This window comes from Leptodactylus fuscus, chromosome 4 (genome assembly GCF_031893055.1).
Source record: "Leptodactylus fuscus isolate aLepFus1 chromosome 4, aLepFus1.hap2, whole genome shotgun sequence".
Classification (NCBI taxonomy): Eukaryota; Metazoa; Chordata; class Amphibia; order Anura; family Leptodactylidae; genus Leptodactylus; species Leptodactylus fuscus.
In genome coordinates, this window is record NC_134268.1 from 90,103,317 (window position 1) to 90,175,405 (window position 72,089).

General features: G+C 42.1%; 1 protein-coding gene across 3 annotated transcripts; it reads left to right on the forward strand.

Moving 5' to 3' along the window:
* The first annotated feature begins 7,758 nt into the window (after positions 1 to 7,758).
* On the forward strand, positions 7,759 to 47,651 carry DSP (desmoplakin). Of its 3 annotated transcripts, none has more exons than XM_075270796.1 (24): positions 7,759 to 8,241; positions 23,737 to 23,833; positions 25,388 to 25,536; positions 25,676 to 25,847; positions 27,196 to 27,324; positions 27,524 to 27,574; positions 27,783 to 27,944; positions 28,334 to 28,438; positions 29,474 to 29,569; positions 29,828 to 29,953; positions 30,812 to 30,964; positions 31,763 to 31,917; positions 32,124 to 32,250; positions 32,334 to 32,574; positions 33,028 to 33,260; positions 33,656 to 33,822; positions 34,930 to 35,068; positions 36,089 to 36,282; positions 36,478 to 36,640; positions 37,047 to 37,130; positions 37,931 to 38,038; positions 39,111 to 39,209; positions 40,419 to 42,713; positions 43,915 to 47,651. In XM_075270796.1, the coding sequence occupies exons 1-24, from the start codon at positions 8,033 to 8,035 to the stop codon at positions 47,098 to 47,100; spliced, it is 8,640 nt and encodes a 2,879-aa protein (XP_075126897.1). In that variant the 5' UTR covers positions 7,759 to 8,032; the 3' UTR covers positions 47,101 to 47,651. The 3 variants fall into 3 exon arrangements, with proteins under 3 accessions (XP_075126897.1, XP_075126898.1, XP_075126899.1); XM_075270797.1 differs by having other exon boundaries at positions 40,419 to 41,384; XM_075270798.1 differs by having other exon boundaries at positions 40,419 to 40,916.
* Positions 47,652 to 72,089: the final 24,438 nt, after the last annotated feature.

Consider the following 72,089-nt stretch of genomic DNA (forward strand, 5'->3'; position numbering starts at 1 on the left):
CAAACCCTCAACACCTCCTGCCTCCTCCAGCTCAAGAACATCCATCGAATCCGCTCCTTCCTCACCCCTGAAACTACCAAGATGCTCGTCCATGCCCTCATAATCTCCCGCTTAGACTACTGCAACACCCTCCTCCATGGACACCCAGCAAACACCCTCGCCCCCCTCCAGTCCAACTTAAACTGCGCTGCCCGCTTAATTCACCTCACCCCCCGATCTTCATCGGCTGCTCCCTCTGCCTGTCCCTCCACTGGCTACCTATAGCCCAGCGAATTGAGTTCAAGTAATTAACGTTAACATACAAAGCAATCCACAACCTGTCCCCTCCATATATCTCTGATCTAATCTCCCGCTACCTGCCCACACGTAACCTCAGATCCTCCAACGACCTCCTACTCCGCACTGCTCTCATCCGCTCCTCACACAACCGCCTCCAAGATTTCTCCCGTGCATCCCCCATACTCTGGAACTCCTTACCAAGAAATATAAGACTGACCCCCACAATCACAGGATTCAAGAAGGCCCTGAAGACTCACCTATTCAGGAAGGCCTACAACCTCCAATAACACTATCACCAAACCGCCATCTGTACAGTCTCCCCCCTCTCCTTCTGTCTCTATCCCCCTTCCCTCATAGATTGTAAGCCCTCGCGGTCAGGGCCCTCTACCCCACTGTGCCAGTCGGTCACTGTTAGTATTATATCTACCTGTATCTTTTGTGTATTGTATGTAATCCCCAAATGTAAAGCACCATGGAATTACTGGTGCTATATAAATAAACAATAATAATAATAATAATAAAAAAAAAGGATATCAGTAGATACCATGGGTAAATGCACTAATTAACAAAAAAAATAATGCTAATGCGACCAGATAGAAATGTCAGATTGCTGCAAAACTCAGCATACAGTTATCTACAGAGAAGAACACAGAGCTGGCTGGGCGCTGCTAGAAAGCTGCTACATCTGAGATGTATCAGAGATTGCTGTGCGCTGAGCGCTGCTACATCTGAGATGTAGCAGGCTAGCTGTGCACTGAACACAGAGCTGGCTGTGCGCTGAGTGCTGCTACATCTGAGATGTAACTGAGCTGTGCGCTGAGCTCTGCTACATCTGAGATCGGACCACAATGGAGACTACTGTGGATCAATCTTAGACTCTGCCTCCTCCGGCAGAACCAGCGTTGACTGGCCGAATGCTGTACACTGAATGGCATTCGGCCAATCAACGCTGGTCAATGCATTCCTATGGGAAAAAGTCAGCTCCCACATTATCAGTGGCGTAATACAGTGACTTGGGCGTGTTAGATGCCCCCAGACATGCGTCCCCTGCTGTCCCAGTTGCATTCCAGAGATGTTGTCATCATTTCCTGAGGTGTCATAGTGGACTTGGTGACTCTCCTGAGTCGAATAGTGGTTTCCCCTGAAGCATTTTCCCCCCATAGACTATAATGGGATTCGATATTCGTTCGAATAGTCAAATATTTAGGGGCTATTCGAAAAGAATGTTGAATATTTCACTGTTCGCTCATCTCTAGTAAGGACGGAACCAGATCCCATGGCAGCCTCAATCTGCTATCAGCCAGGCCGGATCGGAGGTGCTGGCAGTGTGCAGCTGCTCCAGGAGATGCTGGATGCCTCCCCTGAGTTGTGCTGTGCTGTGTCTGGTCTTTAGACTGTCTCTGCCTGGACCATTTCTAGGGGCTTATTAGAAGGAAATGTGGTGTTACAGCATTCAATACATGTTCTTCATGTCAAGTGGAGTTGTGAAGGAGAAACCTGAACTGTTACAGACTTGTATCCATATCGTCTTTAGCAAAGAATCCAGGTTCTAAATGGTGTTTGAGTTTGAGTATGGAGACTTCAATCCTGCCTTTGCTGTGGAGTGACATGCTGCCCCAACTTCTGATTTGAAAATCTGGGGATCCATTGCATACAACAGTCAGGCCTATAAGTGATACGAGGGATACCAACAGCACTACAACAATAACAGTGATCTGTGACGTGACGTGACTCTCATGGAATGGTTTACAACTAACTTTTTCTGCAGGATAATGTCTGCCCACACACAGCAAGTGCCTCTGAAAGTGCACACATCACATGATGTTTTTTCACTATTCTCACAGAGGCACAACATGGCAGTAAACAGGTCTGCAATATTTAAGATTTTAGATTTAGATTTTATTTAATTCACTTATGTGTACAGCGGCAACAGATATTGTTAGTCACTGTCTCACAATCTAAATTCCCTATTACTATGTCTTTGGAGAACAACTTTAGGAGAACATATGAACTCCTTGCAGGGGAAGAGGAGTGTGGTGACTGTGAAGTGGTCGTTTGATTACAATGCTAATTAAAATAGGAACTAATATAGAACTAGTTAGATGCAATAGCACTGGCACAGTATGGTAACCTCTGATAACGTGTTTATGCTTCTTTTCTTTTATGTATAAGTGGTTGTAATATACTGATAGAGAATGCATAAATAGTTAAAAATTGCTTCTTCTCTGAGGTGTCCTGTTCTCATTATCTCAGCATAAACAGCAAGTTTCATGGGGAATATGGTAGAAAAACTGGATTCTTGTACAGGCAGGTGTATTTGGCACAGTAGTAGTTCTAAATAGCGTTACAGGTATCATAAACGCCATGGGCATCATAAGAACTTTTTGCAACACTATTTTCAAATATACAGTTCATACATATGACGTTTTGGTTTTCTGTCTGGTATTTTAAGAACTGTTTTATTCTAACAAATCTCAGCAGTCAGCAAAAATTGGGTTATGTATATAGAGGAGCCTATCCTATAGCTAATTATATGATTCTTCTGTGTCTTATGTCAAGTTGTTTCATCATCTATTCATACACTTCATTGTTCTAACTATTTCTGCGGTGGGTAGGTGCGAATCACTTACAACTACCACATAGGTTGTTATCTAGTTTTATGGCTCTCCAAAAGTATTCATACACATCCCCTTCGATATGGGGAGGAGATTGAACTCCATCACCCCACACACACTTCAGTCTTTAAGATGAAAAGATAGATAGATAGATAGATAGATAGATAGATAGATAGATAGATAGATAGATCTGAGGCATGCAGGGAAACCTAAGGGTTGGTTCACACTAGCGCTTGTATTCCGTCCGCAAGGAGTCCGCATGGAGATCCCCCGGACGGAATGCAATCGCAATTGCAAGCGATGTGCTTGCAAAGCACATGGAGCCCATAGACTATAATGGGCTCCGTATGCTTGCCGCGCACTGCCCGCATAAATGAATTGTGCGGGCAGTGCGCGTCAAGCACACGGAGCCCATTATAGTCTATGGGCTCTGTGTGCTTAACTACACAGCGCTTGCATTAGCGTTGGTATTCCGCCCGGGGGGGGGGGGGGGTCTCCATGCGGACTCCTTGCGGACGGAATACAAGCGCTAGAGTGAACCAACCCTAGGGTGTACCTAGGGGGTCACTGGATTCTCTCAAAAGCCAGGGCTCTGATGCAGCAACAATTATTGCAACCCTAATAATTACCCCTCGCTCTATTAAGAAGTGTGTTAGGGAAGTGCGGACAGCAGTTCCCCAGTGCGTAGATGAACCCTGGGGAGAAGGGGGCACAAGAGACAGTGAGCCCTAAGCTGAAGCCCCCCACTGTCCCTTCTTCTTGCCTGGCCCTATCCTACACAATAGGTGGCAACTTGGAGATGATCCCTACCTTGATACGTGGCACACAAAACGCAGACAAGACAATAACAACAAAGGGAGGTCAGCTAGCCAGGGGTTAGTAACAGTCGAGCAATGAAGTGTCAAAATTGGAATCCAAAAGAATAGTCAATAGGGAAAGCCAGAGGTCAAGAATCAGAATATAAGTAATAACAGCGAGAGAAAAAGCAAGTACGCACAAGGCAATAGCAAGCACAGTGTGAATGTGAGCACTCCAGGGTTAAGTGGAGTGCAGCAAGTCCTGTAGCGCCAAAGGCGCAGGGGGGACAAGAGAAACGCTGTCATGACTAACCCCCAAGTGATCCTTGGGGATGTAATTAAGTGCAATAGGCTATGTAACAGGATAACTGATAAAAGCCAGGGGCCACCCTTGGATATGGCAATAAAAGCAATAACATTGTTGAATTGTCAAATAGAGGTAGTGGGTGCAAAATTACAGGCGCAAAAGTATGCGGCGTATACGCTCGTAACTCCCATTGAAATCAATGGGATCTTTTTGAGTGCGCAAACTGCTGACACGCGTAGAATGTGCCAGATCATGCTCCACTTTACATCGTGTGAACGCACAAAGCAAAGGCCTGAAACCTACGAGGGAAAAGCAAATAATAATGTCCATTTCAGGTACCATGCAATGAAAATAAAGTAAGCAAGTCAGATACTCATCATGGAGGCACATTTGCCTCTGCCAAGGGTAGAAAAGAGTTTGATGGTCATTTGCGCTTCGGCATCCAAGAACATTAGCGTCATTGATGTACAAAGTCAGTGGGATCCGGGTCCTCGACCTGTAGCCCCTCACTTTGTAGAACTGGAAGGCTTTCCTTCAGGGATCGAATGAGGCTATATGTAAGGGGAAACCCCAACTGTAGCGTATCTGGGCTTTTGTAGTGACAGAGTCACAGGGCACATGGTCCTACGTCTGTCCAGAGTGGCCGGAGCCAGGTCTGTACAAAGCTGTACCAATGGGGGCCATACCTGACACAGGTTGCAGATTCTGGGCCGCCAAGAGAATTTGGTTGCAGAGCTCTGGGTAATGCAGCTTGAGGATAATGTCCGTAGGCACATTCTGGTTCTTAAGATGCCCCAATGACTGGTGAATACAATCCATACGAAGCAGTGTGGGGTCGACTTGCAGGAGTAAAGCTGCAAACAGTGTTGTAATACACTCATGCAACGTGGTTATGGATTCTGGAACTCCTCTAACATGGATATTGGCTCTCCTGGGTATATTTTCCAGGTCTTTAAGTTTTAAATCAATGGCCTTAAGCTTCTGTGCACAGTCACAAGGTGTGTTTTATCCTCTTCCAGGGTGTCAGCAATTTCATCCATTCTGTCCATCACTTCTGCGACCCTTGATCTTGGATTTGTTTAGAGAAGTCGGTCAATGCTTTAAAGAGTTCACTAGAGAATAATTGCTGTATTTTAGTGAAGAGAGACGAGGGGTCCAATAGTTGGCCCCGACACCCGCCATAGTAGATCTGAATAGTTTGGGAAGGGTATGTCAAGCCATTGAGTCTTCCCTAAGTTTGCTAGTTTTTGGCTTTTGAGAGCTGATGAACATGTTAGCAAGGCAGTAAGTGGAAGAGCATATGAGTTAAAATCGAGGTATTGGTACTGCCGGGTGAGCCGAGACGGAGACCTGAAATGTTAACCAGACATCAGGGGTGCAGTGGGTGCACACCAGACAATAGGGGTGAGCACCATAGACGACAACAGGGTGCCATGGTCACAATAAAATAGAGAGGCAATCCAGAATATAAAAGTAAAAAATCCTAGATGGCCACCCATGTCAAAAGGCAAGCACATAAAGTCTTCCAGGGGAAAACAAGGTACTACAGGCCACTGCACAATTCCGCCAGCTAGGTTATTCAGAGAAACAGCCTAGAGAAGTGTCTTGAATCAGCAGGGCTCCCCTCACAGAACAGACAAAGGAATATTGATCAGTAGGTGCAGGAAAGGAGGTCCACCAGCTCAGGGGTGCTCTAGGATATGCAGTTCCCAAGCACAGTAAAGGTGGATACTGTAGAGGTAGAGGTACTTGCCTGGTGCTGTGGGTGCCAGTAAGAGCTACAGGAGGTTTGTAGGAGAGGTGTCTCAGGTTGCTCTGGTACCGACAAGATGACAGCTGCGCTGTGTAGGTAAGTTGAAGTGCAGATGCAGGTAGGCTTTCGGACCATGGAGGAAGCATCCCATGGGGTCTGCAATGAAACAGTAGGCTGAATCCTGAGAAAGAGCTGGACGGCAGGCAGGTGCTGGCAGTCAGAGCTGGCGAGAGAGGTTCAGGATCGTTGTTCACGGTTAATCTCAGATGCCAAAGAGAGAGCTGTCCAGACAGACACACCCTTGGATACTGCAGAGGTACAAAGATGGCAGTGTGGCACATGTGGAGGCTGCAATGGAACCCAGAGTCACCTAAATACAAGTAATAAGAGAGGACGTTAGGGTATATTCACGTGCTGCAGATTGAAAATTGGTCCAATCCATTTTAATGAGGTTTGTTTTGGTGGCAATCACATGCATTTATGCAGGCTCCATACAGATTAATAGGATAGCTGCAGAAATTTCTGCAAAAATCAGCCAGGTGTAAAGTATATCCTAAGACGGTACAGTGTTACTCAACACTGGAGTTTTTTAGGCCACATGCTATGGAACCAGCATTACCTGATTATGTCACCTTTTTGATTACATCACCTTTTCTTGCCCTAGTTTTAACCCAATGGCTTTATTTGGCAAATTATATTATTACATATAATTTGTGTAATAATTTGCAGATAAATACTTTCTGCAGAAAAAGAATCTGAGCAAAAAAGGTTTTCATGTTTCAGTGGTAAAGCAATAAATTTGTGTGCGTTCTATGAGTGTATAACGAAGGTGAAGCCTTTTATGTCAGTATATAGGTGACAGGGGATGTGTATGACTGGTCAGACCTCAATTATAAATTGTTAAGATACCAGACAACAGTAGAAAAGAGAAGGCAGGTATTTAGAACCTTACAACGCGGAAGCTGTCTGATATTTGCTGAGTGGCAGTAAGAAAGGAGAAACACTGGCGGACCTTTGTGTTGGACACTGATAATGCTTAAGACAAGGTAAGACAAGTCAATACAGTTTGCTGGCTCCTTACATCATCTGCATCTCTTCATTGGGAAGCAGTACCCTGAGCTGTTCCTTATTTTCCCCTTTGGTGGGTTCAAGCAGTAACAGTAGGAGGTGATCTAGTGACCTGTTTTGCTTGTTTTTGTGAGCTGACCACAGCTTAGTGAATTGACTTGTTTCCAGCCCTATGTTTTTTTTCTCTCCAGTCACAACTTCACTTCCTTGCAAATAGCCATTATGTGGAGTGCAGGGAGGGGCACAGCTGGGAGCTCTGAATGGAATTTGCATGGTTCAATGCAAGCTCACCTCTTTGATTCAGTAGAGAGGCACAATGGTTGTACTTCTGAAATTACCTTGATAAATGTCATGCCTAGTTTGCAAATAATCACTCAGACTAGTCATTCAGTCATTCAGCATATATATAGATGTCCGATACTGACTTGTTTGCCATAAACAGCATATTGTACGGGATATCATAAGTTATAAATCAATGATTTAGATTGAAGAAAGAAGACATAAACGGACGGACTAGAATCTGACAATCTCATCTCTATTGTGCGAAGTACCTGCTAATGCAGTTATCTGCTGTCAAAACTTTCCTGCCGTTTATTATAATAGTATCCAGGTTATGTATAAAAGTATCATTGCATTGTCAAGTTTAGAAATTGTGTAAACACTTGCTATATCTGCTGGATGTCTCCCCCAAAATGTATGTTGTACTGTGCTAACATATACCTGATGGAGAGAGCTTGCCATGCTCAGGTGAATAGAGCTGTCATTTTTATGAGGTGGATACAGGGCTGGGACAGCAGATATTTAGGGTGTTGTCAGCAATCACAATACTTTTGAAAAAAAACAGACACACACACACAGAGAAACAAAGGTGTGCCCCTGGCGTTTTCTCAGGAGAGGGCTGGACCGCCTACTCCTCCCCTGTCTCTTGGTTCACACTCTCTCTGACTACAGAGGCACAGAGCTGTAGAGCAAACAGGAGGGAGCTCTGTGCCTGGACTGCTTGATTCCTCATACCGTGCACTTGCACTAGCTTTATTTTGGCTTCGCTACTGACTCGGCTTTGCTAGATTTCTTTCCACATTTTGGGAATTGTGGCCCAGGACTGGGCTAGCTTTACCTGTCCTCACACGCGTTTCCCCTCCCACACCTGCAAACTTAGATTGCTTTTGCTTTTCAAGGCGAATGCTTTGTTGGCTATAGATCTGAGAACAAAATGAGTGTTAACGGAGGGTCCCATACCCGGATCAATACCCTAGGCAGGCTCACTAGAGCAGAGTCTGGCCCGGATCTTACTGGCAGGTATGAGATGAACAACCACCACAAAATGGTCGTAGGAGGAGGAGGAGGTGGAGGAGCATATATGCCGCAGAAGACCTACTACATCCAGCAGTCTTACAGTGAACACACCGGAGATGGCTATGGGTGAGAAACTTATAAGTATATTCCATGGTGCACTGCAATTAGCAAGGGGAACTTGTAGCTGTCTACCATCAGAAAATTGTCTGACAGCTGGGAAAAGAAAGTTACTAAGACTGGAGAGTCTTCTATCAAACAACAGTAGCAGATATAGTGAGTGTTTACACAGATTCTAAATTTATTTAGTAGTGGATAGTTGTGTGATTTATAGATCTGCCAGTAAGGCCTAATTCACATAGGGACGGTTTATGCATTTTTAGACCAAAGCTAGCAGTGAATTCTCACGTTGCGGAAAAGCAGCTTTTTTTGTTGACATTTTTTTTTTAGTCAAAGCCAAGATTGGCTAGCAAAGGAATGGGAAATATATAGAAAGTGCTTATACGTCTCCATTCTGCGCAATCCACTACTGACTTTGGCTCAAAAACCGTAGGAAAGTCTGCAACAAAAAAGCTGTATTTCTGTAATATGGCAACTTAGCCTTAAAGAAGTAACCAAAAACTGCCGGAGCCAAAAACTAGCTAAATAACCAATGGGTGCTACTACAAAGACAGCAAATACTGGCTATATATAGGTGATAATTACTGTATTGTACTAGTCTTTGAAGTCTTTGGCTCCCAAAGCTCTTTCATAGTCATACATTATAATCCTTTCATATTACAGACTTGGTAATCCTAATAAATCTGATACTAGCACTGACAAAACACCCATATAAGTATTTTTGAAACACAAATGATATATTAGCTACATAAAGTTTTTCTGTACAGGGGTCTATGGAAGGTCATCAAATGTGTCAGTTTCCATTCCTTAGAACAGTTGTTGTCAGTCGAACTATTCTAGAAAATCCTACATACAGTTGGGTTCCCATTCGGCAGCTCCTATGGGAGATCTCACCTACGCACTGGAAGCTTTACCTGCTGTGAATAATTTACCATGTGTCACACTTTACGTCTCCTGTAAATTATGTAAATGACTATTACTATATTTTGGTAATGGTCGCTTATTCGCTGTTATGTTTGGTGCTGAAACCATTTTACCGTGCTGGTGTCAATGGCATTTTTCACTTCATGGCGAAGAATATACAGACTACCCTCCCCCATAGCTAAGGTAGAAGAGACAGGTCAGGCCCTGGGATGAGATCACTAGGCGAAGTTGCTGAGCAGACTGAGGATTTTTTTTTTTTGCTGTAGGCATTCTCTCAGGGACGACTGTGTGTATGGAGGAGGTTTGGCGAGTTATTTTATCTTTCATTTTCCCACAAAATCTGCTGAACTCACCTCACGGGGAGACAATGTAGAAACGCTACTTATGATTTACAGCCACGACTACAACTCTCTTTTACAGTATAAGATTAGTCATGGTACACACTGTAAATTCATGTATAAATAAATGGTAGCCATTTCTGCCTCTGCAACCCCTACAGCGACACCGCTGATAAGAACTATACTGTTAGTGTGCTTATGGATCTGTAGAACTTGTGGGTGTATGATATATGTACTCAAATATGTTCATTCAATTTGCAGGCCAAAAACCATGGAACTGCTGAAATTGGTCAGAACATGGCTCCTTTTTTCTGTGTTGCCATCACAATACCAATTCAGCTGTGTTGTTTCAGATCATCTGGTTGCTATGGATAACTTGTTACAGCCTTATAAATGGGGTTGTCATACAGTTCATTCATAGCAACCTGCCTGTATGTTATTGAGGGCAAGAAAAGGAGGGAGGAGTTGTAACAGGGCTTATTACATCATGTTCTGTCCCTTACCGCCACATTAACCAGATCTTTCGAAAATTTACTTAGATTTTATCAAGGAAAAAATATATTTTTCTACAAGTTGCGCTACAGCCTTAATCCCTGATATCTCTTGTTTCCTTATTGTTGCACATACTATAGTAACACTATAAATGTATCTTCCTAATTCCTGATAATTCCTATGTATGACATGAAATTAATATGTTGGCCTAATGTTATGAGGATGTATTGATGCAAAGTGTGAACACGTGCTGCCATAAGATTGCCACTTATATTCTGAAAAATAAGCAGCTGTAGATCAACAAGAAAACCAGAAGGAACCTTTGGAATTTGTAAACTTGCTTGGGGGTAGGGAGGGGTTAGGAGACTACTAGGCAGCTACTCTTCAGAGTGTCAGTGTGTTTTTCTCTCCCAGACATTCTACCAATGATCTTTTGGAAGTTAGCTCACTATATAAACTGCACCATCCAATGTTTCTATTGATTTTGGCCATTCCATGTGTTACATTGCACTCTATGGGTTAACTGCTTGTGTGACCTTACATTCCAGGATGACTGCCTGTCTTATCCAGCCCTGATAAAGGGCTTGTCAAAGGACAAACTGAGCACAGTAAATCTTGAAGCTCTGCTATTGTCTCAAGGACCATTATTGCTTCTCTTCATCTACTTTTTTTGTCTTGTTTTGGCGGTTATGTAGTATGGGAACGATTTAGCTATTTTGTTTTGCATTATAGTTATTAGTCCGGTAAATGTGGACACAATGACCCTTTACATACACTTTATATCCAAAGAGCTAGAGGCTACTGATTACTTTCTTGTATTATATATGATATTATCTATGTCATATGTGATATGATCTTTGCTCACTGACCTCTTTTATTATGTGCCAGTATTACTAACACAGTTACAGATGACTTATTCACAGTACAAGTCAAGGTACATGGATGAAGTTAAATGGTAGTATCAAGAGCATAGTAATACATAGAGAAACTAACAATTCAGAAAGCAACAGCTGGGCTTATGATGTGCATATCAAACCCTATCCACAGAGTATGTATGGCTCCTTTTGTATAGTGCTTTATATGAAGTTCAACAGAAAAAAATGCTATGTATAAAATGAAAGTACAGTAAAGGGATCATGTACTTCTATTATTGCCCAGAACACAATGCAGTCCTAATGCCATAAGCATTTTATTTCCATTGTAGTCACCTACATCAGCCTCACAATGTACAATAACTTCTCTATATTGTTTTTACACACACAATAGTGTCAGTTCACCTATACTCATATTATTGAGTCCTGAATGTTCCTTATTGTTCATGTGGATAATTGGGAATATACATTCTCTGATGATACATTGTGCTTTATATTCCATAGCTTATGTGTGTAGTCAGGAGATCCTTTCTTTCTTGGTCACAGCTGTGAGAAGAAGAATATAGGAGACAAGTTGATCTACATTGTCTGCATAATGTGAGAGATACTAGTACAAACTGTTCCTTTTTATGATAAAATCTGCTTTTTAGCACTACAAACCTATGAATGCATTCGTCACACAGGCAACAAAACATGACTGGTCTGTAACCTTATGAAGATATCAAGCCAATATCAACATATACTCTATCGGCTTTGTAGGGAAGTTGTGATTTACTCCCATTTCCTGTGTAGCTTTTATTCTAGTTAGTACAAGAATACAAAAATGGCAAGTTTAATCAAAAGTCAAGTTGAAAGCCATTGGGCACCTCCAGTTACCCAGACCCAGTACCAGCTTCTGCCTCTAACCTTGCTGTAACTACACCCCTATCTACTGGTCACCAAATCAATGAAAGTGAATGTAGTATCAGTATAAGCTGGCAGTGACAAAGACCTATTGGAGTGTAGAAGATGGCATGGAGGTTCTTTCTTTATATACAATGAATTATATGCTGACAAAATGTAAATTAGTGTTAGTGCACATGATGAAGCTACAGAATAGACAGTCATGTGGATGGTCAATGTATAACATTTGTGCCAGGGTCCAGGGGCTTAAACTACAGTTCTGTCTTTCATGCAGTTGCTTCTGGATTTCTAGTTATATACACGAATAGGACTGTGAATATTCCCTGCTCTTCTCTTATTACATAGCAATGTTTACTCTTTAAGCTACTACTCAGCATGGACTTTGAGCTCAATGAATATAGTTTGAGGTTGGAATTGTGTATTCACATAACCCAAGCTGTATATATTAAAGGGGTTGTCCCGTCACAAGGATCCTATCTATAATGCTTGTAAATGTGAATGTAAGACTTTTCCTAAATACAATGCTTCAGCAAAACTGCTTTGTTTGGCCACTATATTACTTTATTCATTTTTTTGTGGCCACAGCCCTGACCTAGCTGCTCCTGAGTCAAGTGATGTGTCTGCCTGCTCTCAGGTGGGAGGGAGGAGGGGCTAAGTACACGGGAGCGAGCCTGGAGGGGGGGTTGGTGGTTTACCCTTTGGGGGACAGGTGAAGCCAGCAACATCGCTATGTGCCTGCCCTGCATGAAGACAGCAGCGGCAGAAGCGATGCTGCTATTCCGGGGCGGAGGAGCGGAATAACAGCATCGCTTCTGCCGCTGCTTGCTTCATGCAGGGCAGAAGCATAGCGATGTTGCTGGCTTCACCTGTGCCGGCATCCGCTGTAATAGGCGGATGCTGGGGACTGTTAGACGCCGGCATAGGCACATCGCTATGCTTCTGCCCTGCATGAAGCCAGCAGCGGCAGAAGCGATGCTGTTCCGCTCTGGGGTCACATATGCCAAGCCAAGCGGCGAGATGCCGCCGGCCCTGCGTGCACGCTCATACACCAGTCTAGCCTTCACAATGCTAATACAGACCCGCAGGGTGTCGGGTCTGTATTCTCATTGTGAAGGCTAGACTGGTGTATGAGCGCGCACGCAGGGCCGGCGGCATCTCGCCGCTTGGCTTTGCATATGTGACCCCGCCCACCAATGACGAGACAAAGCCGGAAGACAGAAGATTTTAGAGGAACGAAGACGGGTAAGTATGCGACGTGGGAATACCCCTTTAAAGGAGAACTCCAAATAACACTGAGACTGCAGTAAACATTTAAAGGTAGTCCACATCAAGTCCATCTTACCATGTGTGTGCAAGACATTTCAGAATACACACCTGTACTCGTGGCTGTACGGATGTGTAGTCTGAATTATGTCAATAGTTACCACATAGGATGATGTGGAATGTTTTTAGGTGTTTGCTACAATGAAGACAACAAAGGATCTCTTTTTCTCCGAATGTAGAGACTTTCTCTGGAATGTTTAATAAGTATGGCATAATGCTGGAGGGTGTCTGAAGTGGTTAGTCTTATAGGACCCAACGTTTCCATTATAACTGTCTTCTTGGCATCGTTCCATTCTGAATGCTATTGTTGTAGGCATCACTGCTATCACAAAGTGTTATGTTAACATAAGGATGGGTCATTGTGTTCTCTTAAGATTTATGGACCAGATTAAAATAACAGAGTAATAGTGTTTACATTAAGCAATATATATGGGTCATTTTATAGCTACTTTTTGGCATTGACACTGGGTTCACACTAGCTCCCGGACTCCGTTTTCAGGTTTCTGTCTTCTGCATGCAGAAAACGGAAACCTGTCAGTCCGAGTCCAGCCATGAGTGCCAGTGAGCGTTTTATGCTCTCCGCTGCGAAACCTTTTTTTTAAAAAACCGGACACAGAGTACTGCATGTCCGACTCTGTGTCTGGTTTTAAAAAAAACGGTTTCGTGAGAGCATAAAACACTCACCGGCGCTCACGGCTGGACATCTTTCAAACCCATTCAAATGAATGGGTTTGAAAGAGTCCTGCAGCTTTCTGTCTTCTGCTCTGTTTTGTGCAGGAAACGGAAACCTGTATGAACGGAGACCGGGCGCAGATGTGAACGAGCCCTGATTTGTTCCTCCTTTATTTTCCAGCCTGTTTATCATTTGCCTCTCAGTGTCTTGTTATGGCACAAGGCCAGTGTCCTCGGACAGCACGGGAAATGTATTATTATTATAACTGTCTGGTTTATGCATACCTGGGTTTTGGAGTAACATTTCTGCCCCATTGTGTTTCACTGACTCCTGCAGGGGGAGGGGGATTGTTTACAGGCTGCTCACCTATGCAGGTAATTGTATGCAGTTTACATAGCTGTCTGCTCAGGAGTGCAGTATATAAATAAAGCACCAAAGCACCCCCTCCCCCACAGCAGTTGTGAACCATCTAGCTATCTAGGATTATATTTCTAAGCCTTGTATTATTAAATCCTATAAGGAATCCATCATGCAAGCAAGGGATTCCCTTCACCGTTTGCATAATACAGGCCTAGATACCGTAAGAAAGAAAGTTCATATCTGCATATGGTCATATCTATCTGGAATATTCCATTCTACTGACTGGACTTTAGATTACATATATTTACTGCTGAAGAGGGCAGGAGACGGAAACCTGCAGGACTCTTTCATACCCATTCATTTGAATGGGTTTGAAAAGTGTCCAGCCGTGATCGCTGGTGAGCGTTTTATGCTCTCTGCTGCGAAACCGGGTTTTTTTTTAACCGGACACAGAGTCGGGCATGCAGTACTCTGTGTCCGGTTTAAAAAAACCTGTTTCACCGCGGAGAGCTCAAAACGCTCACCGGCGCTCACAGCCGGACTTGGCATGACAGGTTTCCGTCTTCTGCCAGCAGAAGACGGAAACCTAATACGGAGTGCCGAGCGCTGGTGTGAACCCAGTGTTATTTGTGATTCCAATACTAAAAAAGAGAACCTAGAAAAAATGGATGGCTTTAAAGTCTGCTCCAAAAGCGATTGTGTTCTGCTGGATGTCTGATACCTATTATTGTGTCAGAACCTGTATCTACTGGATAATCCCTGATATCCTGGTTAAGCCAGTCTGATTCTGATTATGTAATGCATAAAGTATGAATTAAAATAATCTTAATTTAAAGGAACCATAATCTAGAAATAAACATTACAAGTAAGGGCGTGTTCACACCTGCACCCGATCTCCGCTTTAGCCAATCCAGCAGATTTCCATCTTCTGCCCCGAAAAACTGGACAGGGGATGGAAACCTGGCAGCCAGTTTTCACTTGAATGGGTTTTCAAAGTAACCACCCGTGTGCATCTCCTGCCTCTCTGCGGTGAAACCGTTTTTTTTAACCAGACACAAAGTCCTGCATGTCCGACTTTGTGTCCAGTTAAAAAAAAAAACGGTTTCGCTGTGGAGAGGCAGAAGACACACACGGGCGGTCACTTTGCAAACCCATTCAAGTGAAAACTGGCTGCCAGGTTTCCATCCCCTGTCCAGTTTCTTGGGGCAGAAGACGGAAATCCGCTGGATTGGCTAAAGTGGAGACCGGGTGCAGGTGTGAACCAACGCTAAACAGGAAATAATCTTCCCCCTGCTTTTTTCCAGCATTGCAGGTTTCTTAAATAGTACTGAAGAGATTCTGCACGGAAAATAGATTCATTTTTGTGCATTTTTATGTTTGGTGTTTGGCTTCGGCTAGATTCAAATGACCGAGTTTCACAAATGAAACTTGGTCCATGTGTGTACCAAATTTACTGGTCTGAACATAATGCTGGGAAATGGACTCCTAGCATAATAGTCCCTGCCTCCCAGCAACATACTATTCTGTAGTGATTATAGTATGGGGCAGTATTCCACGGGGAGGCAGGACCTCCTAGCATCATAGATAACTATACTGCTCAGAGTCCCTCTCCCAGCATCACGTTCATGCTGGTAAATTCGGCCAACACACGGATCAAGTTTCACAGGTCAAACTCATTTGTGTGAAGGTAGCCATACTCAATGTGAAAGGAACAGTAAACAGAAATTGCATACAAAAAATATATATTTATATGTCCCTGCAATTTCTCCCTTAATCTTCCTCTTGCCATGAAGCCTTTTCTCCAGTACAGTATTACAAGTAAAACATATATTAAAAAAAAGCTGTGTCCTAAGATATCAGCCATATCCCATCCTCACTGACTTTATCTAGCTGTAAGACAACTGGCTGGCTGTTCTAGTTACTGGTGGGAAAAACATTGTTAAGCCGTACTACCCTGGCTAAGCCTCTCCCCTTCAGCTGTCCTCCAGCCAATTCAGCTCTGCAGAATTACTCCAAGACTTTGTGTAAGGGCATAACTAATATTTTTTCTTTAACTTTCTTCTATCAATTATTTCCAGAATAGCCATTATTAGTAACTAGCTTTTACCCGCGACTTCGTCTTTGGGCGGACACAGACGTGTGAAACTGTAAAAGTGCTTTAAAAAGTTTGGTGGGCTAGCAAATGTGATGTGTTATATTGTGTATGTAGTAATAGAGACAATGTGATGTGTTGTATTGTGTATGTCGTGATACAGACAATGTGATGTGTTGTATTGTGTATGTCGTGATACAGACAATGTGATGTGTTGTATTGTGTATGTAGTGATACAGACAATGTGATGTGTTGTATTGTATATGTCGTGATACAGACAATGTGATGTGTTGTATTGTGTATGTAGTGATACAGACAATGTGATGTGTTGTATTGTGTATGTAGTGATACAGACAATGTGATGTGTTGTATTGTGTATGTCGTGATACAGACAATGTGTTGTATTGTGTATGTCGTGATACAGACAATGTGATGTGTTGTATTGTGTATGTAGTGATACAGACAATGTGATGTGTTGTATTGTGTATGTCGTGATAGAGACAATGTTATGTGTTGTATTGTGTATGTAGTGATACAGACAATGTGATATGTTGTATTGTGTATGTAGTGATACAGACAATGTGATGTGTTGTATTGTGTATGTAGTGATACAGACAATGTGATGTGTTGTATTGTGTATGTAGTGATACAGACAATGTGATTGTAGTGATAATATAGTGGAAAGCTATATGTAAATGTGAGTGAGTAGAGTGAGGGCTACTCCTGAGGTGACAGTAAGGAGTGTGCAGGCAGGTTGAGGCAGGAAATGCCAGGCAGTATGTGTGAGTCTATAGATGGGGCTAGGAGTCCTGCTTTTGTGAGTCTCCTGCTAGGAAGCCATGTTGTTTAGTGGCACCAAAAGTAGCCTGTGACTCAATCCTAAGGGAAAACTATGTTTGTGGAAAATTGCATGCAAATCCGTCCAGGCGTTTTAGCGTGATTGAGGAACAAACATCCAAACTCACAAACATCCAAACACACAAACTTTCACACTTATAATATTAGCAGGATTTTAATGAAATTACATTTTCCATAAAATATTTGGCAAATCTTAGTCTGCTGATTAAAAATTGATTCACCCAAAGACTTGAAAGGCTTGATTCCCACCAGCACTCACTTTCCATTTGGGGATTCTGTTCCCCTTTACGCTTGAAAAATGCTGAGAGAAACACCTGCAAGCAAGACTTTTCTCCCCGCATTTTTCAGGTGGAAACTAGGCTGACCCATCATATAGTCTATAGGGTCCCCTGGTAACCGCTTTTTAAGTGGATTGGGTTTGTTTTTTGGGTCCCCAAGCGGAACAAAGAACAGAAACCCAAGCACAGATGTGAATCTAGCGTAATGTTACTATCATATGTGAGCCAACCTTTAGTGAACCTTCTGTTTTAATATCAGGAACAGCTGTAATAAAATAAGGGATACTTTAGGGAGTTACAGTTTCCTTCCCAATATATGAGTGTAGGTGCTGTACAGTATATGGGATGGACTTTAATACTCAATTCTTGAGTCTTCACTGTAATTATTGCCTATAACCGCGCCTTTATTTTATTGCTCACACGCATGCATAAAGCTCGTGAAATATTTATGGCTTATATGTGGAGTGATCCCAAATGAAATGGCTTGTTACTGAGTATATCTGTCTGAGAAAACATCTCTCTTATTTTGGTCTTCATTAGAGATGAGCGAACACTATTTGATCTAATATATATTCGATCGAATATCAGGCCGTTCGAGGTATTCGATTCCAATCGAATACCATGAGGAAAACGCACTAAAAATGTGTATCCCCTCCCACCTTCCCTGGCGCTTTTTTTGCACCAACAACTGTGCAGGGGAGGTGGGACAGGAACTACGACAACGGAGGCATAAAAACAAAATCGGAAAAAGTAATTGGCTGGCTAAATCAGGTGACCTCCAATTTATACGAATGGTGGATTTAACATTCGGTTAATTTGAGACTGTGAACTATGTGACTTCGAGACTGGAATAGATGTACAGGCGGGGTTAGCTAGGGATTACCTTTATTTAGGTGGGAATGTCACTCACCCAGCTCTTTTGGGCTCTATCTGGTCGGGATTCCTGTCAGCTTGCGATATGCGCGAGCTGACTTTTTCCCATAGGAATGCATTGACCAGCGTTGATTGGCCAAATGCCATACAGAGTACAGCATTTGGCCAATCAACGCTGGTTCTGCCGGAGGCTCGTCTGTGAGGAGGCGGAGTCTAAGATTGGATCAGAATGGAGACTGCTGTGGACCGATCTTAGACTCCGCCTCTTCAGGCAGAATCTGCATTGATTGGCCGAATGCTGTTCTCTGTATGGCATTCGGCCAATCAACGTTGGTCAATGCATTCCTATGCCGAGATGTTGCAGTGCTGGCCGTGCGCTCAGCGCGGCTACTCTGGAGATGCAGCCGAGCTGAGTGCATGGCCAGCACTGCTACACTGGAGATGAAGCAGAGCTGGCCGTGAGCTCAGCTCGGCTACTCCGGAGATACAGCCAAGCTGAGCGCATGGCCAGCACTGCTACACCGGAGAACCGCTGCTACACCAGAGAACCGCTGTACCTTGCTGCACACTCAGCTCTGCTGCATCAGAGATGCGCTGAACTCTGCTGCACACTCAGCTCTGCTGCATTAGAGATTTTTGTGCAATTATTTTATCCCAGGCTCTGAGCTACATTAATTTTTACTCCACTTGAAAAGGAGAAGGAGCTAGATACTTCCTCCTCTGTTACCTCAGTGGCTTGTATGACACACCCTTGATGGATCAGTGATCAGATGGAAGGTGGAAGTTTTCTAATGGCAACTGACTGCAAGGGAGGGCTGAGACAGGGTAATAGGAGACAGGAAAAAATATGGAATGGAATGCCAGCCTCGAAACTGATGGTTGAAGGGATAGTTGTAGATCATATGTGTGGTATGACAAAATCCCTCAGGCACTACTGGCCACCTTGAATACAACACTCCCTACCTGGGAGCCTTTTTTTTTTTTTTTTTATAACAAATAGGCAATGTAATTTCCTTCAATTTGCTTTACATGTAGGTGTGGTCTTTTCTTACATTGATGTGAAAACTTGGAGACACAAAGTTCTGAGACATCCATACACATGAGGAAAGTTCAAATGTACCAAGTATCTTATATGTCTAGGAGTCTCCTGTCTCTCCACATGAAATGAAATTGGGTAAAGGATTAGGCGTGCTGAATTGTATCATATCCAATCCAATGTTTTCTCGGAGATAAGCAACCACAATTGATGTCTGAAGTGGTTTACTACCCTGACACAATATAGAGCAAATACATGCTCACCTAAGCAGATTATGCATATGGATCAGGTTGTATACAGGAACAACTATTGGCCATGAGCTATTCTAGGTCTATGAGACTAGTAAACATTTTAAAAGATAGCATACGATAGTATCATTGACCCATAAGGGTTAACAAGGTTACAAAAACCTGATTAGTTGCTTAGGACAACTAATCACTTATCATCATTTCTGATAAATTTGCCCTTGTATTTTGAACCAGTGTATATACATTGTCGTAATGATAGGTTTTGTTACGGTTCTTTTTTTGGTCTTGGTTAACACCTATTCTGGAACATGGCTGGGTTGATAATGTAATATAGTAATTGTTTTGTGGTTTCAGTTTCGAGTATTTTTCCAACCTATGTTTCTCTTTACAAAAATAACTTCATTTTAGTTGTGAACCCGATTTGGTCAACTAAGCTAATTTTTGCCATGTATTTACTGATATCCACTACAGGTTAGCAGACCATTCTAATAATCATAAGCAAAGATGACCTAGTCTATATTATTTATGGTTGTATAAGATTCATGGAAAATGTTACAAAATGATTTACTGATGAAAAACAGATCTTGTTTGGATGGAGTCCATGCATTTACTGTATCTGGTATGCAACTTATATTTGGGGTCTTTGCTTCAAGAGTGATCTTGTTGACTAGTACTTGGTTGCATTTATCTTAGGCCTGAATTAAAGAATTAAGTAGTATGCTAAGGCTGGACAGTGAAAGTATATATACAGGTACTCTGTATTTTCCAAGCTATAGGGGGTGTAGAGGCGGCAATCACTACCAGGCCCTGGAGTCTGAGGGGGCCCCAAAGACCTCTCAACTATATAAGATTCAACCAGAATTGCAGACAGCACATAGTAAGTGGGGGCCAAGTTATAGAGTTTGCATTGAGGCCTAGAGGCTTCAAGATATTCCTTGGTCTATCACTGGAAGGTCCTTTCTTCAATTTTAATTGAGGTCAATAAAAGTTGTATTTAATTCTGGATCGACTAGAAGAGGATGTAAAATAATAGGCGACATTTCTGCTTGGGATAGAGCTAGGAAGTGTTAGCTTCTGTGAACTGTTCTTGGAATACATGTCCGCCTTAATAAACCTGAAGATTTCAGACAAGTGAAATCCTCCAGGAAAACAATGGCATGGATTCTTGTTGATAAGACCTGACTCGTGTCTAGCTCCTGAGTTAGTCATGGACCACTCCTTTCTCTGTCGTATTTTCTGAAATCTGTAAGACTTTACAGTTTTCTCTGATATCCCGTATGCTTTTCTTCCTAGGACAGTCTGCTGTGAATCACTTGAGTAATAACAAGCGGCCTCTTCTTGTGATACCTGTAGACGTATTTCGCACACCTTTTTCAATGAGTCAGCATAATTACTCTTTTGTTGAAGGAAAAATTATTGCTTGCAAGCTGAGACTCCTCACAAATGAAATCACCCATACACACCCATACCAGACTAGCATTGGCTTGTTACGGCAGAGGAGTTAAAAACCCTGAACCTGGGAGAGGTGCCACTGAGTAGGACATTTTATTACCAAATTTTATCGGTCTGTAAATATAGTGCTGATGTAAATAAACGCTTAGTAGATAATCCTAATGCACTTGTTTTACTCAAATATTGCAGAATATTTTTCTTTATAATGTCCACTGGCACAAAACTGTATTGTAGGGATTTAATTCATGGAAATTCCCTCCTTTAAATGTTTTCACCTTTCAATCTGCTGGGTGATACCTGGTAGTCGGGAGATCTTAGACTAATAGGATGTTTGCATTTCAGTCTGCAAGGCAACCACATGGAGTTAAGTTTCCAATTCCTTTAGCCTGCCAAGATGTTATCAAGACATTGCCCTGGGACAAATTCTTCTTTTTAATTTATTATGTATCATATATTCTTTGATCTAGGTTCACGCAGAACATCCATTTGTGATCTTTAAAATGATAAAAATTCTGCCTACCTTCAGGGTAGATATGACAGACTTGTGGCAAAAATCTCTCACCAAGTATGCAAATTAGCTTCTTAATAGGCAACTAAGCATTTTCCATGGCGTTTGACAGCTTGTTTGCTTTTGGGTTACACGGCAAGGCTACAATGAAAGACATTGTAAGATCTTGATGTGAAAAGCTACACCTATTGGATAATGTCATTGTAGAGAGGTGTCTTTTCATGGAATGCTTCTTGATGTTGGCAATGTAGAAGCTAATTTATATACGACGCACAAAATTTATCACCTGAAACCAGGGCTGACTCTAGGTTTTGGTAAATCCTTGGGTAACAGTCTCAGTGGGCTTCCTGGTGGTCATGGTAAGAGGCACAATCCATTTAAGAGGCTACACAGACTAAAACATAACTTTTGAATTAGGCCAGGGAAAGTGGAAAAAAATATATCTACTCATCAGTGCTCCGGTGTCCTCCTAGGGTGGTGCGATTCTGCAGCTTGACTCCCTTCTTGCTGTGGAATTTCTTGCAGGCTGTGACGTCCTCATTCATACAGAACTTCATTTATGCTTCTATTTCATAGACTTTATATTCCATTTAAAACAATAACAAAAAAGACTGAAGAAAGCTTCCATTTTGTTTCTAACATTGCAGTGAACGGTGCAAACAGGTGGTTGTAAACAGAGAATGCTCCATCTGTATCTGGCATTCTGCCAGAACAACAGATTAAAGACCAGCAGTGTGAAACTAGTTGGATGCATCAATACAGTTACCATACGTATAAAGCATTAACTGTGATCTCAATTAACTATTTAACAATTTAAGGCTCTGTTCACATCTGCATCATGGTTTCTATTATAAATGCAGACTACAGCATCACGTCGGCTTTGCTCATGGCAGACACCACCTTTACCTTTTATCTGACTAACAGACCCCACTGACTTACAATGCGTTTTATCATTTCATTCTCGTACGCTGGATATTGGTTGTCATGCTTCACACATGAAAACTATAGAGATACATACACTAACATTGGATAGGTTTGTAAGAAGGGTGAGGTACTACACGTCCCAGAGCAGAGAAATGTACAGGGGACCAATTTATAAAATGTAGCATATTAACATGATTAAAATGTTCACTGCTTATCTATCACTTACCTGCTGTCAGGGGTCTGGGCAGAAGAAGTACTATTTATCAACTAGGAGAAGACAGATAGAAGAGACAGTAGCAGATAGGGGTCTGCGGACAGATGACAGTAAGATTGGGAAGCTAAGACACGACTACTGCTGTTGTGTTAATAAAATTGATGTTTTTAGTTTACAGCCAAATAGTGGGCTCCCTTGAGCTCAGTGGGATCCAGCATCTGCCCTGGTATGCTACGTACTTATGCCAGCCCTACCTGAAATTACAAAAACAGCAGTAGTAAAAAAAAAAACCATAAAATAAAACTAAACTGCTTCAGATCCTGGGGGACATTGTCAGTTAAAGTGGATTTTTAAATTTTTATATGGGGTATGAAGTTATATGGAAGGTCCTGTTTATATAGAAAACACATATTTTAGACAATAGTATAAAATAAGTATAAGGTGTATGTGCTATATAATGTATAATGTATGTTTTTATGACTATATATATAGTCATTTAATAAGTATCATTGATGCAATGTGACAGAGTATTAATGTTTAGCAAAACCTCTTTAGCCTAGCACTGACAGGGCCTGACAGGTGCCGCAACATTTAATGATATAAGGGATCTAAGAGCAACACACTTCTCTTGGCTCAGTCTTCTGCTTTGTGTCTTGAGTTTACATTGTCTTTCAGTTTTGTGCATCAGGCTGCAGAATTTAAGGACTACCAGAGGCCAGATTAAAGACCTTGCACTGTACATTGAAATACATTATCTAATATAGTCTTTTAAATGAAAAAAAAAATGTTCTCAGAAATAGAGAGTCGTTTTTAGTTTGCTCTTGTCCACTGAATTGTTTTCAATACAGTTAGTTGGGTATGTGCTGAATATATGGAATATGTCCATGCAGAGCACCAGTACAGCAGTTTGAGGCAATGTACTGTATACTAACAAATTAGAACCATATTTGCAGAGAGAACAACATATCATCCCATACCGGCGTTTGATATGAGCAGTAGGTCAGTGTGCCTAAATTATGTCTACTCAATAATTTTGGTGTTGGTTGTGCCTTGTGGAGCTATGTTCTTGATATTATTTATGTTATATACTGAATAAGTAAAACTTACCTTTGTATTTGTCTTTTTTATTTTTTCAGGCAAACAGGGACAATGTCCCGTCGTCCAAACACTGTCCAAGACATCCTTCAGCACATATCTGACAGCTTGATCCGTGCCGAACTGATTGCTGCCCCAGTATGTATTACATCTTGTTACCATTATATACCATATAAAACACTGTAGACAGTTATGCATTTTATTCAGCAACAAAAGTGGCCTATTACAAATGAGCCCATGCTTCTGTACTGCTTGAAAACTTCTATTTTGGAACCACAGCTATATCTGCTCTTAATACACATCTGTATTTTCTCTACACTCTCACCTCTCTACCTATCCACAGATTACGACCACTGTACATAAGAGAGTAATTCTAGTAGTAGCTATAAATTAGGTAATTGTCTACAATGCAATTCCCAACTATAAAATTTGGCCATCTTCTTTGAGAAAGCTACAACCACTGAACCTTTTTTTTCAAAATAATTTTGTGAGGACTTTCTGTCCCTCTCTGTCCCTATACCTTTACGGAAATTGCCAGCATTTTGTAAGTATAATTGACATGCCGTGATCTACAAAAACGCAATGGTTTTTGAAATCACAGCATTTCTGCTGTAGATTTTTTTTTCTGCAATGTGTGGAAGGAATTAGCTAGAATACCACTCACTTTGCAGGTACTGTAATAAGTGGTGTTTTTGCTGTGGTGTTTCCGCAATGCTCAAATCACCATGTATCTGAAACATGGGGCCCGGCCTAAAGCAGTATAATGTCTTTGGAGAAGTGTAGTTACACAGTAAAAAAGAGGGACAGTATAGGTATGTCACATTTTAGGTTATGAAATAATTATATAGCAACAGATAAATATAGAATGAAACTGTCAAGTAAAGAGTAATGCATCATTTGTGTTGTATATCAACAGTTATTTAATTTGTAGTTTGTATACTTGTGTAATATTGGACTTTGGGCCAAGCAAAACTAAGAACATTGATTTCCAAATGTCTAAATGCCTGGTCACTGCCAAACATTTTAGCAAATACTAGATTCTACGAATACTGAAACCATGTCTGATTTTATACATACATTGTATAGGCAATAGTATATAGCATAGATACCTGGCATAGTGCATTACACAGTAGACAGAGTACTGTTCTATGAGTACTCCTAAAAATCTGGACAGGCTGAATAAAGTTTTCTGAAATAGTTTGAATGTAAGATACAATGATACAGGTAGAGCAAGTCTTGCAGAAATTGACCCATTGCTATGTTGATTGACCCTGAGGGCAGATCAAGGTGGAGAGTCCCATGTTTGGAATTTTTGGTGAGGACATGGTAAAAGAAGCTTAAGTATGTCTTAGGCATGGTTAGACGGAAAACAAAGGTAAAGGTTGTAAGTAAAGAGAGAAGTATTACACACTAAAGGGGTCTAAGGATGTACAACATTTTTATTTATTTTTCAATCTTTTGCCATCATAGACATCTTTCCTCTTGGGATAATGTTAGTTTAATATTTCCAGACTTAATTCAAACGCCTTATTGAAATGAAATAATAGCCTGACAAGCTTTTATTATGCTGCCTCTTATTTTTCTGACTTTTTATGCATGAATTGTTTGTCGTGAAATATATTTCTAGCATCAGTTTACAGTATATTACCTTAATCATAGCATATTCAATCATAAAGATATTTTATTTTCCAGGAACTGAAATATGGAGATGGAAGCCAGCTTGTTCGTAATAGAGAACTAGAAGAATGTCTTGGGTCAGCCCATGAGGAAATGGAGATGGTTGAGGGCCTGATCAAAGAGATGAGAATGATGGGACAACCATGCGACTCCTACCACAGAAAGTATGGGCATGCAAAAACTAATAATCTTGTTATTTTGTGTGAGAAATAGAAATATTCAAGAGGAAATCACAATGTGTATCTTCTGTGTATCTACTGGGCTATGGTTTGTTCTAAAATATAAAATGTTTGTATTTTGTAGATTGCTTCAGCTTTATGATCAAATGCGGGCCCTTGAAAAAGCCATTCATGGTCCACGTCTGCGCAAGGGATCCAAGGGTGGTGGTGGATTTTCTTCTCAGAGTGGTTCCGGATGGGATGACTACACTAAAAGGATCACTACAGAAACATTAAATCAAATTCGGCAGCAAAGAGTAAGTGGTCGTTTGGTAATAAAATTCTAAAACGGTTCAGAAAACTGTTCTGATCCAAGTTTATCTACAAGCCTCTTCTAGAGTTTTTCTACAAAAATGTTTCATTAATCTCAACATATCTTAAGTGCCTTAAGACAGACAGTGACACCTGTCTAGAAGAGCTGGCGTAGTCTTGCTTGAGTGACCATTAGTATTTACCATGATGTTTCTGGGCAGTGTGCCAAAACCCGTGATTCAGAAGACCTTGCTATTTGCCTTAGCATGACTGTAAAAGCTTGAAGTCCTTTGTGACTGCATATGTAAAATGGCTGCTCTTCTTGGAAATCTGCCATGATGCCCTGGGTGTAGGTGTGCCACTGTACATCAAGTTACTTTACCACAGCATATTCATCTCTAAATTATACATTAGTTTGATGTCTCTCCACCCAACCTTTTTAGGGAAACCACAACTATATGTGTGAAGAAAAAAACCCTTGCATAATAGATTTTGCAGACATAAATCAATATTTTATTTCCCATTTTGAAACCTTTATATAAATGGGATCTGTCCCCAGGTCTGTAAATCTCAGTGATCTGCATCATATGATAGCCATTGTCACCCCAGAATTTAGCGATTTATTTAGGGTAAAAAATATGCAAATCTATTCTCCAGGATGCAATTAGGAGAACAGTGCCTCTGTATGCTGTCCTCTAGGGACAGCCCCCTTAACATAATGCATGACTCAGTTAAAAAGCCTACTGACATGATGCAGGGTTTATTGCCAAATTAGTGTTTATGCACATCTGTGGATAAAAGTTTGCATATCGCTGAGGTTTTCTGAGTCTCTACGTGCTGTATGACATGCAGTATTACCGCCTACTTGGCTAGTCTTCCCTAATATGGTATGATTATTATATATATGATCATTCCACTGGTTTTAATTTATTTGTTTTTTTTAATGTATTTATTGTTTATATTCATTATCTGGATCATGATGTGATTATCATATATACTGCTATACGCTATGTGCATTTATTTTTCTCTTTCATTTTATTAGCTCTTGTGGTTTTGTTTTTTTATATTACATATGTTTTTTGTTGTGTTTTATCTGTATAGATCTGATGAAGGGGCGTGCTTTCTTAGAGCGTTGAAGCCCAAAATGCATTATCAGTTTAATACTTTCTTATTCACATCCTTTGACTGGTCCGAGTCCTTGAGGAGTGCACCACCTGGATTTTTAACTGTCCATTCAGTTCTTACACCATTGTTTATAAAATCATTATTATTTGAATTGAGCCTAGGAATACTTTGCAACAATTTACACACTTAATCATTTTAAAAAAAAAATTTTGTTTCTAAAAATTCTAGCGTCAAATGGAGATTGTTGATTGGGGATTCGATGCCGCTTCTGTAGAACAACAGATTGCTAGTCACAGAAAATTCCACAATGCCATCGCTGATTATAGGTGGGAGCTGGACAAAATTAAAGCTGATCTGGTAAGTCATTGTCTTTACTTCAGATTATAAAATCTGCCAGTATTTAGCTTAAGGCCCTTTCACAATGCCAGCTGAATGAATCTTCATACATATATCATTCAAACTACTGCCCCAACTAAATTTGTCCTGCACCATCTGGCAAAAGAGCTTGTTTGTTGGTTGTGATCCTAATTTATTCATGGTCTTTTCATTTACCTAGCGTGAGAAAGGCGCAATTTACCAGCTAGAAGAAGAATATGACGGTTTGTTGGTAAGTTCTGATTATGAACGTTTGTACTGCTTATGAACTCCACTTCCCATTGCATCTTATGAGTTATGTCCTATCATTGTAGCAATGTATTGTATATAGATCTGAATACAGTGACTGGCTGAGAGGAAGCCCAGTTTACAGTGTTACACGTTCATCAAGTCCGTGCATTTATTTGTCATTTTAATATTCTTCTGTTTCACAAATTTAGAAATTCTCATTTGAAAGAATGGATCAGCTGCGCCAACTGCAGAGCATCATTCAGGCCACGTCCAGAGAAATCATGTGGATTAATGATCGAGAGGAGGAAGAACTAGTCTACGATTGGAGTGACAAGAACACCGACATTCCTAGGAAGCAAGAAGCGTTCTCTGTAAGCCATTTACTTTGCTGATGGGGATCAGGATTTTTGTGGCCATAATAATGGACCTACAGCAATATTCTGGTGGGAAAAAAACCATTGCAATAAAAATCATCTAAAGTTATCTAATAATACTGCTGATAAAGGTCTATAGGTTATATCTTTTACATTTCTGCTTTATGGTACATATTTTATTTTTCCATGTTTGCACTGTAAATGCAGAAACAATAGACTGTTCTGCTATCAGGGGACAGTGATGCTTCTCCCACTCACATTCATCCCTACCCCTTTCAGAACCTTGGAAGTACAAGGCATGATGTATTATACACATTTTTTTCCACTAGAAACTTTTTTAACCTGTTATGTAAAAGAAATTCTTATATTTTTTCCCTATTTTCTAGAAACTTATGAGTCAGTTGGAGGTTAAGGAAAAAGATCTGAACAAACTGAAGCAAGAAAGTGACCAGCTGATTATGAATCAGCATCCAGCATCAGACAAGATTGAGGTAAGGCTATGCTAGAGTAAGCAGACTGAGGGAATAAGGGGACATAATTAGACATAACAAAACAACACCAATGTGAACAATAAAAACATAATGAGTAGAAAAGGAGAGAATGAGAAGAAGCAAATGAAAATAACGGAGGGAAGAGAAATGGAGGAGGGGAAAAAAAGGCTCTAAGGGGGATCTTTGGGATACTATGTGGGGCATTTTATACTGTGTGGGGTTCCTTAACTGTTCACATCACACGTCATCTGTTTAATAGCAGCTGTGCACTATTATTACAGGCTATAATAACATTGCATGGTGATTATAAAATAGATAATGCACAATGTAAATAGTGTCACAGTGCTTACAAAAGCACCACAGTATATTCAAACATTTGATCAGCCGGGGTCCAAGGAGTTAGACCCCCCACTGATCTCTTACATCTCTTAGACTGTTAGGACCCTGCAGAACAGTTTCCCACTGCATGCAACTCCCAGTGTTGTTTACATGCCAGCCACTGTGCTGCTCACTCACCGTATTCTTGATAACTGCAGTTGTGGGTACTAAAGCTGTATCCCTTACAAGTATCTGAGATACTGCTGCAGCAGCCATTACCGTCACTATGAACAATTTGCTGTAGGGAGGGGGTTATATTGTGGTTAATAAGACCTTAGTTACACAACTACAAATGTGACAATTGTGTGCAGTGTCCATATCTCCTGTAGAGGTATGTGGGATTTACAAAAGCAGAGTAGTATAGTAGGCTACAATGTTTCCATTACCTCTATGGGTGGAAACCACATACAACAGCTACAAACAGATGTTTTTGTATCTTTTCAACCTGGTAGATGGAAGTCCCGTATTTCCATGTACCTTTTTAATTCTTCTGCAGTGCGACTGCTGGACAAATGAAGCAGAGATGTGCTTTACAGCAAATTGGGGACCGCAACCTCTGCTAACAGAATGTTAGAAATCTGGTTCTCTAAACTAGAAAACCCATTTAATGTACATTGTGCTTATTACATGCTATTCACAGAGGCTATTCTTTTTCAGGCTTATATGGATACATTGCAGACTCAGTGGAGCTGGATTCTTCAAATTACCAAATGCATTGATGTTCACTTGAAAGAAAATGCTGCCTACTTCCAAGTAAGCTACTGATTTGTTTTGCACTTGTGCAGCAATTACTGTTCTCTATAAACTCAAGAAAGACAGAGACAGCTTAACTACAATGAACTTCCATATTTGAAGACTTCTGAGATTGTTTCTCTTGGTTCAGTATAAGAAGTTGCCATTGTACGTGAAGCTGATGTACATGTATAGAACAGCTCAAGAGACAGTATCTTACTTATCACTTATTTGTCTATATTTTCTTTACTTCTCATTGTTATTGATTTTGGTTTTCAGTTTTTTGATGAGGCACAGAGCACGCAGACTTACTTGACAAATCTTCAAGACACCATTAGAAAGAAATACCCATGTGACAAAAGCATGCCATTGCCACGCGTCCTGGACATGATTAAAGACTTGGAGGTATGACTGTGATCTGCTATTCCAAATATATATATATATATATATATATATATATATATATATATATATATATATATATATATATACAAAATTTCCAAACTGGTCATTGCCAATCAGTATTCTGTTTTTCTATAACTAAGCCACAATATATTTTAGATTATCAAATGGTAGATGAGAGGATTCTTACTGTCAGCAGCGTTAATATTCTTAGAAGACAACTGGTTGGATATTACATACAACAAGGAAGATTTATTAACACTGTTTTAGTTGCCCATAGCAGCCAATCGCAGTACAGCTTTCATTTAGTATTTTGCTACTGAAAAATTAAAGCTGCTTTGTGATTGGTTGCTATAGACAACTAAAACCGCTTTTCTTTTTGAAAGTTTAATGCAGAACACACACATCTGTTTTTGCAGATGCAAAATGGATGATTTTATATGCATCGATGTGAATGCAGCCTTAAAGGGGTTGTCTAATCTTGGCAATTAATTGTTGTTTATATACAATATTACAATTTTTCAATATATTTTATCAATTTCTTACCATTTTCTTGATCTTTGTTTGCTGTCCGTGGTCATGTGACGGACACACAGGTGCACAGCTCGTTACAGTCACAGTTATTAAACATCTGCCTGGTAACAGGCCGTGCACCTGTGTGTCTATATCACATGACCATGGACTGATTTTTATGCACTGGAAGTAAACAACAAATGACAACAAGCAGAGATCTGGAAAGCTGTGAATTGATACAGAAGGTATATTGGAAAATTGCAGAACTTTTCATTATACAAACAATAATATTTATTTGCCGAAACTGAACAACCCATTTAAGCTTCATTATTTTCATTTCTTCTACAGAGAGAAAGAGACAAAATCAATGAATACAAGCGACAGGTTCAAAACTTGGTCAATAAATCTAAAAAGATAGTCCAACTCAAACCAAGAAACCCGGACTACAAGAGAGACAAACCAATCGTCCTGAAGGCTCTCTGTGACTACAAGCAGGACCAGGTACCAATTCTTTAATTTTTCTACCATACGTTTAACATGATTTAGCATTTGGTTGTGTTTTTATTCGGTAACATATAAATGATCAGAGTCATATTGCATATATATATATATATTTCCAGAATGTAAGAATATGTTCACACCGCAGAATTTGTACAAGGAATCTGAAACTAAATTTTTCTGCTTGGTCAAAATCTGACTTGGAATTTGTATATTAGGAGTTATCAGAAGGAATCTGCCTGAAGATAGAATATTGAAATGAATGGGAAGGGGGGGGGGGGGCAGATTTCAGGCACAATTTGGAACTGATTATGAGGCAGAATCTGCCTTAAATTCAGCCATGTTAACATACTCAAAGAATTGCACATGACCCTGGTGTGCAGACAAGTGTTGTCTGAGCACCACTGCAATGCTCCAATATTTATAGACCAAATCCTACAAAATATCCTAACTGAACGAAGCATCGGAAGACCCTTGGCTGCACATTTGGTCGGCAGAAGGCCTAACAGTGGAAAAATTTGATTCCTTGCAGCCTAGTGCTAATCTGTATTAGTTGAATACAATGAATCTGCAAGAAGGCGCCCCATTGCTCACTATATTTAGAAAATTCAGGTTGACATACAGTGACACCCATATTCTGCACTTATTGGGATTTCTCATTGATCGCTTTTAGCACTAGAATTGTTCCCACTTGTTGATAATTCACTTCTTAAATGTATTTTTATTTTTTTTAACATTTTTTTAATTACAACATTTATGAAATGCCTTACTGAAATGCAATTTGTTGAACTGTCCACACAGAAAGTTATACACAAAGGAGATGAATGCATCTTGAAGAATAATTCTCAACGCAGCAAATGGAATGTGACAGGTCCTGGTGGGCTGGACATGGTGGTTCCTTCTGTCAGTTTGATTATCCCACCACCAAATCCAGGAGCTATAGACTTGTCTTCCAAGTAAGACCTTTCAGAATTCTTTAAATGTTTTCAAACATAAGAAATATATGTCCATTCCAAGTCTTGACATGTTTTGTTGGGTGGAAATTGACCAAGAATCAGACTGTTTATTGCTTTTTCAAGACTATTAGTATTTTCTACTAAAACAGAAATTCTTCTACATCTTGGGGATAGGTATAATGCAATTTTTGTTGTTAATATTTCAGAATAGAACAGTTTTATGAAGCAATTTTGACTCTTTGGAACCAACTTTACATCAATATGAAGAGCTTGGTGTCATGGCACTACTGCATGATTGACATAGAGAAAATTAGGACTATGACTCTTGCTAAGGTATGAGATTTACCACACACATACCACTAATATTATATATTTTTAATTCAAGTATACCACTAATATATGGTTTCTTTGTACAGCTCAAGACCATGCGCCAAGAAGACTACCAAAAGGTTGTTACAGATTTGGAAATACATTATCAGGAGTTCATGAGAAACAGCCAGGGCTCCAATGTATTCGGTGATGAAGACAAAAGAAGAATGCAGACTCAGTTTTCTGAAGCTCAGAAGCATTATCAGACCCTGGTTGTACAACTTCCTACCTACCAAACTAAGGAGACCACATATATCAAGACAAGACCACCACCACAGATAAACAGTAGTATGTAGATATGTGCAAAAGCTACTTTGTAAACTTCCTAAATCACCCCCATATTTACTATGTGTTCAACTTGTAGGTCTATTTTTACAATTGAAAAGTGAAGAGTAGAGTTAAATGAAAGTGCAATGGAGGGGATGTCACACAAAGCAACTACCCTAGTCCATTAAATTGTAGCCCTTATGGTTTCCAAAAACAACATATGTTGTTCATTAGTATATTACAGAGTATAGTGGTAATGCATTTCAAGGGAATGTAGTTCAATCTAGCTATAGTTCTCAATGTTCATTGACCAGATATTACTAACCTAGCAGACCATTGGGTATGGTTGCCATTATGCAAAATGTATCATTTGTCAAATTTATCTTATTAAAGTCGATATGCAATTGCATTTTATTCTTGTATCTGCATTTTACAGTCACATAATATCTTTGTATATTCATTATTTCATTTTAGCTGAAAGAGTTGAAGTTGTTACTGCAAGTACTGCTTCAAGTGTGAAAGGAGGCAACACATCTACTACTGTAGTAGACCAAGACAGACTGAAGCAGGAGAACTGGCTGTTGTTAGAGCTTCAAAAGATCCGCCAGCAACTGGAGATTCATGAGACTAAGCTTCTGCAAAGGAACATCTACAATGTTGATAATGATACATTCAGAGATTTCTCATACAGAATAAATGATATAGAGGTAAGTCAGTATTAAACATGACAAGCAATTAAATTCTTGCTTTGCAATCCAGCTTAATATTACCATAGAAAAGTATCTGAGTAAATCTATTCAGCGCTGCCAAATTGTAAGTTATACAAAGCAGATCCAGTGTACTAGAGGATAATTTGGGGTAATGTCAGAAAACTGACTAGGAAAATCACGGGAAGAAATATTGACCCATGTCCATGTCTGATGAGTGAAGAGGATGTACCCATATTTGCTTATGTAGCCAATGTTACGTAACATTAAAAATGTAGAAAATTAAGGAGGTGTTCTCTGGGTTATGTATGTATGGTAAACATTGTGTGCTTATCGTTTTCCAGTTGGGTTATTTTCTATAATTTTTTTGTCTTTCCTCTTGATCTCTTTGACAGTCATTGAGAGGAGATGGCCAAAACTTATCAGCACAACTTAGCAAGATCAAAGAGGTCATCCTGAACTTAAAGGACTCAGACAAGTCCGCATATCTACAGTCTGAACTGACTGCACTACTAAAGAAAATGGAGAATATCCATGGCTTCTCTGCAGACCACTTAGAAAGGTAGAATAAAGTAGCATTATTTTTTCATCAAGACCTCAACACGAATACCTAAAAGCTTGAAAATGACTTAGTAATATCACTAAAATGATCTACATTTGCTACGTTGGATGTGTCACTTCCGCGGTGCAGTTTGCAGCAAGATTTTGATGCCTTCTATTTTAGACGAGTTTATCATTCAGTTGATGTTTTCTGTTTTACGGCTTGGATGTTAATGTAGATATGGCCTTTGTTCGTTTCTTTTTTTAAACAAATTTATGATGTGGAAATCCAAGATTCTAGTGCAAAAAAGTTGTGTAGATTATACCAATTGAGAGTTGATCTAAAACTTCACAAGTTGGATTAGTGTCTGGCATATATGGATGGAATTTTGACACATCAGGAATAACATTTCATTATATCACTAATATCCCAAAATGACAAAGGACCAAACACAAGACTCTTACATCAAACTAAATGAAAGATAACTGACTTCTAAAGATAGAAAGTACACACAGGCAAGATTGAAAACACTAGCTCACATCAACTAAATTATGTTTTAATGTGTTGTCAGCAACATGTTGTTCATTTTAAGCTATATAGTAATGTATTTAAAAGCCATCAAACAACCTTGCCCACGTTGGCTTTACAAGATCAGCAAATATTGCTTTTTATGTTGGCTTCCTGTAAAGATCATAATTTACAGCAATAATAACAGCAATAAAGCAAAATTCCACTAGTCTGGTTCTTGATGTTATGGGAATCCTATTAATCTGGAAAATCGTAAAAATAACTCCTGGTCATACCATCAGGCGTTTTAATGATGATCTAACATTACAACCCATTGGCTCCACACTGGCAGGGACACAGTATCTCTTGGCTGATACTAAAATCTGTAGTATTTTGATATTTCACATAGTCCAGCACCTAGGTCATAGCAAGAATACCATACTATTGTAATCATATCATTTTATAAACAATATTATTAATATGCATGTATTTGTGAAACATATGGGATTGAAAGTGATATTAAACAGCTTCATTTTCAAGAAGACAATTATTGTGAAGTCTTAATTATCATTATTTATTATATTACTTATTACTTAATTATTTTCATGATGTGTCCTTAAGACTCCAGGCACTAAGGATTCTGCTTCAGGACATTCTTCAGCTTGAAGATCTGATAAAGGTTTATGAGGCTCGGTTGACTGAAGAAGAAACCATTTCCCTTGACCCAGCAAAAGTTGAAGCCTACAGAAATGCACTGAAGGTAAGAAAATGCCAGAACTCCCACTAAAACGTAATTAAATTACTCAATTTCTCAATTTCTTAATAAAGTCCCTGTGTGTTTAATAGATAGATAGATAGATAGATAGATAGATAGATAGATAGATAGATAGATAGATGACAAACCAATTACATATTAGTCACATACATCACACATATCCCTCAAGTCACTCAATGGACGCATACAACACATGTCAATCATATACTACATGCATACAGAACATGTCATATTTCACTGCCTGTGTCCCTTATATAATACATCATGCTGCACACATTCTCATATGCTACATGCATGCAGCACATTGCTCATATTACATCCATACTGCAAATGTCACTCATATATTAAATGCATACAGCATACATCACTCTCATATTAAATGCGTACAGCACATCACTCTCATATTAAATGCGTACAGCACATCACTCATATATTACATGCATATAGCAAATGTCACTCACATATTACATGCATATAGCTCACACATCAAAGTGCATATTTTAGTCACTTATACACTAGATTCAAATCACTCAGCACATACATCACCTAACACCACACATGCATCCCTTGCTCACACTGTAATACTTACCGGCTCTCCATCTTGACAGACAGGATCACACGAACCCCTGAACCCTAATGGTTAAGTCCCGCCCTCTGTTATAGTTAGTGACAACCTGTGTTAATGTCTGCCTATGTTGTGCCCAATTGCGAGCTGCTGGTCTCCAGCTTGGTCAGGACCCCTACTCCACCTAGGCCCCTGTGCAGCTCAACTGGCTGCACAGGCGATATGGCCACTCCTGACTTAAAGTCTACATCCTCTGCAAAAAGGCAGACACCTACAGACACTAGACTAATAGTCACAGTGTGAATATCATCCAAGATTGTCTTTATGAATTTTGTATGTACAGGGTCATGTATAAGACCAACCGTACCACTTCACAAATCATAATGTACCGTATTTGCAACATCGCCTACATGCTTAATTTTGATAATATCACATTTTAGAAAATGAAGGCTGAGCTAGAACAGAAGAAACCCCAGCTGATATCTCTGGATACCGAATTGAAGAAAACTTTGCAGATAAATGACCGTGTTTGCCAGACTTATCCTTATTGTGAAGTAGACCTCTCTAAATTCAATGACAAAGCCAACCAACTGACTGAGCGCTGGCACAGGATAGAGAAAGAAATTGATGACAGGTAAATACGTTGAATAAGTACTCTGTATACAATATGAGAGATGAACATATAATTTGGGATCAAATCTTTATGAGGTAGAGTTTATAATGAATTTAGATTAAGGCTGAAGACCTGGGTATGGACTACAGTGGGTATGTACCATCTATGCTGTCCAGAGGATTGTATATGTGGCTTAAAAATGATTCCTTATTTTAGATCTTGGGAGCTTGAGAAGCAAGGAAAACAGCTAAGAAATTACAGAGATATGTATCAGTCTCTGAGCAAGTGGATCGGGGACACCAAACAGAAGCTAGATGTCTTAGAGTCAGCAAAGCTTTCAGATGCCAATACTGTAGCAAGATACCTGAATGAACAAAAGGTGGGTAAAATTTCAGGACAGGCAGTATTTCTTCAGGTGGGATCTAACCTGGTGTGTCTGACACTCTTGCCCATAGCTTCAGTGACAAACCGTTTTCTATAGTATCAGTCTCTCCATTTTGAGTCCTACCGCTTTTCAAAATGATTTTCCTGTTGTCCGCTATCCTATCTATCTATCTATCTATCTATCTATCTATCTATCTATCTATCTATCTATCTATCTATCTATCTATCTATCTTTCTATCTATCTATCTATCTATCTATCTTGATTGTTATATATCTATTAAATATAACTCCTCTGGGGATTTTTGACATCCATACTGGTCTATAGAAGTAACGACACAGAATTGAATTGTGGACGCTTTCCATATTAATATTAAGAATTGACATTTATTTTGCTTCATAGAATATGAATATTGAAATACAAGGCAAAAGAGAAAAGGTAGAAGAGGTGATGAAGACTGCAGACCAATGTGCATCATCTATCAAGGTAAGGGAATACTGGACTTATATAAGACCTTAAAGACACAAGAAAAAATAACTAAGAATTTCTGACTATTGTATGACCTAAATGGTTAAACTACCCAAAGTATTAAGGTTTATTCACACTTCAGTGTTTGTGTGTGAAAGATTGTTGTGTGTAGACCTGTGGCAGTAATAGCAACAGTTGCCAATGGGCCAATGCCCAGCCTCACCTTTCTAGCCATGGGTTCCACAGCCAAAATTAAAATTTTGCTTGTGAAACCCATCCTTTAATGTCCCAATACTTATCTTACTTTATACTATAATAGTTTTTTTTTTTTATTGATGATATCCTATCATCAATCGAAAATTGGTTAGATACTTTGGATCCCTTCAGATCAGTTGTTTGAAGAGACCGCAGTATTTGCTCAAGCGCCGCAGCTTCTTTGCTGACAACCAAGCATGGTACTCTGTATAGTGACTGTGTTAGGTATTACAGCTCAGACCCATTTTTTTTAACTGGTGAGTGTGATGTCACATGTCCTGTGAGGTAGAATCAGAGGTAACAGAATGTCACTGATACTTCAAATGGATAAGTTGCAGGGTTCCTGGGTGTTGGTTTCCAACAACCTTCAATTGATGACCTATCCAAACGATGCGATATTAATCTTATAAATCCAGAAAACCCCCCTAATAAATAGGTTTTAATAATGTAAATATCTGTAAAAGAGCAATGCATCAGCATCTAATGTCATAGTATACAGTACAATGCAATACATTATATATAAGGAGATTTTAATAATGTTTTTTTATCTTCTCTTTACTTAGGATTATGAGCTCCAGTTGGCATCATATAGTTCTGGACTAGAAACCTTACTTAACATCCCAATAAAAAGGACTGTAGTACAATCGCCAGCAGTCGTGGTCCTGCAAGAGGTTGGTGAACATTTTTTTTTTTAACGTGTCTATCAAGTTATACATTTCCTGATTTAATCAACTTAAATTGGTAGCACTAATAGTGTTAATTATCAAACCGTACAAAACATATGTTGTGACAACAAGATCTTAATCTGGTGTCATGATTTGTTATGGGTGGATATCATAGGACAGATAAGACCGTAAGCCAGTAACAATCAGTTCACAATAGAGTTCAGGTTTCCTTCCTTCGGGTCTGCTTGGGGACCTGAAAACGGAAACCCTATCCGCTTAAAAAATGGTTACATGCAGAAACCCGCAGGCACCATAGAATATAATGGGATCCACCAGGTTTTCACTGAAAACTCCGGAGAGAAAAGGCCTCTTCCTGCAGGACATTTCTCTACACAAATTTTAAGCGGAATGGGGGATGGAGTTGCACTGAGACTCAAGCGCAACTGTTGTTATATTAGAGAACAAGTTATTTGCAAATTATGTGATGGCATATTATGGTAACTACTTAGAGAGGACGTTTCATGTCCTTCTGCACGTGCGGTTTTATATACCGCTAGAAAGCCAACAGTGCACAGAATTCAGTGCAATGTCGGCTTTCCTGTTCTGTTTCCCAGGGCTGGGGATATCGGTGCCATTAGTTTTGGCACCAATCTCTGCCCACTGTCAGAAGGGCGTTCCTAACAGTCTAGCTGGGCTGTGAGATATGTCCCCCCGGCAGTACTCGTCCATAGCCTTGTACTATCAGAGGGGAATGTTCCTTACCACCCAGTAATGATGCTGAGCTGTGAGGAACACCCGAACGCCCCACCTCCCCCCGTACAAGTCTAGGGACGAATACTGTTAGGAGGGACATTCCTCACAGTCCAGCTAGACTGTCAACAATGCCCTTCTGATGGTGGACAGAAATCAGTGCCAAAACTAACGGCACCGATATCTCTAGCACAGAACGGGAAAGCACACTGTTGGCTTTCTAGCGGTATATAAAATCATATGTGCAGGAGGAGATGAAAGGTCCTCTTTAAATGCATACTGTATATAACCAAAAATATAATAATTTTTTAAAATTTTGTTCTTCAAGGCGTCTGACATCCAAGCACGCTACATTGAGTTGCTGACTAGAGGAAATGATTACTACAGACTTCTGCATGAAATGTCAAAGAGCATGGAAGACTTAAAGGTACTTTGATATATTGTACAAACATGTCTAAAATGTTATTTCAGTGATGCTGACTATGCTTATGCATAAAGAACATTAAATAAGCAATTGCAATGGGCTAATAAAATAGTTTAAAAAAATTAGCAAAAAGTTTTATCAAACATAAAAAAACAATTAAAAAAAAAATTCAAATTAACCATTTTTCCTAGATTTGAAATATATGTAAATAAACAAAAACAAACTTAAACATATTATTCATCCACCTGTCAAACGCTTGGTCTACAAACATATACAGCGAACACAATAGCGGGGGGAAATGAAAAGCAAAACTGCCTTTTTTACGCCATCCATAAAAAATTTAATTCAAAGAGAAACATCAGAAATTCAAAATAAATAAAAACATCACACATTCCCCAAAATGGTATAACTAAAAATTAAATTTAGCCCCGCAAAAAAGATGCCTTATGCATCCCCGTACATGGAAATATAAAAATGTTAAGGATGTCAGAATATGGCAACTCCAATCATTTTTTGAGCAAATTTTTTGTGCAATAGACTATATTGAGTCTGTGTGGTTTTCGCATGGTGTCCGAACGAATCACATGGAGAGAAAAAAAGTACTGCAAGCGTCGGGAATACAGTAACCCCAGGACAAAGTTGCTATGTCATTTTTAATGCAGAGTGAACGCTGTAAAAACAAAATGAAAAAATTATGATAGATAATTATTTCACATGGACCCCCCAAAAAGTAAATAAAAGTTAATCAAAAGATTATATGTACTACAAAATGTTGCAAATTAAAATACAACTCGTCCCACAAAGAATAAGCCCTCACAAAGCTATGTAGACAGAAAAGTTAAAAAGTTATGAATTTTGGAAGAAAGTGAGGGAAAATATAAAAAAGTCACTGAGTATGTACAAACTACCCTGCGTTCTTAAGGTTTTAATACAAAAACACCTTTCCAACAATCAAATTTAATTGTGTTGCTCAACTTTTTAAAAATTCCTTAAAGGAATTTTTGTCGCGAGGAAATGAATCATGTTTTAAATCATGTTTTTATGTTAACCATATTTTTAAATACTTTTGGTGGTTAATGTTTTCAATTTTCCAAATTAATATCTAAATATTTAAATACCAATTTTAAAAAATCCTCAAAAATTAAGCAGTTTATAACTTTCATATACAAAGAACATTATAAAATTGTAACAAATATTTTATTTTTCTAACAGATGAAAAACACTAGGATTGAGCTACTTGAAGAGGAACTGCGCCTTAGCAGAGATGCAAATTCAGATAATTCTCAGAAAAACAAATTTCTTGATCAGAATCTGCAAAAATATCAGATTGAGTGTTCAGAGTACAAATCAAGACTCCTTCTTCTAGAAGATATGAAGAGAAAGGCAGAAATGGAAGGGTCTTCTGCAAAACAGAACCTTGAAAAATGCTATAGTCAGATAACTGAACTTAATGAAAAGATAACCAGACTCACATATGAGATTGATGATGAGAAAAGGAGGAGAAAAGCATTGGAGGACAGATGTGAGGTCCAGAAGAATGAATTTGATCAAATTCAGCAAAGGAGGCATAGTGAATTAGAAGGTGTCAACCGCCAAAAAATTGAAACTGACAAGATGATCAAGGAGAAGGAATATGAGATAGAGAGGCTAAGAGTTCTTCTTCAGGACGAGGCCCAGAGGAAGCGGGACTATGAGAATGAACTGTCAAAGGTAAGGAAGCAATGTAGTGACGAAATCAGTAGTATGAGGAACAAGTATGAATCTGAAATAAACATTACGAAGACTACAATACAGCAAATAACCGTTCAGAAAGAAGAAGACACATATGAATTAAGAGCCCAACTTGAGAAATTAGCAAGAGAAAATAGAGATCTTACTCAAGAAATCACCCGACTCAATGAAAGCATTGTCCAAACAAATGAACAGCGTAGGAGGGCAGAAGATGATGCTCTTCAACAGAAAGCCTCAGGGTCAGAGCTCTCACAGAGAAAGCAGCAATTAGAGAAGGAATTGCAAAAGTTGATTTCCAGTCACTCAGAAGAAGTGACTAGATTTAAGATATCACTGGAAGAAGCCAGCAGGACAATTCAGGATAGAAACGGTGAGATTGACAAGTTGAAGTACCAACTTCAGGAGGAGGCTGCACGTCAGAGACAATATGAAAACGAGCTTGTAAAGGTAAGAAACAATTATGACGATCAGCTTATAAGTTTAAGAAACAAGTATGAGACAGAAATTAATATTACTAAAACCACCATCCACGAACTAAGTATTGAAAAAGAAGACAACATTACTGGCTTAAATCAACAGTTAGATAATCTATCAAGAGAGAAACGAGACTTGCTGTCAGAGGTAAACAGACTTAAAACCTCTTTGACACAAATGACAAATAATTTTAAAAAAACAGAGGATGATGCTCAGCAGCAGAAGTCTTTCACATCAGAGTTGACACAAAAGAAGCAACAAATAGAGATTGAACTGAGGCAGCTTAAACAGCTCAGATCTGAGGAAGAGCAAAGAAATAAAAAATCCCTTGACGATGCTGCCAAAACAATTCAGGACCGCAATAAGGAGATTGAAAGATTGAAAAAAGTTATTGAGGTTGAAATAAACCAAAAGAAAAAACTTGAGGATGAGCATGTCAAATTGCAGAGGACCCAGTTTGACCTACAGAAAGCCAACACCTCTGCCACAGAGACTATAAGCAAATTAAAGATTCAGGAGCAAGAATTAATAAGACTTAAATCAGACTATGAAAAACTGTCAGTTGAAAAACAAGGGAAAGAAAATGAAATAAACAGACTTCAAGTCAATCTTAAAGAACTGCAGACACAGAAGAGTAAACTTGAAGAGGAGATAAACCGACAAAAAAGAATTTCTACAGATGAGAATGCCAAAAATAAAAGATTAGAAGAAGAGCTGGAAGCTCTCAGAAGAACTAACAGTGAACAACTGAAAAAGATCACAACTCTAACACAGCAGGTAGAGCAAATCACAATCATTAAGCGGCAAACTGAAGAAGACTTAAGACAACAGAGAGAGTCTTTAGACGGTCAGCTCAGAGACCAGCAGAGAAATATTGATGAGCTAAGTAAACTCGTAGCTGAGGTGGAAAGCCTACGTAGACAGTTACATGTTGAACAAGAAAACTTACGGCAAGCTCACATAAGAAATGAACACCTGCAGAAAACCATTGAAGAGAGAAACCGCAGCCTGAATGAAAGTAAAATAGAGATAGAAAGATTGCAGTCAATAACAGAAAATCTGACTAAAGAGCACCTGAGGCTTGAAGAAGAGCTGCGCTATGTTAGACTGGAATATGAGGAGGTCAAGAAATGTAAAGATGAAGTGGATGGTGAAAAAAATGCAACTATTACAGAACTAAAGAACCAGCTGCAGATCAGCAACAAGCGATCTTTGGAGCTACAGGGCCTAATTAATGAATTGCAGAAAGAGAGGCAAAATTTGAGACAGGAAATTGAAAAATTCCAAAAGCAAGCACTAGAGGTATTCAGATAAATTTCCTTTAATATGTTTTCTGTCCAGTAGTGTAATCATTTATTGGCCTAACACTTGTAATTAACTATATAATTACCAATAATCTAATCGTTCAGTGGTCTAATATATTTAATCAACAGTATAGGAGGATTTCTTACTATAGGCTTTGAAAGAACAGGGATGCCCTTATGGTAATCTATTCAGAAGAAAGCAGGCATCAACTTATTCTCCAAACCTTATACAAAAATTCCAAATTAAATACAGTTATGTCCAATTTGATGTTTGGGGTAAATGATAAAATAGAACTTAAACTGTTTATACAACAGTTAACATTAATTGAGTACCTCAATTAATGCTAAATTCAAATGAAAAATTAATAAATTGGGCCTATATGGGGCTCACAATGTACAAAAAAAAGGAAAATGAGTAAATTATTAAGTATTAATAATAATTTGATTAAAAGAAGTAGATTATGAGATGCAAGGCCAGTTACATTTTATAACATTGACTACTTATTATATTTGTCTTGTTATATTTAGGCATCTATATTTATATTTGGGCATTTATATTTAGGCAGCTATAACCTATTATATATGCATGTATTTATTATATTAAATATATTAAAAATAACCTGAAAATGTATGTTAGTATAGCAGTGTGCACAATTATTTAGTATACAGTATTTAGCAACTAATGAAACAGTTTCTGTAACCTCTAATATAACAAAATCTACAAATTGTCAATCTTATTAAAAGTTTGTCTTCTATATGTTGTGCTGTGATTCAGTCTATGACATCTTCACTAACTTTGTTTTCACGTTCTAATCATATGTATTACCTGTCTCAAATGGAGTGTGTTCACATTAAATTTTCTTCATCCGGTTTCTAAACTGTTTTTTCCTGTTTTGTGTATTTTTAAAATTTCAAACCAATTATAGAAAATCTCAGCAAAAATTAAATCTGCTGTAATCTGCAATGACCAAACATAGTCTTGTTCTTTTTCTATAACAAATGTATTTATACATTACAAATATTTCATATCATGCGGTATGGGAATGTAGCGAAGTATATAACTTCTACTTCATTATCCTACCTGAATGACACCTATTCTCGTAATACAAAATTTTTAAAGATTAGTAAGTTCTTGAGGGTGAAGTAGGTTGATCGTTGTAATAAACAATCTTTTCTTTGTATTTTTTTCTTTATTATAGGCCACTGGTAAGATACAGGAATCTAGTATGAAATGTAATGAAATAATTCAAGAAAAAGAAAGCCTTTTAATGAAAATCAAACTTTTGGAACAAGACAAAACAAGGTTGCAGCGTCTTGAGGAGGAACTAAGCCGTGCAAAGGCTGCATTAGATGCAGAAACTCGGAACAAGCAACGCCTGGAAGACGAGAAACAGCAAATTCGAAATGACCTTAATCAGTGGAGGACACAATATACACGCAAGGAGGAGGACGTGAAGAGAATTGAGAGTGACTGGGAGAGAAGTGAAAGAGAGAAAGTTTCATACAAAACTGAAATTGAAAGATTGCAGGCAGAAATTAGGTCCATTGAAGAGAGGTATAGGCGGAAGATAGAAGAGACTCAACGACTGACTCAAGCCGATTTTGATAATCAACGACTTGCTCTTGAAAGAGAACTAGAGAATCTTAGGAGACGACCTGTATCCTCAAGTAAGCAGATTCAAACTGATGAAGACATGTCGGTTGATCTTTCCAAGTTTGTTTTCGATGGGCTTAGGAAAAAAGTTACAGCGCATCAACTTATGGAATGTCAAATAATAACAAAGTCTACCTATGAAAAATTAATAAAGGGCCAGAGAACATTGGAAGAAGTTGCTGCTGAAATTGAACCATTTTTGAAAGGTGCTGGTGCAATTGCTGGAGTATCTGTAACACCCAAAGAGAAATATCAATTTGTAGAAGCAAAGAGAAAGAAACTGATAGCACCTGAAAGCACAGTCATGCTTCTAGAGGCTCAAGCTGCAACTGGAGGAATAATAGATATACAAAGAAATGAAAAGCTATCGGTAGACAATGCTGTAGCTAGGGATCTCATTGATTTCCAAGACAGAGAGGCCATTTATACTGCAGAAAAAGCAGTCACTGGTTTTAAAGATCCTTTCTCAGGCAAAATTGTCTCAGTTTCTGAGGCTATCAAGAAAAATTTGATTAGCAAGGAAATTGGTATGAGGCTTTTAGAAGCTCAGTTGTCTGCTGGAGGAATAGTTGACCCAGTGAACAGTGTCTTCGTGCCCATTGAGGTTGCATTATCACGTGGCTTGATTGATCGGGATTTACATAGATCTCTTAATGACCCCGGTGATAATGGAAAGTTTTACATAGAACCAGTCACTAAGAAGAATGTCAGTTATGCACAGCTTAGGCAAAAATGCAGAGTTGAATCTCACACAGGACTACTTTTGCTTCCAGTAATGAAGAAAAGTCTTTCATTCCAAGGTATTCGCCATCAAGTACCTTTGACAGAGTTGGTAGAATCAGGCATTATTCGTTCTTCTACTGTAGATCAACTAGAGTCTGGCCAAATTTCTGTAGAAGAAGTCAGTGAAAGAATAAAAGATTTTCTGCAGGGATCCAGTTGTATTGCTGGTATCTACAATGAGGCTACCAAAGAAAAACTAGGAATTTATGATGCAATGAAAAAAGGATTGCTTAGACCGGGAACCACACTGGAACTTCTAGAAGCACAAGCAGCGACAGGGTTTATAGTGGACCCTGTGAATAATCTAAGACTTACAGTCGAAGAAGCTTACAGAAGAGGACTTGTTGGAATTGAATTCAAGGAAAAATTAATCTCTGCAGAAAGAGCTGTAACTGGCTACAAAGACCCAGAAACTGGAAACATCATTTCTTTATTTCAAGCAATGAACAAAGAGCTTATTGAAAAAGGTCACGGTATCCGCTTGTTGGAAGCTCAGATAGCTACTGGTGGAATCATTGATCCAAAAGCAAGTCATCGTTTACCAGTTGATGTTGCATATAAACGTGGATACTTTAATCAAGAATTAAATGAAATCCTTTCAGATCCTAGTGATGATACCAAAGGCTTTTTTGATCCCAACACAGAAGAAAATCTGACATATTTGCAGCTAAAAGAAAGGTGTATTGTGGACGAGAAAACTAACCTTTGTTTATTGCCTTTAAAAGAAAAGAAAAAGTTGGTCCAGGCATCCCAAAAGAAAACCTCTAGAAAACGTAGAGTGGTAATAGTTGACCCAGACACCAACAGAGAAATGACAGTACAAGAAGCTTATAACAAAGGGCTTATTGACTACGACACCTATCTTGAGCTTTCAGAACAAGAATGTGAGTGGGAAGAAATAACCACTACAGGTTCAGATGGCTCAACCAGAGTTGTACTTGTTGACCGCAAGACTGGCAATCAGTATGATGTCCAAGAAGCAATTGAATTGGGAATAATCAACAACAGCAACTTTGAACAATACCGTTCCGGTACCTTAAGCCTTACTCAATTTGCAGACATGATTTCCAACAAGAATCTAAGCGATGATGTACTAGTGACATCACGACAAGATTCCATGTCTTCCCTGTCTTCTCCCAGGTTTCGAACAAGTTCCTGGTCTAAAAGTGGCTCATTTTCCGACTCCTTAGAAGAAACCAGTCCTATTGCAGCTATATTTGATACTGAAAACTTAGAAAAAATCTCCATCTCAGAGGGCATCAAGCGTGGTATTGTTGATACAATCACTGGACAGCGTTTACTTGAAGCACAAGCATGCACAGGTGGCATTATACATCCAACCAGTGGTCAAAGAATTCCTCTACAAGATGCTGTAAGTCAAGGCATATTAGAGCAAGATATGTCAGCTAGGCTGAAACAATCCCAAAAAGCATATTCTGGTTTTGATGGAGTTAGAGGGCAGAAAAAATTATCTGCTGCTGAAGCCATAAAGGTAAACTGGCTGCCATATGAAGCTGGGCAACGTTTTCTTGAGTTTCAATACATAACAGGGGGCCTAATTGATCCAGAAACACAATCCAGAATTACAACAGAAGAAGCTATACGGAAAGGTATAATTGATGGTCGGGCTGCTCAGAAACTGCGAGATATCAACAACTATCCCAAAATTCTGACCTGTCCAAAAACGAAGCTGAAAATCTCCTACAAGGATGCACTTGATCGGTCAATGGTCGAAGATGTAACAGGTCTGAGAATGCTGGAAGCAGCCTCAGTGTCTTCTAAAGGAATCAGTAGCCCATACAATGTGTCTTCAGCACCTGGATCCCGTTCAGGATCTCGTTCAGGTTCACGCAGTGGATCCAGACGAGGAAGCTTCGATGCCTCATCCTCTTCTTCTTCTTACAGCTATTCTTTCCAGTCTGTTAACAGTAGTTCTTTTGGAAACTAATTGGTAATGGGTTTGACTATCCTATGGGGGTAAACTTTGTTTGTTTTTTGCATTAGAAATAACATTTGGTTAAACGACATGCTTTATATTTTCTTATTTGAGATGTTATGAAACGCACTGATAAACTTTAATCTTTTCACCATGAGGGGTGTGATGGTTTTTGTAACAAGCTCTTTATTACTGAAAGGGTTAAAGAAACTGTTCTATGTATTTAGCAATGTGTATGGGAAAGACGTTCTTTTTAATGTAGTTTACATTTTCTGTGCCTTTTCTATAAATTCTTAACCAGTTAAGTCATAGTTGGTGAAAGCTTCCTACCTATTTCTAGGATTCTTTGTATTTTGACATGAATTTCTGTAATACAGTTCTAAAAGCACCAAAATGGTTACGGTTCCAGTCTTAGATTTTTATATAGATTCATTCTCCAGCACTAACATAGCTTATATAATGCCATACTTGTAAACAGCTGTATGGTTTATCAGAGTTAGACTTTTATATTCAACTTTGCTTGTTTGTTTTATCGGCTGGCAATAAAGTTTGAAACATTTCAAGTGTTTCAGTTTTTTATTTTGTACTCTAATGGTTTTTTTGGAACGTTTGATAGAAATACCATTGCTGCTTTGATGCACATATAATACCATGTAAACTGGGCTCCATTTGCATGTATGCTTGCTTACATAATAAAATATATTGTATTAATGCCAATGTCTATATGAAACAAGAAATATGAACAAGATGATACCGGAAAAGGTCTAGTTCACAATTTACTATTTCAATATTAAATCATCTTCATTGCCAAATAATCAATCATAGTAAACCCCACGTGTTTGAGAGTGCAAAAGACTGATTTCTCCATATCTATTTTCCTTTGCTTCTGAATCACTGTCACTTGTAGGGACTGATTTGGGTAACAGATGAATATTATAGAACTGATGCAAATGCAATTGGAGTGGATGTTCACTTTAAAATTTTCCGCATGGTGTCAAAAATGTGAGTAATGGTATTACACAAAAGCAGGCAGCATTTCCCCAAAAAATTATGTGACAGTAAGTTAGCCAAGTAACAAACACATGGATTAACAGGCCTACTTCCATGGACAACAGTTCCTGTGATTCGTCAGCTATCACTTATAATAAAATATTTTCGAAAATATTTACTTTCCTATACAGTGATGATTTTGTTTTTAGTGAAATGGAAATGAAAGACTAATACAATTATTTTATTTTTGGAGGGGAGGGAAGCTATTCTTAAAAAAAAATAAAAAATGTGTGTCCCTGAGAAGTCCACAAATGGCGTATATTGTTTGAGAACACTGACATGGAGGTGTTATGGTCAGCAGGGTTTATTAAAAAAAAAAAAAAACAAACAAACTAAACCCTACGGAGCCCTCTGGGCTACTGACTGCTAAACAACCTGGTGTGAACACTGTCTAACAGTTACTGTCACTGCCAGCTAAATAAAAGGACCAGGTGTGCTCTGTTACCGTTCACAGAGCCCTGTGCAGTCAGAGCAGCCGCACAAATAAACTAACTGGCTAGCCAGCACTCCTGGACTAGCCAGAGACCAACAAACCCTGTGTGCTTCCAGCCACCCAACCCCCAATGCAGCTACAGCCTAACCACTGGTCAGTGTGAATACTGACAGACACACTCACAAACACAAGGCAGCATGCTGCCCAACTACAAATGGCATTGCTGTCTCTGGGGATATTTCTAACTAGGGCCACTGAGTATTTACTGGCTGGAACCCAAGCACGCACACGCACACACGCACACACACACACCCACACACCATATCATATCAGGTTAGGGTATGAATTAGGATTTGATCTTAGAGAACCGGGCGTCCAGACCAGCCCCCTTATATAGGCAAGGGGCGGTCACCAGCAAATAGCCCAGCTGCCCAATCCGAGCGTCCATTGGTCGACACACATGTCGATCAACCAGTCGACCACGCCCGGCTGTTGCAAGGCAGATTAACCCCTGCAACCCTGGATTGTGCAGAGGAACAGACAGCGACGCCCATATCATGGCCGCAGTTACTGCACAATCCTAACAGGAGGTGTGATATAAGACCAGTGAGTCCAAATAAGACATTCTCATACCAGAGACCTCATGATAATCCTGATGCTTATCCAAAATGAATGTGAGAAGCTTTGTCATTTCTTCATTGAAATGTTATCATCTTGCTTGGCTTTGAGTAAAAACATTCTGGCCACAAAAAATATAATACAAATTTGTGCAAAAATTAAAGGAACTGTCATAATACAATTTTTCTATGAAAATATCCACGTCAACCCCAATTTGCATGCCGTTTACTGTACATATTAATCTCTATCTACACAGCTATGATATGTGATAAAAAAAATTTTTAGATCTAAAATGAAAAGTAAACATATGGCATCTATCATATTATAATATTATTATTATACTATAATATTCACTATCTGCTATGAATTCTAAATTAGTTATGATATAACTCAACAAGTTCCTCACTATATCAACTATACAATAGTTTGTTTGTTTTTTCAAATCAATATAGAGATTCATATTTAGTAATCTGGCTGCTGCTGGATTTTAAATCTGCCCCATATTTACACTATTCTAAAGACCACAGGAGTAGGGTTGAGCGATCGTGTTCAGAAAAGATCGGATTCCGATCGGCGATCGAGAAAATTTCACGATCGCCATCGGAATTCCGAACACGATCTTTTTATGTGGGATCGAGATCGGTGATTTTTCCCACAATGCTTTGCTTAGCCTTCACACTGAGTATACGCTGTATATTCAGTGTGAAGGCTCCGCTGCAGTTCCATAGGAATGAATGGAAGCAGCCGACACACAGCCTTAACCCCCTGCGCGCCGGCTGCCTCCATTCATTCGAATGGAAGGCTAAACTAAACATCTCTAGCAGCTACTTACCTCTAGATATGGCTGCTCCGGTTCCCTCCTTCTTCTCGCCTCACTGCCCCGCCTCCCAGGTTAGTGTTTAAAGTGCTAGGTAGGCGGGACTTGTGGCTTAGGAGAGTGTGGGCGGGTACAGGGCGGGGAGACATTACGTCTCTCCTCCCAGTACCCACCCACACTCTCCTAACCCACCCACACTCTCCTAACCGCCCACATTCTCCTAACCTGGCAGGGAGGGGGCAGCGAAGGAAGAGAAGCAGCGTGGAGCAGCAGCGAGGCGAAGAATGAAGGCATGGGGCACAGGACCAGCCATCTCTGGAGGTAAGTGGACACCAGGGGGGACTAAGTAGCCAGAGGATTAAAAAAAAAATCCTCTGGCTACTTTAGTGATTCACTACACAGCGTGGATTCTAACAATTGTTCGATTCCATGCTGTATAGTGAATAGGATTGCTTTTAAAATCCGATCTCCGATTAATAAAAAAATCCCATTGACTTGCATTGGGATCGGAATTGGGATCGAGATCGGGTTAGAATGAAAAATGATCGGAAATCGGATTTTAAAATCAATCCTGAAAAGTCAGGATCGGCTCAACCCTACACAGGAGGCTGGACTGTCTAATATGGCCTTTAGGCTGCATTCACACATCAGACTTTAGACTGCTGAAGTGGCAGGTTTTGAATGTTCTGTGATTGTTCATACATAAATCTTGAACGTTTGTCCCATAGAGCTGACCAGAAACTAAAGCTGACCACAACCAAAATTAGTTGTGTTGTATTTTTTTCAGCCATCTGTTAGCTGTAATTGTTTGCAGGCGGGCTTGTATTTTGGACACATAGGCTGGTCAGAAACCTGTGCATTGTGATGAATGTTCATAACGAACATTCATCAGAATGTTCTCAGTTGTTTGTGTCTTTGGGATAGTCATCTGTACAAATGATTGACGAACATTCGTTTCAGAAAAACAATAGCAGTCTAAAATTTAATGATAGCTTTTGAGGCAGCAGTTTACAACACATTTTGGTACATGGTGTCACCATGCCCCTAATTTTCTGAGAATTCACACCCATACCTCTAGCAAATCAAAAAATTTGAACCCAAACTAGGTGTGTCTATTTGTAACCACTATAGTAAATCTGGGCTAGAATTTTGTGTGTATTAAATTTATTAAATTGATCTCTTATATGGTTTGATAACTGCAAGTTGTTAATCTAAGAAAGATCTTTTGAGTGACACACGGACTTTCTAGTACACAATCCTGACATTTTCCTGTGGCCTGTTGCACCATGGTAATCATATCATGTTATATTACACAAAGCTTAAATTGAAAAAAAAACAAAAAACACAATTCTATCTTTTTATCTTCAATCTTTTTGATCACTTTTTATTACAATTTTTTGGGGAAAGCAAAGTGAGCAAAATAGGTTCCTTTCCACAATTGCGGCATATATATCTATTTTACCACATTCACAATGGAGGATAAATAACACTATTTTTGGATAGTAGGGACTTATACACGCATGGGGATACCTAACATGTTTGTTTACATTATGATTATGATTTTTTTTGTAATGTAAAGATGTTTTTTGAGCTTTTTATTATGTTATTTATTACTTTAACCCCTTAGCGACCCATGATGTACTATTACTTCATGGGCGCTAGGTACTTTGCGCACCATGACGTAATACTACGTCATGGAGCGCTCGCCCGCTCACTAGCTGAGCGGGCAGAATCGGAAGCGGGTGAGAGCTGTTACCGACAGCTATCAACCTTTTCCATAACCTCCGGTCGGTGCTTTTACCGAACGGAGGTTTTAACCCTTTGTTTGTGATGGTCAAATGTGACCACCGCAAACAAAGGGTTTCACACTGTTGAAAACCCCCCGCACCCCCCGCGGCGAGATCGGGGGGTGCTGGTATGTCTACTATGCAACCTGGGGTCTGGCCAGTGACCCCAGGCTTCCCTGAGCCCCCGTTACCTGGTTGATCCTGCCAGGTCTTCTGGAACAGAGTCTGTGCCATTTGCACAGCTCCCACTATCTATGCATCTCTGTAGATTTTTGTTAAGGGGTTGAAATGTAAATAAAACTATATAAATTTGGTATCTCTGGAATTGTACGGAAACATAGAATACAGGTGACATGTCATTTTGGCTGCACAATGAACGCTGTAAAAATGATGCCCAAAGGAAAGTCGCACAAATTCAATTTTTCTCCAATTCTATCCATTCTGAATTATTTTCTAGCTTTCCAGTACATTGTACAGTACATATGTCTATTTTTCTATATACACAAGCGTCATGATGCTGATGTGATCCACATGACCACTGAGGCCCAATTACAGATGTTTACAGAAGAAGAGGAGATAAACACAATACTCAGAATGATGTATGAAAAATAAAACCAATTTTTATTAAACATCGTTAAAAACTAACAAGACAACAATACAAGGAAAAGGGGGGGGGGTTCTATCCCAACAAACCGGCAACCAATGGATACTGGTACTTATAGGATAACTTACACATAACAATCCAAGAAATTAAAGTATTGCAGATCCATAGATATTCAATATGTTTAAATGTAATTACAGAAATTCGCCACTAAGTGGCGTTGGAGTCACACAGAGCTAAATGTCTTGCTGGAACAGCAGAGTTATATACATATGAGATATATCATTGCCAAAAACAAATGTTTTAATACTTAGGGATATGTATATATCAGTATCTAATTATTATATTGACATAGTCACCCATTGGTGTACATGTAGCTAAAACCATAAAGCATAACGGCGTGTGCCTAATAACTACAAGTGTATATACAGTCCTATGAAAAAGTTTGGGCACCCCTATTAATCTTAATCATTTTTAGTTCTAAATATTTTGGTATTTGCAACAGCCATTTCAGTTTGATATATCTAATAACTGATGGACACAGTAATATTTCAGGATTGAAATGAGGTTTATTGTACTAACAGAAAATGCGCAATATGCATTAAACCAAAATTTGACCGGTGCAAAAGTATGGGCACCTCAACAGAAAAGTGACATTAATATTTAGTACATCCTCCTTTTGCAAAGATAACAGCCTCTAGTCGCTTCCTGTAGCTTTTAATCAGTTCCTGGATCCTGGATAAAGGTATTTTGGACAAACAATTCAAGTTCAGTTAAGTTAGATGGTCGCCGAGCATGGACAGCCCGCTTCAAATCATCCCACAGATGTTCAATGATATTCAGGTCTGGGGACTGGGATGGCCATTCCAGAACATTGTAATTGTTCCTCTGCATGAATGCCTGAGGATTTGGAGCGGTGTTTTGGATCATTGTCTTGCTGAAATCTCCATCCCCGGCGTAACTTCAACTTCGTCACTGATTCTTGAACATTATTCTCAAGAATCTGCTGATACTGAGTGGAATCCATGCGACCCTCAACTTTAACAAGATTCCCGATGCCGGCATTGGCCACACAGCCCCAAAGCATGATGGAACCTCCACCAAATTTTACAGTGGGTAGCATGTGTTTTTCTTGGAATGCTGTTTCTTTTTGGACGCCATGCATAACGCCTTTTTTTATAACCAAACAACTCAATTTTTGTTTCCAAAATGAAGCTGCCTTGTCCAAATGTGCTTTTTCATACCTCAGGCAACTCTATTTGTGGCGTACGTGCAGAAACGGCTTCTTTCTCATCACTCTCCCATACAGCTTCTATTTGTGCAAAGTGCGCTGTATAGTTGACCGATGCACAGTGACACCATCTGCAGCAAGATGATGCTGCAGCTCTTTGGAGGTGGTCTGTGGATTGTCCTTGACTGTTCTCACCATTCTTCTTCTCTGCCTTTCTGATATTTTTCTTGGCCTGCCACTTCTGGGCTTAACAAGAACTGTCCCTGTGGTCTTCCATTTCCTTACTATGTTCCTCACAGTGGAAACTGACAGGTTAAATCTCTGAGACAACGTTTTGTATCCTTCCCCTGAACAACTATGTTGAACAATCTTTGTTTTCAGATCATTTGAGTGTGGGCTGTCCATGTTCGGCGACCATCAAACTTAACTGAACTTGAATTGTTTTGTAGAAAGAAATGGTCCAAAATACCTTCATCCAGGATCCAGGAACTGATTAAAAGCTACAGGAAGCGACTAGAGGCTGTTATCTTTGCAAAAGGAGGATCTACTAAATATTAATGTCACTTTTCTGTTGAGGTGCCCATATTTTTGCACCGGTCAAATTTTGGTTTAATGCATATTGCGCATTTTCTGTTAGTACAATAAACCTCATTTCAATCCTGAAATATTACTGTGTCCATCAGTTATTAGATATATCAAACTGAAATGGCTGTTGCAAACACCAAAATATTTAGAACAAAAAATGATTAAGATTAATAGGGGTGCCCAAACTTTTTCATAGGACTGTATATAGAGATGAGCGAACACTAAAATGTTCGAGGTTCGAAATTCGATTCGAACAGCCGCTCAATGTTCGTGTGTTCGAACGGGTTTCGAACCCCATTATAGTCTATGGGGAACAGATACTCGTTAAGGGGGAAACCCAAATCCGTGTCTGGAGGGTCACCAAGTCCACTATGACACCCCAGGAAATGATGCCAACACCTCTGGAATGACACTGGGACAGCAGAGGAAGCATGTCTGGGGGCATCTAACACACCAAAGACCCTCTATTACCCCAACATCACAGCCTAATAACTACACACTTTCCACATTCAAAAAAACCTCTATCAAAGTGGGAAAATACCTGGAAACCTTCTTTACTCCCCAAATGGATGGACACAAACCCCAATTTAAGCTCAACAAACAGTAACAACCACCCCTTTAAATCACGTTCCCCATGACAACCACAAATGGAATAGGCAATGGGAATTCCAAAAGCCCTCACCCTTAACTGTCATTTTGAGTGTGTGTGTGTGTGTGTGTGTGTGTGTGTGTGATGTGGTAAGACCTTCCAAAATTCACTTTTCTAGCACTTAACATGAGCCCTTCCAAACAAAGTTACAGGACCTTAAGCTGAGCTACCAGCAGAGATTGAGGCCCTTGGCATGAGTAGAGCCTTGCACCAGCAGTGTTTTTGGCACTTAGGGTGAGTTGAGCCTTGTACCAGCGTGTGTCCCTTAACATCAGGCGGGCCCTAAGTTCTGCGCTTTGCACAAAAGTTCCACATTAACTAGGCTGAATGGTACAAAGATTAGTAGGCCCGAGAACCAGGAACAGGTCTTGCAATGGCTGTCGGATAACGCTTAAAGCACATTGTCCACCAGCCAGTCAGCCTCTACCTCCTCTTACCCAACAGTCTTGTCCTCCTTCCACCCAAAATTCCCAATCTTCCCAGAACAATAACCCCAACTGTCCCTGCTCCCCAGAGCTGTTCTCCCTTCCTTTGACTGCACCGCAACCTGCCCCTCCATTTCGCGATTCCACGGACCTAACAGACGAGTATCTGTGTCCAGATGCTCAAACACTAGAGTCTCCTCCATCTCCGGTCGATTTGGTGGCGGATGACCAGCAACCCACCCTCATCGACGACGATGAGACGCAGTTGCTGTCAGGGCAGCCAGTTGACATGCGCATTGTGCAGGAGGAGGAGGCGAGACAGGAGTTGGAAGAGGAGGTGGTGGACGACGAGGACACCGACCCCACCTGGACAAGGCGGATGTCAAGCTGGGAAAGTAGTGTGGATGTTGAGGCAGGTGCAGCACCAAAAAGGGTAGCTAGAGGCAGAGACATGTCCAGAGGCAGAGGTCAGCTGCTTTGCCGAAGCCAGGCCAGACCCGGAATGTCCGAAGATGTTCCCTTTTGTACCCAGCCCAGAAAAACTCCCCCATAGAGGGCACCTTTCTTGAAGGTGTAGAGTTTTTTCAAGGAATGCGCCGAGGACAGATATAGTGTCGTCTACACAATTTGCCTCTCGAAATCGAGTAGGGGCCCTGAGAAGAGCAACCTGTCCACCACTTCAATGCACCGTCATTTGGAATCCAAGCAATGGAATCAGTGGCAGGCAGCAACGGCAGGACAAACGTCGCCCGCCGTTCATGCCACTGCCTCTGCTCACAGTGCTGGCGATGCACTCCAGAGGACGAGCCAGGACATCACTTCATCTGCCTCCGCCACTTTGTTGACTTCTCCCTCATCCTCCCCTGTTTCTGTCTTATCTCCTTCTCCTGCACCATCAAAGGCACCATCAGGCGCTTCTTTACAACAACCCACCATCTCTCAGACATTGGAGCGCCGGCAGAAATACACCGCTAACCACCCACCCACGCAAGCCTAGAACGCCAACATCGCTAAACTGCTGGCCCAGGAGAGGTTGGCGTTCCGGCTTGTTGAAACTCCCGCCTTCCCGGACCTGATGGCAACTGTGGCACCTCACTATGCCGTCCCTAGCCATCACAACTTCTCCCGGTGTGGCGTCCCCGCCTTGCACCAGCACGTGTCACTCAACATCAGGTGGGCCCTTAGTTCCGCGCTTTGCTGCAAGGTCCACTTGACCACCGACACTTGGACAAGCGCCTGTGGTCAGGGATGCTGCTTATCTTTAAGGACAGGCAGGGTGAATGTGGTGGAGTCTGGTCCCGGGGTGCAAACTGAGGTACCCTATCTCCTCTCCCAGGCCAAAATTCATGGCAGGAGTAGACTGAAACCCTACGACGCTGCAACCTCCACCCCAGCTACTAGCGGCAAACGCTAAAACACTGGTGTGGGGAGACGTCAGCAGGCGGTGCTGAAGCTCATCAGCTTGGGGGACAGACAGCACAGTGCCTCCGAGGTCAGGGATGCCATCCTGGCTGAGATGGCATTTTTTTTTCCCTGCTACACCTGGGGCCTGGCATTTTTACGCCTGTGATAATGGCTGGAACCTGGTAGCGGCTCTGGAGCTTGCCAGCCTCCAACACGTTCCATGTTTGGCCCACGTCTAACCTAGTGGTGCAACATTTTTTGAAAACATACCCAAATGTACCGAAGCTACTGTTGAAAATGCGGCGCTTGTGCGCCCACTTTTGCAAGTGCACAGGAGTCGCTGCTAGCCTAAAAACACTCTAGCAAGGCCTACATCTGTCCAAACACAGGCTGTTGTCCGTCATTCACACACGCTGAAACCCTACAATACCATATCTTGAGCAGGGTGTGTGAGCTGCACAGACCTTTGATGGAGTTCCATCTACAAAACCCAAGGGTTCCTCAAAGTCAGCTCCCAAAGTTTCTGCACCATGAGTTTCCAGGGGTGGCAGAGTTATGGCTAGGGGCAGAGGCATGGATAGGGATGATGTCTAGGGGCAAAAGCAGTGTGGATGTGGAGGCAAGCTAAGCAGGAAAAACTGGGGGTACAAGCTAAGGCATGGACTGGGGTGATGTCTAGAGGCAAAAGCAGTGTGGATGTGGAGGCAAGCTAAGCAGGAAAAACTGGGGGTACAAGCTAAGGCATGGACTGGGGTGATGTCTAGGGGCAAAAGCAGTGTGGATGTGGAGGCAAGCTAAGCAGGAAAAACTGGGGGTACAAGCTAAGGCATGGACTGGGGTGATGTCTAGAGGCAAAAGCAGTGTGGATGTGGAGGCAAGCTAAGCAGGAAAAACTGGGGGTACAAGCTAAGGCATGGACTGGGGTGATGTCTAGGGGCAAAAGCAGTGTGGATGTGGAGGCAAGCTAAGCAGGAAAAACTGGGGGTACAAGCTAAGGCATGGACTGGGGTGTTGTCTAGGGGCAAAAGCAGTGTGGATGTGGAGGCAAGCTAAGCAGGAAAAACTGGGGGTACAAGCTAAGGCATGGACTGGGGTGATGTCTAGGGGCAAAAGCAGTGTGGATGTGGAGGCAAGCTAAGCAGGAAAAACTGGGGGTACAAGCTAAGGCATGGACTGGGGTGATGTCTAGGGGCAAAAGCAGTGTGGATGTGGAGGCAAGCAAAGCAGGGAAAATGGTGGCTAGAGGCAAAGGGATGTCCATAGGCAGCAAGGGCAAAGATGCAAAACTCTCCCCTGTTTCAAGAATTTTCCTGACTTGTCTCCCCACAAAACATTCCTGGGAGGAGGGCTGAAACACTACCCTCCTCCTCCTCCGCTGTTAGATTGACCCCAGCTACGAGCTGAAAACGCTGCAACACTGGTGTGGGGAGACGTCAGCAGGCTGGGCTGAAGCTCATCAGCTTGGGAGACGGACAGCACACTGCCTCTGAGGTCAGGGATGCCATCCTGGATGAGATGGCAATTTGTTTATCCCCGCTGCCCCTGGGGCCAGTCTTTTTTGTCTTGTTGGAGGGCTCTGGAGCTTGCCAGCCTCCAACACGTTCCATGCCTGGCCCACGTGTTCAATGTAGTGGTGCAATGATTTTTAAAAACATACCCCAAATTAGCTGAGCTAAGGGTGAAAGTGCGGCACTTGGACACCCACTTTCCCAAGTCTACAGTACCTGGAGCTAGCCGCAATACACTCCAGCAAGGCCTACATCTGCCTGAAGCACCTACTGTTGTGCGAGGTCACCACACGCTCTAACCCTAGATACCGTATGTTCAGCAGGGTGTGTGAGCAGCAGAGACCTTTGATGGAGTACCAGCTACAAAACCCAAGGGTTCCTCAGAGTCAGCTCCCTCACTTTCTGCACCATGAGTTTCCATGGGTGGCAGACTTATGGCTAGAGGCACAGGCATGGATAGGGGTGATGTATAGGGGCAAAAGCAGTGTGGATGTGGAGGCAAGCTAAGCAGCAAAAACTGGGGGTACAAGCAGCCGGTGGCATCATCACTGACAAGCACAGCTGTCTGTCAGCTGACAGGCTGACTTTCACCAAAATGAACAGACAATGGATAGACTCATCATATACATGTCAGTTACATGACAAATTTAGTGCAATTTGCAAGTCCAAGATGGGTTGGAGATCTGCAGAGAGGAATCTCACCACCTCTTGCGGGTGCCATCATTTGGAAGGCAAGCCCTGGGCTCAGTGGGTGAGAGCAAGCGCAGGATAATCGTCGTTTGGCCTGGCGGCCACTGCCTCTCCCACTGTTGACAGGGCTGGCGCTGCAGTCCAGACCAGCAGCCAGGACACCTCCACATCTGCCTCTGACACTTTGGGGAGTTCACCCTCATCCTCACCTTTTCCTGCCATTTCTCCTTTTGCCCGCGCCATCATGCGCCTCTTCCCAGCAACTCCCCATCTCCCAAGCCTTTCATTTCATGCTAAAGTACAGCGCAACCCACCCGCATGCCCAAGGCTTCAACGGCCTCATCTCAAGAAATCTGGCCCAGGAGATGTTGGAATCCCGGCTGGGGGACACTCTGCCCTTTTTGGGCAGAGTGTCTACTGCGCCACCGCACTGTGCCGTCCACACCAGCACTTTCCCCCAAACATGAGGCAGTCCCTAAATTCAGCGCTTAGCCCTAAAGTTCCACGTGACCAGTTACGAATGGACAAGTGCATGCGGACAGGGACGCTACCTTTCAATTTTGGCACAGTGGTTGAATGTAGTTGAGGCGTGGACCGGGTCGCAAAATGTGGTGGCCTGACTTGTCTCCCCACACAACATTCCTGGGAGGAGGGCTGAAACACCACCCTCCTCCGCTGTTAAATTGACCCCAGCTACGAGCTGGAAACGCTGCAACACTGGTGTGGGGAGACGTCAGCGGGCCGTGCTGAAGCTCATCAGCTTGGGGGCCAGACAGCACACTGCCTACACAGTGAGTCATGCCATCCTCGATGAGACGGCAATGTGGTTTTTGCCACTGCACCTGGGCCCAGGCATGTTGTCATGTGTGATAATGGCCGTAACCTGGGATCGGCTCTGTAGCTTGGCAGCCTGCAACATATTCCATGCCTGGGCCACGTTTTTAACTCATTGCTGCTAATCTTTTGAAAAAGGTACCCCAATGTTCCTGAGCTACTGGTGAAAGTGTGGCGCTTGTGCGGATAGTTTTTAAAGTCTATAATTGCCGCTGCTAGCCTCTATGCACTCCTACAACGCCTGTACCTGCTGGAACAACGGCTGTTGTGCGACGTCTCCACACTGCTGGCACTAAACATATAATGTGTTGAGCAGAGTGTGTGAGCAGCACAGACCTTTGATGTAGTTCCAACTCCAAAACCCTCGGGTTCGTCAAAGTCAACTCCCTCAGTTGCTCAACCATGAGTGGCCATGGGTGGCAGACTTATGTGAAATCCCATCCCATCCATTGCACTGGACACGAAACATTAGCATGCGCTCAGCACAACTTCGGATATGGCAGCTGCGTTAAGCAGGGTGCAGGGTACAACACAGACCAGGCCCGAGCACCAGGAACAGGTGTTAGAAATACTGCAGCATCCGCCATTTCCTTCCAATTTTGGGGTTTTGGACCCGCCACCGACTTGTCTGGACCTAAGTGGGGATCATGAGACACAGTTGCCATCAGGGCAAGCTGTGGTCATGTGCGGTTTGCAGTAAGGGGCCAGTGCGCAATTGGAAGAGGAGTTGGTGGATGACGAGGCCACCGACCCGACATGGACAGGGGTGATGTCTAGGGGCTAAAGCAGTGTAGATGTAGAGGGAAGCTAAATCAACAAAAAACCTGGGTAGAAGCAAAGGCATAAACTGGGGTGATGTTTAGGGGCTAAAGCAGTGTAGATGTGGAGGGAAGCTAATTCAACAAAAAAAAAAAAAACAGGGTAGAAGCAAAGGCATAAACTGGGGTGATGTTTAGGGGCTAAAGCAGTGTAGATATGGAGGGAAGCTAATTCAACAAAAAAAACAGGGTAGAAGCAAAGGCAAAAACTGGGGTGATGTTTAGGGGCTAAAGCAGTGTAGATGTGGAGGGAAGCTAATTCAACAAAAAAAACAGGGTAGAAACAAAGGCATAAACTGGGGTGATGTTTAGGGGTGAAAGCAGTGTAGATGTGGAGGGAAGCTAAGCAGCAAAAACAGTGGGTAGAAGCAAAGGCATGAAAAACTCTACCCTGTTGGAAGACTTATTCCTAGGTCCGGAACACGTTAATGGCCCCCCTGGACAAATTACTGCCACTCAGGGGCCTAGTGTCACCAGGAGGGACAAGTATAGGCGCATGTTGTGGGAATACCTGGCCGACACCAGCTCTGTCCTCTCCGATCCCTCTGTGCTCTACAGCCTACACTTATTTTCTCATCTTTTTTTCTGCACTGCACATCTCTTGCCTGCTTCCTTTGGGATCTTACAAGTGGTGGTCCACTTCCAAAGATGGTAATTTCACTAGACAGTGTAACGGGAGTAGCTGAGGGATCGCTGTCTTAACCACTTTTTGGCACAAAATTAACTTCCAAAGCCAAATATGGTGCAAGTATATGATGCAAGGACACCTACACACCTATCTCTGACACATTGGGGAGTTCACCCTCATGCGCCCTTTTGGCCTGCACCATCATGCGCCTCTTCCCAGCCACTCCACATTTCCCAAGCTTTTCATTGCAGGCAGAAGTACAACACAACCCACCCCCATGCCCAAGCCTTTAACAGCCTCATCGATAAACTGCTGGCCCTGGAGATGTTGGTGTTTGTTTATGCTTCTGGAGACCCAGGCCTTCCGTCAGCAGATGGCAGCTGGGGCACCTCCCTATGCTGGGCCTAGCCGTTACTACTTCTCTTGGTGTGCTGTCCCTGCCTTGCGCCTGCATGTGTCCCATAACATCAGTCGGGCCCAGAGCTCTGCGCTTTGCTGCAAGGTCCACTTGACCACCGACACATGGACAAGCGCCTGTGGTCAGGGATGCTGCAGTGCTTATCTTTAATGACAGGCAGGGTGAATGAGGTGGAGTCTGGTCCCCGGGTGCAAACTGGGGTGGCCTATCTCCTCTCCCAGGCCAAAATTCATGGCAGGAGTAGACTGAAACCCTACGATGCTGCAACCTCCACCCCAGCTACTAGCGGAAAACACTGTAACACTGGTGTGGGGAGATGTCAGCAGGCCGTGCTGAAACTGATCAGCTTGGGGGACAGACAGCACAGTGCCTCCGAGGTCAGGGATGCCATCCTGGCTGAGATGGCATTTTTTTTTCCCTGCTACACCTGGGGCCTGGCATTTTTGTGCCTGTGATAATGGCTGGAACCTGGTAGCAGATCTGGAGCTTGCCAGACTCAAACACGGTCCACGCATGGCCCACGTTTTCCAACTTGTTGGTGCCATGTTTCTTTGAAACCTACACCATTGTGCCTGATATACAGGTCAAAGTGGGGCCATTTTCGTAAGTGAGAACTAGCCTCTGCTAGGCAGAAAACATTCAGAGCACACTCCTCTCATCTTCGCACCGTTGGCTGGTGGAGGAAGACGAGGGGGTTGGAGTGGCATCTGATGTCCCTGTCCCACACGAGGCTAGAGGGTGCACTTCAGTGCATCCCATTGCTTCACCACAAATGGTGTGAAGGGGAGTGGAAAATGGAGGAAATGGAGAGTGACCCTTACAGTTGGGGCCAGCAAAGGCATGCCAAGTAACACACTGGCACACATGGCTGACTTCATCTTGGGTTGCTTTTCAACATATATATCACATCATGAAGAACAAATAATACTGGATTTTTACAAGCCTCGAACCCTGGTCTAGGTCTAATGTCTGTTCCTTTCTTATATTAGGGGAGAGGGAAAAAAAATTACTTCAGTGATACGTTTAGCGTACATAGACTGACTATTAATGTGTATCCCACTTAGTGTTGTTAGGGTTACACACCGTCACAACCTGGCTAAAGCTTCTATAGCTGTTAATAAAGTCAACATAACTTTACGGTATCCAAAAAGACAACTGGTACCGACAGAGAGCAAGACAAATGTCAACCAAAGCTGTGAGCTCTGAACACCCACAGTGACTTTGGCGTCATCATCATTATAAGGGAGCGGGTGGTAATAAATAACTTGGCAGTGCCTAAAACCCAAAAAGCTTATACAACTATATTTACATTAAGATGCACAAATGACACTTTTCAGTAGCATGTCATGAGACAAGCTGATAAGCTCTTCCTTTGTGCAGTGCTATTTGAAAGTTAAACGCTGCCTTTATTTTAATTCTGGAGAAGGTGCAGACATTTGATTTAGAACATGTTGTCTTCATTGTCCAAATCCTCTATATAGGTAACGTGTTTTTCGGGCCGAGCTGTCTGGGAACGAGCTGGTGCAGCACTGACAACCTGGGTGAATATGGCAAGAGCCTGAGATGTAGGGTGAATGAATCCCCAAATTATTTGTGGAATTCCCAGTGAGACAATGGCACTATATACCAGTAGCAAAAATTGTGGGTGCACGTAACCCCCATATATTCTTTGAATTCCCAGTGAGACAATGGCACTATATACCAGTAGCAAAAATTGTGGGTGCACGTAACCCCAATATATTCTTTGAATTCCCAGTGAGACAATGGCACTATATACCAGTAGCAAAAATTGTGGGTGCACGTAACCCCCATATATTCTTTGAATTCCCAGTCAGACAATGGCACTGTATAGCAGTAGCAAAAATTGTGGGTGCACGTAACCCCCATATATTCTTTGAATTCCCAGTGAGACAATGGCACTGTATAGCAGTAGCAAAAATTGTGGGTGCACGTAACCCCCATTTATTCTTTGAATTCCCAGTGAGACAATGGCACTATATAGCAGTAGCAAAAATTGTGGGTGCACGTAACCCCCATATATTCTTTGAATTCCCAGTCAGAAACTGGCACTATATACCAGTAGCAAAAATTGTGGGTGCACATAACCCCAATATATTCTTTGAATTCCCAGTGAGACAATGGCACTATATACCAGTAGCAAAAATTGTGGGTGCACGTAACCCCCATATATTCTTTGAATTCCCAGTCAGAAACTGGCACTATATACCAGTAGCAAAAATTGTGGGTGCACATAACCCCAATATATTCTTTGAATTCCCAGTGAGACAATGGCACTATATACCAGTAGCAAAAATTGTGGGTGCACATAACCCCAATATATTCTTTGAATTCCCAGTGAGACAATGGCACTATATACCAGTAGCAAAATTTGTGGGTGCACGTAACCCCAATATATTCTTTGAATTCCCAGTCAGACAATGGCACTATATACCAGTAGCAAAAATTGTGGGTGTATATAGCCCCAATTCTATTGCTAGGGGACTTGCAGGGTATTTCTGAGGTGAAGGTGGGGGGGCACACCGTTGGAACGGGGATTTGGGGTGTATATATGGGGTATACGGGAATACACTGTCAGTGTGTTCCATTCAGGATCCTGGGAAAGCTGGGTTGCGGCGATTGAGCCCGTCAGTGCCACGTTACACTGACAAGCTTCTCCCTGGAATTGAAGTTATATGTAAGCCCAATATATTCTTTGAATTCCCAGTGAGACAATGGCACTATATGGCAGTAGCAAAAATAGTGGGTGTATATAGCCCCAATTCTATTGCTAGGGGACTTGCAGGGTATTTCTGGGGTGAAGGTGGGGGGGCACACCGTTGGAACGGGTATCGGGGGTATATATGGGGTATACGGGAATACACTGTCAGTGTATTCCATTCAGGATCCTGGGAAAGCTGGGTTGCGGCGATTGAGCCCGTCAGTGCCACGTTACACTGACAAGCTTCTCCCTGGAATTTAGCTCTTATAAGAGCTGTTGGTTGTCTTCTCCTTCCTATCCTAGCCTGTCCCTGCCTACCCAGAATCTAAGCCCTAGCTAACTGGACGGAAACCTCCGTCCCCGGTGAATTGCAAGCTCAGAATGACGCGAAGCTGGGCGTCGCTGTTCTTTTAAATTAGGGGTCACATGTTTTCGGCAGCCAATGGGTTTTGCCTACTTTTTTCAACGTCACCGGTGTCGTAGTTCCTGTCCCACCTACCCTGCGCTGTTATTGGAGCAAAAAAGGCGCCAGGGAAGGTGGGAGGGGAATCGAGTAATGGCGCACTTTACCACGCGGTGTTCGATTCGATTCGAACATGCCGAACAGCCTAATATCCGATCGAACATGAGTTCGATAGAACACTGTTCGCTCATCTCTATATATATAGAACAAAAATTGATTAGATCCTAAGCAGAGCAAAGACTAGTATTCAAGCAATGGAGATATATGAACCATACTGATAGGTAAATACTGACTACTCACCCATGATAAAGATGGTATAGTGTAACCAAGTATCCAAGATCCACGGGCCGGACGCCCGACACGCATTTCGACCGCTAGGTCTTCGTCAGGGGGTGATGCCCCCTGAAGATGCCAATACAGTTAATTTTGAAGTTGAATTACAATGGGGGCAAATGAGTAATTACTTGCTATTGGCCTATTAGCTGCCACAGACCCCATTTTGTACTTATTATAATCCGCCACTGATCAGACTATAGATGCATTATGTACATTGACTGACTCTATCCTATAGGGCAGTGTCATCAGGATGTCTCAAACATATAATAACAATAAAGGAGACATCATTCACTATATTCCGCTAAGGCCTGTAACTCACCAACACTCTTGGCGGAGGTTATTGCCAGCAGGAAGGTCACTTTAAATGACAGGTACTTCCAGTCCACTTCAGATAAGGGTTCGAAGAAGGGCGCACAGAGCCCATGTAGAACCGCGGCAAGGTCCCACCTGGGGACAGGGGGCTGTACCTGGGGGCGGAGCCTGGCCGCCCCCCTAAGGAACTGTTTGACTAGAGCAGAGGTTCTCAAACTTATTTTGTCTACCGCCCACTTCGAGAATTTATTATTTTCTAGCACCCCCCTCCCCCCCCACCAATTTTTTTTACTTTACTATATCTTAAGAATCACAATCGCAGTCATTATGTTAATAATTAAATTATGTGTGTCATGTGAAAATAAGACTTTCTGATGAGGGTAATGTAAAGAATCGAGTATTAAAAACTTGCTAATGACACCACTCACAGTATTCACCACCGCACGTACAGCACTTTACCTAGTCGCTAAATTCACTTGTTTTCATAATATCGTCGAATGACATGACTGGCTGTGACATGATGGCGCGTGCGCTTTTATATGAGGAAGCGGGCGGGCCTAGTATTTTCGAGAATGGACTAGAAACTTCTCGCTTTGCATTGGAGCTTACCGCCATCTATGGTACAGTTTGACAACTTTTGGACAGGAAATAGTTACTGTCTAGTCCCCTAGATGGCGTTACACGAGGAAACGCACGTTAAGCGTAAAGGAGCGGTAAAGTTTGTGTTAAAAGCAAAAAAAACAATTTTAAAGGGGTAGCCTCATGAAGCTTGATCTGCCTTCTAAGCTGCCTAAAAATCTTCTTTCTTCCTGTTTGCTCGCGTCAATTATCCCCGCCCCCAAATTAGTGTGTAGCTCCGCCCACCACATAGCGTGATCCTATGGGATGACTGAAGGGCCTGTGATGTCATCAAAAGGTCCTGTAGACTTGGATTTACCTTGTACAGAGTTTCCTAAAGGACCTGGCTCCTCTGCCCACTAGCAGCCTGCTCTATATAATAAAGCTTTATCCTAGTGAACAGAGAGACCAGGTCCTTTAGCCCAGTAGGATTTAGACTGCTTTATATAAGAAAGCAGCACTTATTCCACACACCCCCTCTATCTCACAGCAGGGAGCTAGGTGATGTGTATGTGATGTATATGTGTATGTGTGGTGCAGACACAGGCTGGCTCCGTACACTCAGCCCCCCCCTCTCTCCCCCCACACAGCAGGGAGCTACGTCATGTGGCTCCCTCAGCAATGAGCAGGGGGCCAGGTGTTAGTGTCCATAATGAAGTGAATAAAGTAAGACAGTGGACAAACAAAGCAGTTTTGCTGAAGCAGTGTATTTAGGAAAGGTCTTAAATCCACATTAACAAGCAGTATAGATAGAATCATTGTTATGATACCACCCCTTTAAATTAGCCATCGCCCCCCTAAACTGCTTCAACGCCCCCCAATCTTCTCTGTGCCCTTTACTGCCCCCCTATAGGCCTCCAGCGCCTACAAGGGGGTGTTATGGCCCACTTTGAGAAAGACTGGACTAGAGGATCTTGTGATAACCGTGTCTCCAGGAGAGCAGATACAGCTGAAACTTGGACTTTGAGGGTGGCAGGTGCTAGTCCTCTTTCCAGGCCGTTCTGTAAGAACTCTAGGACTGCATCTCTGTCTGGATCGCGTTGGTTGCCTGTACACCAATCTCAGAATATCCGGGCAATCCTCTGGTAGCTCTGATTAGTTGACTCTGCTCTTGAATGAGCTAAGGCACTCCCTGGGACAATCCTCTGTCTGCGCGTATGGCGTGGTTATCCTCCAGGCAGTGAGGTTGAATTTGTCTAGGCCCTGGCAAGGCCTACTATTCAGTGACACCAGGTTTTGAACTGGCGGAAGCCTCCAGTAGTTCTCCAGGCTCATAAGGATGAGGTCGGTGAACCATGCCCTTTTTGGCCAGAACGGCATGATTACTATTGCCGAAGTCTGGTCCTGTCTGAGTTTTGCCAATACCTTTGGAATCATCGGAATGGGAGGGAAAACGTACGCCAGTTTGAACCTCCACGGTATTGACAGGGCATCCACCGCCAAAGGGTTGTCTTCCCGGTACAGGGAGCAAAACCTTTGTACTTTGGTGTTGTATTGGGTGGCCATCAGATCCACCTCGGGGAGACCCCACATCATGGTAAGGTGTTGGAAGATGTCTTGAAGTAAAGACCATTCGCCTGCGGTTGTGCGGCCTCTGCTGAGCTGATCCGCTAGGATGTTCAGTCGGCCCTGGATGTATACCGCGGCCAGCTGGGAGAGGTTTTGTTCTGCTCAGGAGAAGATCCGGTTGGTGACTTGTAGGAGCGAGGGAGACCTGGTTCCTCCTTGCTTGTTGATGTAGCGGACTGCCATCAGATTGTTCGACCTTACCTTGACCGCTTTCCCCTGCAGAACTGGTGCAAATTCCTAAAGCGCCCGATGAACTGCCATAAGCTCGCGCCAGTTGGATGAGCGCGTCCTCTCCCACTGATTCCACATACCTTGTACCAGGGTCTCCCACAGATGTGCTCCCCAGCCTGTGAGGGAGGCATCTGTTGTCAACAAAGTCCAGACGGACTGGACCAGGGACTTCCCATCTCGCAGATGGGTCCACCAGGGCAGGGCTTGTTGGGTGCTGATGGTTAACTGGATAGGCTTCTGTAATCCTGTAGGACTGCTGTTCCAGACTCTCAAGATCTCGTTCTGCAGTGGGCGCATGTGCCATAGGGCCCAGGGAACTGCTTCTATGGTGGCGGACATCAATCCTAGGACCTTCATGGCCGTTCTGATGGTAACCCTCCGGGTTGTGGATAAGTGATGAACCGCTCGAGCAATCTTCCCTTTGCGAGAGGAGGGTAGAGAGATCGTCATATTGAGAGAGTCTAGAACGAATCCCAGGAACTGAACTTGAGTTGATGGCACCACCACTGACTTCTGCCAGTTTACCAGCCACCCCAGCTTGCTTAATAGAGCTACTACGGCCTGCACCTGCGTGGTAAGAACCTCCCTTGAGTGGGCCTTGAGAAGCCAGTTGTCCAGATACTGGACTATAAATATGCCTTGAAGGCGCAGGGCAGCGGCTACCGGAGCTATTACCTTTGTATAGGTGTGGGGGGCGGAGGTTATGCCGAACGGGAGGGCAGCGAACTGGAAGTGCGCCTCTTTCCCTTCTATGCATATGGCAATCCTTAGGAACTTTCGGTGTGTCGGAAAGATGGGTACGTGGAGATAGGCGTCCTTCAGGTCTAGGGTGACGAAGTGATCTCCGGGCTGTAGGAATGGCAGCACTGACCTGATGGTTTCCATGTGAAAGCGCACCTTACAAGTGAAACGGTTTAGGTATCTGAGATCGATGATCATCCGCCACTCGCCTGATGTCTTGGGAACCAAGAAGACTGGAGAGTAGATGCCTGTGCCTTGATCTGCGTGAGGTACCACCTCCAGCGCGGCTTTGTCCACGTACTCCTGAATCGACTTCTCTAGATGAAGTTGTTTGGTACCCTGAAGAGGGCGGGTTCTTACCATCTTCTCTGGCGGCTGGGAAATAAAATTTATCTTATAACCCTGCTGGATCGTCTGTATGACCCAGGGGTCCCGAACATGTTGGCGCCAGGCAGCCACATAGAAGGAAAGACGGTCGCCTACCACGGGGGGGGTTGGGGGCGAGGGAAGGGAGAGGTGGGGAAATTAGAAAGAGACCCGCTTACAGTCACAAGAGGAGCCCCGACCTCTTCCTCTGCCAGAACGTCTCTGATCTCTCGGGCTCAAAGGGCTGTGGGAGGTTCTTCCCCTTTGAGTCGGCCAACCCCTCCATAATGCGGTCTAGCTCCCTACCGAACAGCCGACCAGGTTGGAAGGGGAGACTGCATAGACTGCTCTTGGAGGTGATGTCGGCCCTCCAGGGCTTCAGCCACAAGGGTCGTCGAGCAACCGTCAAGAGCACCATCGTTTTAGCAGCCAATCTTTCCTGGAAGTGGGTGGCTTCAGTCAAATGATCCACCAGCAGGGTGATGTCCGAAATCAACGCCAGGAGGTCGTCCTGGTGCACACCGGAGTCGATGTCCTTTGATAGACGCTAACTATGCCCGCAGGCCCGTTACTACCTCATTGGCAGAAATGCCAAGGGAGGCCTGGGCAGAGGAGGCTGAGTAAATACGCCTCAAGGATCCCTCAGCGGCCGATCCATCAGGTCTCTCAGGCTTGATCCGTCCTCCATAGGGAGCACCATGCGTTTGGACAACTTGGCCACCACTACATCCACTTTAGGCGGGGGCCCCCATGACTTCAGCTGGGCCTCAGCGACGGGGAATAGCGACTTGAAACGTCTGGAAGGAGCGAAGGGTTTATCTGGCCGCCTCCACTCCCCTTCCATCAAGCGGACCATGTCCGAGTTAGGTCTGAAGGCTTTGGTCTTACAGCTTGAACCTTCCCCGCAGTCGTGGTCCTTAATTCTGAGTGTTCTGAACACTCTAGAGATCTTCTCTAGGGGGAAGATCTCCTTTTCAATCTCCTCAGAATCATCCTCCGATGATTCCACATCCTTGAGGTGTAGGTTCTCTAAAGGCGGAAGCGACAACTCACATGGCTCCAGGCACGGTCTTTTGGCCAAGTGGGATACCAAATCCTCCATCCTCTTCATGGAGTCTTGGACGAATTCCTTCACCCAGGAAACCATCTTGCGCATGGGGGTCGCTTCAGAAGAGGGCGCTCTACATCCCTGGCAGAAGCAGAACTCCGAATCATCAGGGAGTGGGATTCTGCACTTGGCACACGTGAAGTACCTTCTCTTGGATGCCGCCTTCCTCCGTGGAGGTATCACTGAGGAGGATGATGATGACATTCTGAGGGAGACAGTAAGAAATAGAAGACCGCTCCCGTAGTTAGAGATTCCCCTCCTGGCCCCCTCCACCAAACCTTAACGGATGAAAAAAGATCTCTTTCACCAAAAACACATGAAGGCAGGAGCTTCTCCGTGCTTGCTTGTAACCGGAGCGACAAGCAATGAGTGGTAGGTGGAGGAGGAATATATAGGTCAGAGGGAGGGGCCTCCAGAGGCACCACCTACCTCGGCTCTACTTGGCGTTTGAGCCGCGGGAACACCCCTCCCCCCCCGAAAGACATCCTAGCTGGGGAGGTTAGGGGGGGCCACCCCAACACGGAAGGGGAGAAAAATCTCCTGAAAATAGGTCTTCAATTCACGAGAAGCGCGGCGCACCGCGCATGCGCCACGCACAGCTGGACCCAGGAACCAGAAAAAAGATTCCTAGGTAGAAAGGTTCCCTCTCTCTCCAGACCTAAACCACCCCTCCCAGGGGGAGGACAGCGGCGGCAGAGGGAGTAAGGAAGGAAGGAACACTCCTAGCCACCTGATGCAGCGGAGAGAGGCCGGAGTTCTCCCTCCTCTGGCCCGGAGAGAGCCAGCCTGGAATAGAAAAAAAGTGATGATCTTCAGCTGAAAGGTACCAGAGGGGGAAGAAGAGCAGACCCCTATAGGAGGTCAGAAGCCCTGCTCCCCCCTACCACCTGTCCTGTCCCACAGGACAGAAAAAAACATAAGGGAGGAGCAGGTCTTCCGGCCTCTTATAGGGGCCAAAGCTGTTAGGTAATTAAAAATTCCACCTGTCCTAACAGCTCATAGGGGCAGGAATACCCCAGTTGTGCTGCTGTTGGGCGTAGGGGGAAAGTCTTAAACAACAGATCCTTCATGATAACATTACATGACACCGATAGTACCAAATAAAATGTTGCATGGCAGTGTAAGGCTGTGTGTTAAATTTTTTCAATAGTGGTTACAGCTCTGCCTTACATGAGGTCAGCTGAAAAGCACCTAAGCAGAAAGCTCAGAGAAAAGTAAATAACCCCCTGATGGTATTAAGTATATGAATTCATGACTCTCTTTCAGCTTCCAACTTCAGTCAGTAAAGCTATCAGCACTGGAAGAAAGTGAACACTGGTCTTCATGTAAATATGAGCGGTGCATTAATTCAAACACTCCCATGTTAGTAGAAGGTTTAAAATGAATGGGAGACACTAGAGATTTCAGCTACTTGTTCTGTCAGTGTTGTTTTGTGAATAGAATGTGAATTTAGGTTGCAGGATACAACCTGTAAAGGCTGACAGGTAGCAGTGGGAATGTACAGAGAAATCCAAAAGAGGTGCTGTGCTAGTGCTGCCAACCATGCTAGTGACTGTAAAGATCACCTTAAACATTACCTTTCACCATTTTGCCCACAGGCAGTTCTATATACTGCCGGAAAGCTGACAGTGCGCCGAGTTCAGCACACTGTCGGCTTTCCCGATGTGGGCCCGGTGTGAAGAGCTTACGGTCCGGTACCGTAGCTCTTCTATAGTCAGAAGGGCGTTTCTGACTGTTAGCCAGAGACGTCCTTCTTCACAGCACAGCCAATCGCACTGTGCTGTGAGAGCCGTTCCTCCCGGTGGTGGTGGCTTGGCATACAGGGCATGAAGTGGTAACAAGTCTTCCCGGAGGTCCTCAACGCTAGTAGAGCCACCCAAGTCCCGGTGGTGTTAGTAATCCATGCAGGTGGCAACGACATGGTCTCCATCCGGCGGCCAGAGCTGATTGCTAGGATGCGAGCGGATTTCCGCAGGTTTCCAACACTTTTCCCAGCCCTAGTCCCTGTATGGTCTGAGATGATTCCGACGTCACAGTGGCAC

Bases quoted from the DNA above. Each gene is read 5' to 3' on its own strand.
- DSP (XM_075270796.1), top strand. From the start codon at position 8,033: ATGAGTGTTAACGGAGGGTCCCATACCCGGATCAATACCCTAGGCAGG. The intron at 28,439-29,473 runs GTAAGGCTATGC...ATTCTTTTTCAG, and splicing joins CAGCATCAGACAAGATTGAG to GCTTATATGGATACATTGCA. The intron at 39,210-40,418 runs GTACTTTGATAT...TTTTTCTAACAG, and splicing joins AGAGCATGGAAGACTTAAAG to ATGAAAAACACTAGGATTGA.